Here is a 68697-nt window from a genome sequence, read left to right as displayed (position 1 = left end):
TCCTTCTTAGGCTACTTCTGTCTGTTTCATTAACGTCGACATCTGCTGTTCCTTTGCTTTCCAGCTCTTTGGGTTTGTTGCTCAGCTAGTTGTTTGAGATGCGTACTTAGCTCATGGATTTGCAGCCTTCTGTTGAGTTTTTTAACTTTTAAAACAAACGTGTTAAAATAGATACATACATATATACACATAAAGTTTACCATTTTAACCGTGTTCAAGTGTGCAGTTCAGTGGCACCGAGCACATTCACCCTGCTGTGCAGCCGCCATCTCCAGAACTTTCTCAGCTTCTCAAACTGAACCTCTGTCCCCGGAAACACTGACCCCCAAGCCCTGCCCGTGCCCCCGACGCCCACCCTTCCAGTCTCTGCCTCCGTGACTTGGGCCATTCTCGGGCCCTCACAGAAGTGGAGTCCTACGGCACCCCTCCCTCTGTGCGGGTCTGTTTCACGCACAACGTCCTCCGGGTTCAGCCGTGTTGAAGCCGGTGTCAGAACGGCCTTGCCTTTTAAGGTGGAGTCACCGTCCGCTGTGCGGACGGACCACGTGGTGTTTATCTATTCCTAGGTTCATGGACAGTCAGGTTGTCTCCACCTTTGGGCAGCCGTGAATGCGCTGCCCTGAAGACTGACGTGCGCACCTGTTTCGGTGCCCGCCGTCCCTTCTTGTGGAGATGCGCTCAGAAGAGTTGCTGCTGGGCCACATGTGACTCCCTGTTTAACGGGAGGAAACACCGTGCTATTCTCCACAGCGGCTGCACCATTTCACATTCCCGCTTGCATTTTTTTTTTAATGTTTTATTTATTTTCAAGAGATAGAGCACCAGCAGGGGAGGGACAGAGAGAGGGGGAGACGCAGAATCTAAAGCAGGCTCCAGGCTCCCAGCTGCCGACGCAGAGCCCGACGCGGGGCTTGAACTCGTGAACCACGAGACCACGACCTGAGCCAAAGTCGGACACTTAACCAACCGACTGAGTCACCCAGGTGCCCCTCACGTTCCCACTTTCTTTTTCTTCTTTTTTTAAAGGATGCTTTTCATTCTAAACAATGTGTTAGCGGCATCCCATAAATTTTGGTATAATAGTTTTCACTGTTATCCAGTTCAAGCTGTTTCCTAACTTCCATTGCAATTTCTTATGCTATCCATGGCTTATCTAGAGGTGGAAACACCCTGATTTCCAAATATGTGGAGATTTTCAAATTCTTTTCTGCACCTCCTTTGACTACATTGTGCGCACAGGTATTGTTTTGAACGTCTTAGCGTGGAGAAGCCTCTCGGCATCCAAGCAGAGATAGTGGGAGCTCAGTGGCCTCGGGGGAGGGCTCCATGCTGGAAATGGACATTCAGAGTTGTTGGCATGCGGGTAACCGGTGAGTGCACACAGAAAAGGAGTTGGAGCACCCCCACACTGAAAGGCCAGAGAGGCAAGAAGGAACCAGCTAAGGAGACCAAGACGGACGGCCAATGAGGCGAGAACAACTGGGAGGAGTGATGTCAGGAGAAGCGTTTCGGGGAGGACATGGTGACCCACATGTTGCCGACAGATCAAGGAACACGGAGACCATGGACCGCTGGGTTTAGCCAACACGGAGGTCGTGGATGATCTTGATTGCAAGGGGCACGTAGAAGCAACAGTTTTCTTACAGAGAGGTGTCGATTAAAACAGTTTGTATCGGTAAGAATGGTCTGATAGAGAGAGAAAAACCACTGATACATAAGAGAGAAGGAAGGATTGCTGGAGCAGTGTGTTAGGTACGTGTGAGAAGATGGGGGGATGGGGTGGGGTTGGCTGGGACGGATGGGCTGGGAAGGGGTGAGATGGGATGGGGTGAGGACGGGAGGGGGTGGGATGGGTGGGGGAAGGGTGGGAGGGGGCGGGATGGGATGGGGTAAGAGTCGATGGGGGGATGGGGTGGGATCGGGTGGGATATGACGGGACGAGTGGATAGTTGGCCAACTTTTTTCTCCAAAGGGCCAGATAATTAATATTTTAGGCTTTGCAAACCATAAAGTTTCTGTAGCAACTCCTCAGCTCTGTTATGGGAGCACGAAGGCAGCCACAGACAATATGGAAACAAATGGATTATTCTCCAACAAAACTTTATTTACGAACGAGCGGCAGGCCAGATTTGGCCTACGAGCTACAGCTTGCTGAACTGTGGATTAGAGGACGGATAAATAGAAGGATACGTGGGTCGGTGGGTGGAGGGACTGTTTGAGGCTGGTGGGTGCGTGGCCGTGGGTGGATAGGTGGCAGATTGGAGAATGGCTGGAAGGACATTGCGCACAAAGGGTGGGGAAGACAGTAGATCCCATATTCTAGGAACTGGCCTTTGAGAGGAAAAACATCACAGGATTTGTTTTTCCCCTTGGGACGAGCAATTGAGTGCAAATAGAAACGTGCAGGCGTCCGTCCTAAGCGTGCGGCTTGACTGAGCCCTCCGCTGGGCTCAGAAGTCCCCCCACCGACACAGCTTAGTCTCGCCTGTTTATACAGATGGAACCGTGTGTGTGGGTGTGTGTGCTTGTGCACAAGCACACTCTGTGCACCACCATATCTTCACCCAGAATGCAGCACGCGGTTATAGCTTGCTCCTTCTTTTGCTCTATAGGATCGCATGGTGTGAATATACCGCGCTTTTCTTCCATTCTATTCTCAATGGCCATTTGAGTAGTTTCCACTTTGGCACTGCCGCGAACATTCTGGCACGTATCTTCGGGGCCCTGTGTATACATTTCCGTCCGGGGAAATGCTAGGTCACGGGTTTGCACGTGGTCAGCTTTAGTGGATACCGCCGAATGACTCCAAAGAGGTCGCACCAATTTATAACGTGGAACGTGGGAGGGGCTAGTCGCCATACGTCCCTGCCCACGCCCGGCACTCTTGTCATTTTCCTATTTAGCTGTTACGGTGAAGGCACAGTGCCACTGCGTTTACCTGGTAACTAGTGAAGCTTTTACTCATCGTTTACCTGGTAACTAGTGAAGCTTTTACTCATCGTTTACCTGGTAACTAGCGAAGCTTTTACTCATCGTTTACCTGGTAACTAGTGAAGCTGAGCACATTTCTGTATATCTAGGGACCCCCTCGATAGCTTCTTTTGTGAGGTGTGTGCTCTAAAAGCTTGCCCATTTTTCCGTTGAGGTACCCTCTCTTTAAGTTGCTATTAAGAAAACCTTTTAATTATTAAAGAGATAATTATCATTAAAATAATTAGTATTAAAATAATTTCATTATTATTAATCATTGAGAACGAGCGAGCACGAGAAGGGGGGAGAGGGGCAGAGGGAGGGAGAGAGAGAATATTAAGCAGGCTGCACACTCAGCATGGACCCCAAGGTGGGGCTCGATCCCACGACCCTGGGATCGTGACCTGAGCCCAAACGAAGAGCCGGACTTTTAACTGACTGAGCCACCCAGGTGCCCCGCTTTTAACTGTTGATGGGAATTTGCTTGTGTAATCTGAAAATGAGTCTCTCTGGAATACATTCAGCGCAAATACCTCCTTTTCACTCTTGTAATGGCATCTTCCAATGAGCAGAAGATCATAATTTCGATACAGCACAATTTACCAGTTTTTTCTCTTCCGTGTTAGTGCTTCTTGTGTGCTCTTTAAGAAACACACTTTGCCTCCTCCAAAGTCACAAAGATGTCCTTCTAGGCTTTCTTTTCAAAGCTTTTTTGTTATACCTTCAGACTGAAACCTTCAATCGATCTTTGGAACCGATCTTTGCGTACGGTGTGAGCTGGAGATCGGTGCACGTTTCCTTCCACGTGAACACCCGGGGGCCTCCCCCACCCCCATTATTGGAGAGCCCACCATCTCCCCCCTGCACAGCCTGCGTCATCTTCGTCGCAAACGAGCTGTGGGTGCGTGTCCGTGTGTGTGTACGTGCGTGTGCGTGGATGTATGGACACGCTTTCAGAGTTCATGACCTCTTCCACCGGTCAGTTTGTCCTTATTCCAGCACCACACTGTCAGAGTCACCGTGGGTTTGTCACGCGTCTTCATTCCAGGGGCACACACCCTCTCTCTAGTTTCGTTCTCCCCGGCTGCCTTCGTACTTTTGACTCTTCATTTCCAAGTGGATTTTAGAATCAGTGGGTCAGTTTCTACACGATGAAAACTCTGCAGGGACTGGACTGGGATTCCACTGAACCTACACATTAATTGGAGGAGAACTGACCTCGTTACAATCTTGAGGCTTCCAGTAAATGAACACCACCCGTCTCTTCATTTAAGTTTTCTTTCTCTTTCTTCTTTTAATTTTTTTTAACGTTTACTTATTTTTTGAGAGACAGAGACAGAACATGAGCTGGGGAGGGGACAGAGAGAGAGGGGGAGTCACAGATTCCCAAGCAGGCTCCAGGCTCCGAGCTGTCAGCACAGAGCCCGACGCGGGGCTTGAACTCATGAACCACAAGATCATGACCTGAGCCGAAGTCGGATGCTTAACCGACTGAGCCACCCAGGCGCCCCTAAGTTTTCTTGTCCAATTTTGCTCAGTGTAGTTCTCGATGAAAAGGTCTCGCACACGTTTCGTTATCGCGTTTGCCTGTAGATATTCGACGTGCCGGGATGCTACTGTCGCTGTGTATATGGGAACAGCAGGAGAGGCCCTGTGTCCAAGGCTCCTCAGATCTCCAGCCCACAAAGCCACAAAGAACTCTGTCAGCTCCTCTTCCCCCTGAGACAGCCCTGCCCCCAGCCCAGGAGGACCACAGCCCACCCCCAGGGTTCTCACCTCCCCCCAACCTCAGCCCACCTCCCTGACCTCCCTGGTTGCTTGCCTCACCCACTGATGCCTTTAAAACTAGGAGCCTCCTAATTTACCTGGCGGTTCCAGTTGCCACAGAGAGTGCTGGCTCGCGGCACCCCCGCGTCCTTCCCGGAAGGGCAAACTCCGCACCCCTGGATTTTAACTTGTTGAAGATAGTTTCTCCACCCACAGGCTTTGTGGGGCCCCGGGAACCCCACCCCCCCCCCCAGGGCACGGGAAACACTTGTGGCAGAATCTCCCATCAAAGAGCGGAGGGGGCGCGGTGGAGGGAAGGTGCTATCGGGAGGTCCAGGAAGCGAGGTGGGCACAGCGATGGAGTCGGGCCACAGCCTCTGAGCAGAGGGAGGGCAGTGTGGTGTCCTAGTTCTGGTGCCGGCTCAGTCATCGGTTGCCTGTGCCTCAGTGTCCTCAGCTGTATAATGCGGTGAGACAGACGGTCTCTGGGGCTCCCCAGAACCTGAGAGGGCCCACCCACAGGTCGGGAGCTGGGATGGCTCCAGAGCGCCACGGTGTGGCAAGGCCAGTCACTTACCAGGAGCCGAGCCCTGTGCTGTCCCCAAGCAGACCAGGGACAGCGGCAGCGGCCCATCTCCAAATCGTCCATCCGTTCGCCCCGACACAGCCAAGGCCACAGCAGACCCGGTCAGATTAGCCAGCTGGGCCAGTCAGATGGGCCGCAGGTCCTCATTCAGAAACACCGCTTTCCCCACCGCCACCCTAGGGGTCAGGGGGACTGTGGCTCCCCGTGCCTCAAGGGGGCATTCAAGGCCTTTGTGGCTTCCTCTCCTGCCTTGTTCCCCAGCCCCTCACAGACTCTGAGAAGCCACCCCACTGCCTCTGCCTGCGCCCTTCCCTCCGCCAGGACACCTGACCCGGGCTCCCTCTGGCTGTTGGACTCTTACTTATTCCCCAAGGTCCAGCTCACCTGCCACCTCCTCCAGAGTCGGTGTGGGCACGGGGGGCACAGGAACCCTAACACCAACAGGCTCCTCGCCCTTCCCAGAGCTCTTTGATAGGAGTCATTTTGTGCTTAGTGGTTCATACCTTGGGCTGGGCTCTCAGTCATTCCTGTACTGCCCTGTGTCTGGGTGATGCGAAGCATTGATCGCGCTGGGGGCTCAGGGTGGGGGCACGGAGAGGAATGATAGGTCCTGCCCCTCACTCCCAAATGCCTCGTTCAACGCCTGGCCTGGATCTCCCACTTACTACGAGTTGAGGACCAAAGCGCCAGCCATAGGAAGCATGCCCCTGCTCCTGGGGTGACGCCCGGGGCCCTAGAGGGCTCAGACGCACAGACATCTGAACCGAGCGGGGCTAAGACACAGCACGTCAGGGGCCAGGTGTTAGCCCAGACACAGAGAAGCTCTTTTTCCTACGGAAATGGAGCCTGGCAGGCCAGCGCCCTGGCCAGGGCTCCCCCCGCAGCAGGCCAAGCCACGGAAACATGGCAAGCAGACGTCCGGTAGCTGGACTTGGCTGCAGGCTCCGTCCTCAGACGTGTTCTTCAAGCTGTGCCCGCTCCTGGCGAGGGCCAGCGCCCGCCACCTACGGATGCAGGAAGGCCTGTGGGAGTGCCCGGTGCGGAGAGGCTTGGGGCCGCGCGGGCGTTGGGAAGGTGCTGGGACCCACGGGCTCAGGGCCTGAGCGTGAATGACCTTGAGTGGGCCCCCGGCTTCCTCACGTGGTGGAGGCGAGACGCTGGCCTCTCAGGGCACGGTCAGGGGCGCACACACGTCTGCTAGGAAAATCTCAGCGGTGACCGCCCAGCCCCGCCTCACTGGTGCGGGCTCACCGCTGTCACTTACCTCTCCGCGGGTGGGTGCCCGGCCCTGCACCCTTCCCCTCCCCTGCAGCCCAGCCTCCTGCAGAGCCCCCGGCGGCCACATGGCGGCACTGTGGGAGCTCGGCCGCCAGACCCCGGGGCTGGCCAGTCCACCGCGCACAGGGGCCCGGCCGGCTCCTGCCCCGGGAGGCTGCGGCCCGAGACCCGGTTGAGTTGGGCGCTTCCACTGGACGCTGTCTCTCCCGGGGTGACGTCAATCCGCGCTTCTGGTGCCACTGGGCTCGTTGAACCCACCCAGGTCCATCCAAGGGTCTCCCTGACTTGGGTCTGGGGGAGCCTCATCTTCTTCCATCTAGAAGACGCCGGTTCCTCTTGCGAATCCTTCCTTCTCTCCCCCTGGGTGACAGGCTGTCTGTCGGCCCCCTAGCAGCCTGGACATTCAGAGGGAGCCACTCGGGGACTTTCTGATGCTGGTCACCAGCAAGAGGAAGTGATGAAATTGCTGTGTGATTTCCATTTCTGACCTACAACACCCCCTGCCCTCCCCAGCCTCCTCCTGACCCACAGACCTGTAGCCCCCGGGGCTCTGGGATGCCCCCTCCCATTTCCCAGATGAGGACCCGAGGCCGCTGACGCCCAGGGTCACGCGGTGCACCGGCCGTGGGGGAACAGGGACCCATTCTCCTAACGGCGAGTCCTGCTCTGATCCAGGGGTGGGGGTAGATAGGTGAGCCCACGGCTCCCCCGTCCACACGGCCACAACGGGGAGGGTGACAGTGATGAAGCGGTGACTGCCCCCCTTAGGGCCGAGATCTGCTCCCATGGGCGGTGCCACGCAGGGGCTGTGACCTTGCAGGGGCCCTTAGCCAAGGCTGAGCAGAGCAGGGCACTGGGGGCAGGAGGAAAGGACACGGCTGGGTTCAACTACGAGTCTGAGGTCTTCTGTTAACCAGTGTCCAGCCCTCCGACGGGCTGAGAGTCCCGGGGCGGGAGGCAGGCTTCTGGAAGTCTCCCTCTGCACTGGCCGGACACGCGGACGTCCGCCCCCACCCCCACCCCCACCCCAGGGCCCTGCCACAAATGGCCGGCCAGGAAGGAGGGCCCCTCCGGCCCGCAGAGGAGGCCACCCGCGGGGACCTGCAGGGCCGCAGGTGGCGGCCAGGGGCTGCAGACAGGAAGGTCTTGCGGCGGGAAGGGAGGACCCCTCCGGGCCAGACTCGGGCCGGCCGGGAACGGGCAGCGGGCGCCGGGGCCCAGCCCGCGCGTCCCGAGGCCCCGAGAAGCACCCGGGCTGGAGACCAGGCCTCTCCTCCCGGCCCCGCCCCCTCCCCTTCCCCTCCCCCTGCCGCGCCCGCCCCCTCCCTGCCTCCTCCCCTTCCCTCCCCCCTGCTGGGCCTGCCCCTTTCCCTCCCTAGGTTTCCACGGGGGGGGGGGGGGGGGCGGGGCGGGACGGGGCTGCCCCCCCACCCCACGGCCCCTCCCCTCCACGCGCCCCCCGCCGCGCCCCCTCCGCTCCAGCTGGGCCTCGGCCCATCGCCGGCACCCGGCCACAGCTGGAACCCATTACGCCCCCAGCGCCTCTCGGGACGTCTCGGCTAATAAGTGACCCTCTGTGAATGTTAGGAATGAGTCAAGTTTATGCCTCGCTGCTGCCTTCCCGTTAGCGGGTGGCGCCTCGGATGCCCGAGGGAGCGGGGGAGGGCGGGGGAGGCCGAAGGGGCAGAGTCGTTCCTGGCCTCGGAGGGAGAGCTTCCTGGAGTTCATGCTCCTTGCAGCGGTGGGGTGGTGGGGTGGTGGGGTGGTGGGGTGGGGGGCGGGTCTCGCTACCCCGCTGAGCCTCAGTTTCCCCGCGTGCAAATAAAGGCTTCAGGGCAGACAACGGCTGAGCCCTTTCGGCCGCCTTTCCTCCCAGGAGGACAGGAGGGGCCGTTGATGGTCTTGGCACCCTTTCCTTGCTTGGCCCGGAACGGGAAGCAGGCACATCGTCCCCTGCCCCCAAGGCAGGCTTCTCACCTCCCACCCAGAGCAATACTGGAGGGGGTCATCTGGGGGCAATGGTGGGTAAGGGGGCCTCCCCAAGACCCCCCAGCTGACTCAGATTCAAACACCCCTGAGAAGTAAGGCTCCAGCCTGAAGAAGGGCTGGGCCCCGGGTGAACCAGAAGTGGGGCCCTCACTCCAGCCAGAGGGCATGGAGGTCAGTCCCCGGCATTTGCTCAGTGGCTGCCCAGCAACTGGGCTGCTGTTGGGGATCAGAGCGGGGACTTACCAGGTGTCACTCCGGAGCCCGGGTCTTGGGGTGACTCTTGGCGACCTGGTCCTGATTGAAGAGGCCTCGTGTCTGGGGAGAATTTGAGGTCGTGTGTGCAGAAGAGACCAGACTCTGATCTCAGGAAGAAGGAACGTGGGGGTTGTGGGGGGGAAAGTACCAGGGCAGCAGGCTGGGCAGGGCAGGGGTGCACCCAGGAAGCCCTCCAGCCAGGCCCTGAGGTTCAGAGCCAGGTAGACAAGTCTGAACCTGCAGAAGGTCTTCAGGGAGAGCTGGGGGGAGCTCAGAGGAGGGAGGGGACAGGCGGAAGGAGGCTGCTTGGTGGTCATTCACCAGGACCCCGGGCTGGGAGGGAGAGCTGGGGAGTCATGGGGCCAGGAGCAGGGGTCCTGGGAAACTGGAGGAAGGATGAGTCTGGGCACACGGTGATGAGTTCGAGAGGCCTGGGAATGGGGCAGGGAGTGATAGGAGGACCTGGTTGGCAGCCCTGGAGAGTCGTGGGGAGCAGACATCTGTCTCCAGAACTCCTGGGAAGCATCCGGTGACCTTGTCACATCAAGGCCTCTCATGTCCACAGTGAAGTGCTGTTTCACAGGCCCCTGAACATCCTTCCCATGGGCGGTGCCACAATTAGACATGGCAAGAAGGGCACCCCCAGGCCCTCCCGCAGCTCTGCCCACCTCACGACGCAACGAATCCCCAGGGCCGAGGCAGTGTGCCAGCTCGGAGCCCAAGACCTCCCAACACCAGCCTCTGGGCGTCCAGGACCCTGGGATTTCCTGCCCATTGCCAGGCCTCTTCAGACCTCTCCCACGGCAGTCAGCGGCTCTGGACTGGCCAGGGGGGAAGGCCGTCCTCACTACCCTCCCACAGCCCACCCTGCCCTCTCCCAGGCCCACCTGCGCCCTTCCCGGTGGGCAGGGTGAAGCCCCAGGCAGCTGGCCATGCCCTAAAGGGAGGCAGGTGGGTGGTCTCAGGTCCTTACCAGCCCTCCCGGCAACCCAGGCCGTGAAGGCGGAGACTGTGTGGGCAGCTGGGTGGGTCGTTGTGTCCCGGGGGCCAGAGCAAGGGCGCCTGCCTGCCAGCGCCCTGCAGAGGCCCACTGGGGACACCCAGCCCTGCCCTCACAGAGGGGGAGCAGGGCCAGAGGGCAGCGCACAGCGGCCACCGAGGCCAGGTGCCGTCCTGGTCACCGGTGCTCAGGGCACTACCAGGACAGGCAGGTGCCCTCCCACCTTACAGGTAGAGAAACCAGGGCGTGTGCTCTGGATGGCAGCCTCACCCAGGCCTCTCCGGGGCACTTTGCTGCCGCCCTGGGGGAGCTCTGCGGTAGCCCCCACTAACTCCGCTGGGCGCGTGGGGCTATTTGGCCGCTGTCCAGGAAACTGCCAGCCCCCGGTGTCTCTCTGGACGGCTGTTTTTCAGAGGCTGGAGGACACCGTCTTGAGTCCCATGGCCAGCAGAGAAGACCGGGCACTGACCGTGCGTGGGGAAGGCTGGCCGGCTTTGCCCACCCCTGTGCCCGCCCGAATCCGTGAGATCGTAGCTGGCAGCCTGAGGGACGAACCACACCAAGGTGACGGGAGGTGGTAGGGGTGACGGTGGGGGTGGGGGTGGGCACCGGGGGAGCCACAGAGCCCTGAGCTGGAGGCTGGCTCGGTGTACCGAGCCCCCGCTCAGCTGGCCCCTCCCGGCCTGTCATCATCTTCCAGTGCGATGGGGCACAGAGCCACACCCTCCCACTGGGTCAGCCACGGGGGTCGTGTGTCCACGCCCACCGTGTGTTTTACGGCCAGCCCGCAAGGACTGTCCGGTGCTGCGTTTGTGTTTGTGCCACATTCGCGACCGCCAGTCTGGACTTCGTCCGTATTTGTTCTTCATTAGATGAGTGAAAATCCTGAAGGCTGACACTCGGGAGGCGCAGGTGCTGAGCAGCCCCGCCCCCGACCTCTGCTCACCCAGCCCGAGGGCCCCCTAGGGCCAGCGCTGTGCAGGAACTGGCTCCAGGCTGGGTCCCCGTGTCACGGCCGCCCAACTGGCCAGGCCACTTGGCCCTAGCTAGCGCTTGTGACTCCCTCATGTGTGGGTCCCAAGACCCCTCGCCGTAGTGAGGGTCTGTCCCGCCCCCCGAGGGAACCAGTGGTTCACCGGGTATATGTTAAGGAAAAGGGAACTCCACTGTGCGCTTAGAAAAGCAACTTCCTACTCGGATGAGATCCGGTTACCCCAGATCAGCAGTTCTCACTGCTTCACAGGGTGTGGGGGGACCCGCTGTGCAGGCCTCGCCCACACCCTCGCTTTTATTGGTTTGGGGCTGTACTGGGGTCAAAGGTAGGAGGTCAGTAGCACGCCCACCAACAGGAGAGGGAGGGAGGCCTCGAGCATGAAGTCCACGTCCCCCACACCGGGGTCTCCCGGGTCAGAACTGGGACCCCTGCTGGAAGATGGGGGCAGGCCAGCAGTGAGAGCCCAGTGGCCGGCCCACAGCCCCACCGTGGAGACAGTGCGCCGTGGCTGAGCAGGTGGGGGGCCCCGGTCCGGCCCCCCTGGCTGACCCTGGGGCCGCACCTGCGCAGGGCTGCGGGAGCCGCCGGCCGTGTCAGCAGGGGTGCAGGAGGAGAACGAGCGGCTGCAGGAGGAGCTGTCCAGGCTGGGGGAGCTGCTGGCCCAGGCAGACGCAGAGCAGGACGAACTGGCCGGCAGGTACCACGCGGTCAGTGCGCGGGTAAGTGCGTGGCAGACGGAGGTGGCAGACTGGCCTGTGGTGAGGCGGTCACCTGTTGGGACTGGCGGCCAGACTGGTGGGACACAGTCTCGGGACACAGAAGGACAGTTCGTCGGCCATGGACACAAACGGCAGACGGGAAAACAGGCTGGAGGCGGGAGGGCGAGAAAAGGAGGGGCGTCCAGGCCCCGCTGCCCCCGAAAGTCCCCCCCTAGATCTCACAGCCCGGCTGAGGACATTGACTCGTGCCCTGGCCACCTGGGAGATTTTGGGGGGCAGCCTGGTCAGTCCTGAGCCCTCGGCCCCGGCACCTCACCTTTGGGGTCTGCTGACGAATTGGCCCCAGCACTCACACAGAGCTTCTAGAGAATTGGCTCGCCCCCCCCCCCACCCCACCTCTACCTTTTCCTGACAGCCGAGGCCAGCACAGACCTCAGAGGACACCTGTGACCCCCTGGGCATCCACAATGCCTTCGGCCACAGCAAGAGACCATTTGGTTATAAGGTGTGGAGGTGGGGGGGCCCCCTGTTGTGTGGACGGGGAAACCGTGGCGGCTAGGTGAAGAAACTTGCCAGGCCAGACCCTCCTTCCGGTGTCTGCGGCTTCTGAGGCAGGACTGGGCCAGGGACGCTCCGTGTGGGGTGCTCAGAGCCCCTGGCTTGTCTGGCTCGGCCCCCACCCCTGCAGTTTTCGGAGTCCTCCTTGCCCTACGTGGCGGGATAGATGACCCCACTTTCCAGATGTGGAAACTGAGGCTCAGAGCAGGCCAGAGCTGCCCAGGGCCGTGCTGCCAGTGTTGGAGCTGAGACCTGAACCAGGGTCCCGCCCTTTCTCCAGCACGACCAGTGGCCGGTGCCAGCCGCCCAAGGGCCCCGGGCCGGCCTCGTGTCCTCCGGGATGCCCGGAGCTACCAGAAATAGGCGGCATCCGCAGCCCCCGGACTGAACACCTGCTCGCACTGCTGCCCCCACCCCTAGCGAGGCCCTCAGGGCAGGACCGCGAGGGCCCCCCTCGCCCCCCGTCAGGGCCAGGAGTACATCAGTGAGCTCGCCTGCCCTCCCTGGCGGTCTGTGGCCTCGGCCCAGTCGTGGGGGTGGGGGGCCTTCCTAGCACAGGGTGGGGAGATGTTGGGAACCAGTGGTGGGAATAGAAGCCAGAAATCCTGCGGACAGATTAGTAAGCCTCATGAGTCAGAACTGAACTCCCAGACCCCGCAGCTCGGCGGACTTGTCAGGCTCCCGCGGGCATCTCAGCCTCCCCTTGGGCAGGCGCCAGCAGGGGCCAGGCCCCCCTCCGCATTACCCCCAAGCAGATGGAGGGGGGGGGTGGGGGTCAGGGGGGAGGTGGGACTGCTTGGTGGGCATCTCCATCCCAGTTGGCATCCCCACAGCCCCTGCCCCGGCCTCTTGGCTCCGCTGGGCTCTCCGGCCCGCCCTCCCTCGTCCTACTGGTGGCCTCCAGGCTCTCCCGGCCTTCCCGGAGCTCGGCCCCCCACCAGCCTGCCTGCTCGGCCCGACGGCCCCTCCCCGGACGCCCCCAGTGTGCTCTGGGTCAGCACGTCTAGGGGCAGCCCCCAGCACCTCCTGCTCCCCTTGGAGCTCTAGGGTCCCCGTGTGCTCAGGCTCCAGCAGGGAGCCAAGAAGGGTGCAGACCTGGCAGGCCTGGTCCAGCTCGGAGGACTCCCCTCCCCACCGGGCCGCTCAGGGTGGGCGTGGTCCCTGCCACGTGCCGGAGGAGGCACTGGGAACACATTCCAGCACAGGCGGTGGGCACGGCCGGAGGGGCGGGACCCCACACGCACTCTGTCTTAGGGGGGCGACCCCAGGCCTGCTCTGCAATTCAGCCATGCTGCCCTGCCCTTTATGAACCGGGCCCCGAGGCCCCCTCCTCAGCCAGCCACGGGCCCCGGGCACGTGGTCAGGGTGTGAACGCCCGCCCGTGGGACCCACCGTGGGCGGGGGCCTGAGCTTCGGCAGACCCAGCCGCGCCTGGACCCCAACCCCGCTGGGGCCTGCGGGGAGCCCTCTCTGCCACCTGTGGGAGGGCTCGGCGCCACAGCCGCCCTGCCTGCTGGCGAGGCGGGTCACGATCGCTCTCCAGCTGCAGGCCCGTCTGGAGACCACCGAGGCTCGGCTGCGGAGGTCGGAGCTGGAGCATAGCGCGGACCTGGAGGAGGCCCTGGGCCGTTTGGAGGCCGCTGAGCAGAGGTGAGCTGGGTGGATGCGGCAGCCGGGGCCACAGGGAACTCGGCCATCACCCCCAGAGGCGGCAGACCCCGCTGTGCCTTGTTCCCGGAGTGACTCCAGGTCAAATTTGCCCGTGGGAGTTGGCCGCAGGCTTGGGGTGGACGGGGCAGGGTGGGCAGAGGACCAGCCTGCCGTGGGCCTCGGGCGTGGGGTGCAGGCCCCCCAGGCCTGAGGGTCCCCCGGCCCTGCTCCCCCACGTCTGCCTCCTCTCGGCCCCACCGCCTGCCGAGGCTGCCGCTCTGGCCAGTACTGCCGGCGGGTCCCCTGAGCTGACTGTGGCCCGTGGTTGGCACAGCCAGTCCGGGGTCCCTGGGGGTGCTGCCCTCAACCCCACCCTTCTTCACACTCCGGCCCTGACTCCCAGGCCCCTTAGGTGCCAAGCCACTCTGACGTCACGGGCAGGGGCTCATCCGTTCACTGTTGGCAAGCATGGGTCATGGCCCGGCACCCCCAGGGGTAACCTCAGCCCTCCAGAGGTGGCCCCCGAACCCCCAGGCTCCAGGACACCGTCCCTGGAAAGGGAGAACATGTCTCCACACTGCAGGGACGGCAGCCAGTGGGGCTGAGCCCCTGAGCACGGCTGCGTCTCCAGACCTGGGGGAGGTTAGGACACGTGTGGACTACTTCCCGTTACTCGCTTTGTCCTCGGGGACTCTGGAAAAAGAAGGAGAGTGCTGGGAAGCATTTGGAAAACCAGTTTTCCAAAAACAGCTCGGGGGGGGGGGGGCGGAGGTGGGAGGTAATACCCCAGGAGGAGGGTGATGCCTGAGTTGCAAAGAGGAACAGAGAAGGTCTTTTCTGTGGCCCCGAAGCCTGGCTGGGAGGGCTGGCTCTTGGATACCGGCTCCACCCAGCTCGGCTGCTTTCGGTGGAGAAAGGCCTCCACGGTAACAGGGGGGCTGCCGCCTTCAGGGGATTGGGGGGGGCGTGCCTGACTCCCTCTCTGCATTGCCCTGCCCCTTCCCCCCAGGCCCGTCCCTCAGCTCCCAGCGCTGCCCCTCTGAGCAGTCTGTCTGAGGGCTCCCCTCGGCACGAGGGACGGAGACGGCCGAGGTGGTACGGTTGTGGACGTGGCCAGGAGAGCCCGTGTTGCGGGGGAGGGAGAGCAGGCATCCCAGAGAAGGAGGAGGGGGCCAGGGTGGCACTCAGAAATTGGCCCCAGTTGGGGGAGCCATCGGGGACTCATTGCGGGTGGCCAGTGCTGCTTAGGAGCGGTTGCGGCCTTCGGGCCTGAGCCGGGTCGGCTGGGTCTCAGGGAGCCTTTCTAGAAGCCCCGGGCCGTGGCCGAGCTGCTGTGGTGTCTGCCCGTCCAGGAGCACGGGGCTCTCCCAGGTGAACACCCTTCTGCGGGAGCAGCTGGGGCACATGAAGAAGGCCAACGACAGGCTGGCCGAGGAGCTGGCCAGGACGACGGACGGCGTACTCCATCTTCGGGGCCAGCTGGAGCTGACGGAGGCACGGCGCCGGGCAGAGACACAGGTGCTTTGCCCGCTCCTGCCCGTCGGCAGGGGACACCTGATCCGGCGCTTTGGCTGGCGGTAGGGGGTAGGCAGTGGGGACCAGGACAGGGTGAATTGGCTCCCACTGTGGTTCCCCTCACCACCCCCCCAGGGGGCAAGGCCGCTGACCTCCTGCCGCACCATGTTCGGCCTTCGGCTGGGCCCCTGCAGTCTACTTTGTGGGGGACGCTAGGGTAAGGAGACCCTTCCTTGAGAAAAGGCGAGCAGGACCCCAAGAACAGACTTGGAAAGTAGAACAAGGTCACAGGGCCACGTCCTGCCCCATTTTTGAGAGAGGTGGTCTCCGTGGGCCCGACTCCTTGCCGTGTCCTGACTGCAAGGGCGGGGGCCACACCATTGCTCCCAGCCCGTGGCCAGGGCCAGCAGGGCCCCCTGCTGTGACCTTGCCCCCTGTCAGTTTTCTGAATCCCTAAGTCCTTCCGGGGGCTCAGGGCACAGTGCTCCGGGCACAGCCTCAGCCGGTGGTCACCGATGGCAAGACCCCTGGCGGGAGCCGGGGCAGATGCCTGACACAGATGATGCCCCCCCCAGGTCTCCCCACAGTAGGCTGGTGAGCACCGAGTGAAAAGAGGCCTTCATGCGCTGATGTGTCACCGGACCCGGGCCCTGGAAAGGGGCATGGCCGGGGGCAAGGCAGGCTCTGTAGCTGCAGCCATCCCTGAAGGGGCGCAGGTGTCCCCACGGCCTTCCGCCTGTCCTCTGCAGGCACCACTGGCAGGATTCCTCCCAGACGCTGCCTGGAAAACGGCCTCCTCCAGGGAAAGGAGGCCGAGATGGCCCCTGCGGGCCTGGGCCTCGGGCCGACCCTACACAGACATCCCTCCGCAAGCCCCCCGGTCCCTGCACCTCCCACCAGGGAGCAGGTGGGGGGCCCTGTGCCCAGCCCTCTGTGGCTGCTGTTGCCATCAGAGGCTGGGGGTGCCCCCTGCTGCCCAGAAGGGGAGGGCGCCAGGCAGGCCGCCCCAGGCGTAACCAAGGGTGTGTGTCACTCAGAGGGCCACGTCCATCATCACATCACAGGGGAGGAGCTGATGGCAGGACCCCCCCCTCCCGCCCTCCGTGAGGCAGGGGGCGTGTTCGAGGCAGCCCCTCCTCCTCTCACTGCGGGCTTGTGACCGCTGAGTGGAAACAAGGCCCCTGGATGCCGGGTCTCAAGTTGGGTTTGTCGAGGGTCTTTATCTCCCCCTCCTTGAAAGGACGTCCCGCTGGTCAGCGCGTGTTTTCTCCCAGTGCTTTAAAGACCCTTGTCTCTGTCTCCTCCCCCGTCGCCGCCCAGCGCTCGGCTCCAGGCGCCTGTGACTCCGTTGGACTCCTCGCACAGGCGATCTGTCCTCTCCCCTGGCTGCTGGAAGATCCCGCTTTGACTTTGCTGTTCTGCAGTTTTTACTAGCGTGTGTCTATGTGCGGCTTTCTTTTTGTTTATCCTGCCTCGGATTCACCAGGGTTCTGTGTCTTCTGTTATTTTTGGAACGTAGCGCTTCCCCCTCTGGGCCCTGCCTGTGCTCACGCTCTCTCCTCCCCGACTTGGTGGCTCCGCCCACAGCCATCTGAACCTTCGTGTCTGCTTTCTTTGTGTCACCCTGGCTTATACTCTAGATAATTTCTTCAGATATACCTACTTGGTCAGTAATTTTGTCTTCGGCGTCCAATTTCTGTTAAACCTGCCTGCTTTGCTTAAATCCCAAATACCGTGTTTCTCATCTTTAAGGATTCTGGTTGATTCTCTTCCAAATATCTTACACTTAACTCATGGTCAAGCTCCTGGTTTACTTGCTGATGCAAATTAAATAGTTATGTTCCAAGCTGTGCCTGATGTTCTGACGTCCAAGTTCTTTAAGGTTAGTGCTGTTTCCTTGTGTCTTTAGTGATTTAAAAAAATTTTTCTTAAACCAAAAGCTGCTTATTTTTCTCGCAACTTTGTGAAAGTTCTTCGAAACCTAGAGTGGATGTGGCATCTTCCAGAAAGGATTTCCGTTCACTTCTGACAAGTACCCGGGGCTCTAACAGGCTTTGGACCTGTTAGAATTGAAGCAAATTTTCAACCTGAGTTTTTTTTAAACCGCCCAGGTTATGTGAATTCAGGTGGCATAAAGGTTGATGTGTGGTTCCAAATCCAGAGGGGAGATTTTTCTCCTTCCTGTCTTACCATTCAGGCTGGTCACAGAACACCACAGACCGGGGGTTGGAGAGGGGTGCTACGTTACGCTAACGTCTATCTCTCACGGTTCTGGAAGCAGGAAGGCCACGATCAAGGTGGGAGACTGTTCAGTGTGTGATGCTCCCCGGGTCGGAGATAGCACCTTCTCCCCGTAACCACACACGGTGGAGGGGGCGAGGGAGCGCTCTGGGGCCCTTTTATAAGGGCACTAACTCCATCATGAGGGTGGAGCCTGAAAGCCCCCCCTCCAAATACAGTCCCACCAGCGATTAGGTTTCAACATAGGATTTCAGGGGACGCAAACATTCTGTGTCCCCGGGCCTTCTCACAGTGCCCTGTGGGCAGGGCCGTGAGCACGTGTGAGTGCAGACGTGTGCACCTGTGTGTCCTGTTCGGTCAGCTCCGGCACACCCTCCAGAGAGATCTCACTCGCGAGTGTGGGCAGACTCCATCTCTGGATGGGCCCCACGCTTTCCTCTGCATCCCAAGCCCCTGTGGTCAAGGAGGCACGTTCAAGTTGCTCAGTTTGGCAAGAGGCTGGCTGCCGATGTTCCTCTCAAGTTCCTGACCTCGCCGGTTTCTGGCCTCAGTGCTCCCTAGCGTGTGGGTCGGGGGTCCCTGCCCGAGTGCTCCCTACCACGTGGGCCAGCCCAGCCTGCACTCAGGGAGCTGTGAAGCCTGGAATCTGATGTAGCTAATCGCTGTTATTGGACGGGCCCGTCCAGGCATCCGGTACTGAAAGGCATGTCTGATTCCTGCTCTTTGCTGATCACAATGGGGTTTGGGAGGTGCAGTGCGAGTGCACAGAGGACCCCGGCCCCGGGCACGAAGGGGCTTTCCCTGCAGAAGGCCTACAGGGCTTGGGTGGGGGGGGGGGGACCGCAGATGTGGGGTCAGGACAGGGGTTGCAGCAGAGGCTCTGTGAAGGTTGGAGAGTGTGTGGGTCTTGAGAGCTGGGAAAGGTGAGGTCACTCTGTGTCAGGAAGCAGCCAGGCTGCGCTGTGACAGGCAGGGGACAGAAGGGTGTGGGAAAGCACTGGGCATGCGGTGAGCCCTCTGGGGGTCCCGGAAGTCAGCACTCAGGACGCAGCCCAGGGACCAGGGACAGGGAAGGTGGCATGGAGACTCAGGACGCCGGGGCTTCAGCTCAGTTCTCTGAAAGGCTGGTGCCACTGGCCACACATGGCTCTGTCCCGTTCCCGCCTCCACTCTCCCCTCTTCCCCCGCCGCCCCACCGTCCTGCTGTAGCCTCCTGCTCCGCCATTACTCCCCATTCACTCTGCCCCGTCTTAGCGGGCGGCTTCCCCACTGCCTCGCCATGCGCTCTGAGTGGTAGAGGCTTCTGTGTCCCTGGACGTGTTGGGGCCCCCCTAGAGTGACAGCTGCTGTCCTGGTGCTGGACGAAGGGGGGAAACCTGGCCTCCCCACCCCCCCTCATGCTGGGAGTGGGGTGGCTGCTGAGGGTCGCCAAGTACCTCCCACCCCGGCGGGGAGACCAGGCTGGGTGAATCCCAGGTCGGGGCAGGAGCTGGATGCGGCCCCCTCCCCAGGTCCGCGAGGTGGGGGAGTGAGCACTGCCCCCTGGAGCAGGGGATCTGCACCTTTTGGGAAGACGAGCCCCTGGGAAAAGGGGCTGCAGAGCCACAGGCGGTATGGGTGTGCTCCCCACAGAGGACCCGGGAGAGGCGGTGTGGAGAGGCCGGTGGGGTTGCAGGCTGCACTCGCCTCGCACGCCTGAGCAGACTCAGGCCTCTTGCTCGCAGATCCGGCGCACACGCTCGGGGGGGTCCCAGGACTTCCTCCTCCTGTGGAGACAGGTCACCGCACTCCGCGCACAGCTGGCCGAGCTGCGCACGACCGCAGAGAGGTAACGCCATAGGGTCCACCGGGCGGTGGGGGAGATGGGGCGTCCGGACTTGTCTGGACCTCGCACTGGCCCCACAGGTGCGGTGAACAGGCAGGAGGGGCGGGTGGCGGGGGGAGAAGCAAGAATGGACAGACCAAGATGGACAAGGGTGCAAGGGAGAGAGGACAGCGGGGCAGGCCAGCTGGGGGGCCGCCGCAGAGGGGGAGCTTCAGGGGCCCTGGGATCCCTCCGGCACCTCACACAGGTCTGACCTGGGAGCCTCGAGGTACAAGACAGCACCCCCATTCGCACAGGGGGAGGCTGAGGGTCAGAGGGCCGGCGTCCTGATGGAGGCACACAGCCCGGCCGGTCTGGCCCGGCCCGGCCCCTGCTCGCCCTCCCTGGCTGTGACGAGGGGACAGTGCACACCTGGTGGTGGGGGCTTCTCCTGAGGATGGCCGGGGAGGGGGCTGCCGTGGGAGAGGGCGGGCCGATGTGACGGGATCCTGCCCTCCCCCCGGACGGTCCCGAGGCTCAGCAGGGGGTGCTGCTCTGGCCTCCCAGGGCTCTCACCGACATGCGCGTGGAGATGGCCAGGACAGCCGGGCGCCTGCAAACGGCCTGCCTGGCCCTGGGCTCCAGGCTGCGGCTGGCGGCCAGCAGTGCGGCGGGCGCCCTGGAGCGGCGGCTGCGGGACCAGGTGCGGGAGACGCTGCAGCTGCAGGGCCGCTGGGACGCAGAGAAGGTGGCGCTCCAGGCCAGGTGGGTGCTGGGGGCCCGAGGGTGGACGGAGGCGGGGGAAGGGCCGCCCCGCCCTGTCCTGTCTCCCGGGCGGCTGCCGGTTCTGAGACTCAGGCCCGTGGCCGGTGCACAGCTTTGCCTCGTGATCTGCACCCAGCATCCTGCTTCTCCCACCCTGCTGGCAGCCCAGGGACGGTCCCCAGGTCACTGGGCTCACGCGACCCTAACCCACCCCCCCCCCCCCCGAGGCCAAGGTACAGCTCCCGACATCCGAGGGCTTCCGTGAACACTGCAGCGGGCATGTCTCTGCTGTTCCCAGAAGGGAAACTTTCAGGCCTAAGAGCACCTTCCTGCAAAGGGGGGACGCCTGTTTGAGACAGACCATTTAAGAAACTGAGGCAGGTAGAGGTGGAGTCTGTAAGCACAGAAGGTTCTGGACACAGAACCCACGTCTGCAGCTCAGAAATCTCTTGAGAGCAGCTTCAGCAGGAAATGGGGGGACAGCTCCCTGGGGAGGCCTCACCTACCGGCCCCAGGGCACAGTTCCACAGAACCGAGGGGTCTGGGGCTCCCTTGGCCACAAACACCTGCCAGGCTGAGGGGAAGAAATCTGTCCCGCCCTCAGGGGGTGAGTTGAGTGAAACGAACCCTGACTAGCCCCAAAGGAGCATGGTTGCAGGGCCCGGGGATGCCAGATGGCCCAGCTCAGCCTGCAGGGGCAGCTCTGCCGGGCCTGAGCGGAACACCCCAGGACTACAGGAAGGGAGACCCCGGGGCCACAGGAAGGGAGACCCCAGGGCCACAGGAAGTGAGAGCCACGGGCCCCAGGAGGTGAGAGCCAGGGGGCCACAGGAAGGGAGACCCCAGGGCCACAGGAAGTGAGAGCCAGGGGGCCACAGGAAGGGAGACCCCAGGGCCACAGGAAGGGAGACCCAGGGGCCACAGAGGGGAGACCCAGGTCTTTGAGAAGAAGGTGGCTCCCGGGCAGGAAGGGACAGTAACGTCACCTGCTGTTAGACTTACAGCACTGGACGTGATCCAGGCAGAGGAAGCCGCTGGGCCAAGGGCCCAGAAGTGGCTGCTTGCATCTGTTGTCCCCTATGGACAGGGGCAAGGCCTCAGGAAGCCACTGGCCATGAAGCTGGAGGGCAGAGTCAGGGTCAGGGTGAGGGTCTTGAATGCTGAACTCTCATTCTGCACTTGGCTCCAGAGACAGTGGGGGCCACCGAAGGCTCTAGAGCAGAAGAGAAGCGTCTGGTCAGACAAGGGACTAAGGCCCACTCAGACAGAGGCGGCCACAGCACAGGAGGGATCTGGACACCGCCTGGACATCTTCGGGGCCCACGTATGCTCTGGGCTTTGTTCTCTGCTCTGACAACCCCTCCCCCAACGCCCGACTTTTCTCCAGACTCTCTGAGCAGACGCTGTTGGTGGAGAAGCTCACAGAACAAAACTCGAAGAAGGAGAGAACCATCTCTTCCCTCAAAATGGATGTCCAGAAACTGGTGCGTGGGGCTGAGAAGAGGCAGGTGCAGGGCGGGGGTCCACCTGCCGGCCCCGCTGAGGAGTCTGCTCCGGCCGCAGGAGTCCCGGCGCAGCGGAGGCCAGAGGGCAGCGGACACTTTGGAGGACCAAGTTGAAGCCCTACAGCGTGTCTTGAAGAGCATCACAGAGGTGCTGGCCCATCTTGGTCCTTCCCGCGGTAAAGCAGAGGATGAACCGTAGGATCCCGATGGTCCCGGCTGAGCCCTGACATCGTGATCTGGAAGGTCCCCATGTGGCCACAGCCCTGAGCTCTCTCCCCTCCGTCCCTTCCTCTCTGAACCCTGAAGGTGGCCCAGGAAGACGCAGGGTGCCCGGAGCGGGCGTGCAGCGGCGGTCCCGAAGCTCAGGAGGCACAGGGCCAAGTGCGGAGGCCCGGGAGCTCTGCGTCCCCCCACCGCGGGGTGTCCCCACCGCGGGCCCGCGCCCTGGACGCCCTGCACCCCGCACTGCAGGCTGTGCACGCGGCTATCGAGAGGTGGCGGCTGCTGGAGCAGGTGGGCGGCCTCAGTCCACACGGGCCCCGGAGGCGAAGCAGTGGCCTGGTCTCCACCAGGCGCAGCTTTGAAACCCAGGCCGGAAGTGCCATTACAGGGCCTGCTGGTGGCTCGCCCGGGGGCCACAGGAAGGGGGACCTGGGTGCCCCAGACGGGAGCCAGGGGTCTTTGAGAGGAAGGGTCTCCGCGTGGCCTGCCCCCAAGCCCTACAGTCCCAGGGAGGGGGTCCCCATCTTAAGTGCATCTTTCCTGGGGGAGTCTGTGGTCAAGGCCTCCGCAGGCCAGAGTGACTCACGCCGCGCCCCCTCCTCGGGGCAGGAGCTGCGCCTGCAGCTGGGGTCCTCCCAGGCGGTGGCAGCCAGGCTCCGGGAGCAGCTGTCGGAGGCCCAGCGGGAGCTGCAGGCCTCAAGGAGGCTCCTACAGGAGCGGGCGCAGGAGCAGGTGCGGGAGCCCGAGGACCTCCTGCGCGAGCTGGAGGCGCAGAGCCGCGAGGCACAGCGCTGCAGGGCGTCCAGCGAGCTCTTGCAAAGGTGACCGGAGGGCTGAGCAGGGCGGGCCGGGCAGTGCCAGCCTGGGGGGCCCTCCCCCATAAGGCCTGCCCACAGGCCACAAAGAGGGTCCCATCCCCAGGACGGAAACCGCTCCTGGCAAGGCCACCTCCCTTGGCCTGGCCTTGTCCCCGCAGCCCCGGGCCTGCTCTGAGTCCCTTTTCCCTCGTCTGGGGCCGTCTGGGCCCTGCCGCTGCCCAGGACGCAGCTTCCCAAAGCCCAGGCTGAGGGTGTGCCCTGCCCGTGCTGCTGCATCCCCAAAGTGCAGCCCAGCTCCACTTCCACGTGCTCTCCCACCTCCCGCTCCCCCCTGACCCCCAGGACTCCTGCCAGGGGTCCCACTCATCCTTCAGAAATGGTCCCTACATCCCTGACCCCTTCCCTCCTCATCGTTGGGGTGGCCTGAGGGCCCCCCTGGTGTGTCCTGTGGGTCCGGTGGCCCGTGGTGCGGTTGGCTGCGAGGCTTTCTGGATGCTTCCGGACACATCTTGCTGCCCTGGGGTTGGTGGGAGTGGGGAGGTGTGGGACAGGAATCCCTCGGGGCCTCACAGTCCTGAGTGAGGGGTTAGATGGGGCTTCCCAAATCCACACTCTGCGTGAGCTGGGCTGTGGGAGGCCGGCAGGCTCTGGCTGGAGGAGCTGGGGGGCTTCCAAAGGAGCAGGACAGGGAGCAGGTAAGGCTGCTTCCACTCTTCACCCCTGGGGGAGCGGGACACCTCCCCGGGGAGGCCCCTTCTCTGCACGGCCTGACTGCCCTCAGTGCTGAGACAGGAGGTCTGAGGAAAACAGAGCCCCAGCCCTCCTCCAGAAGCGCCCAGGGAAAGACCAGCAGAGGGGCTGGCCTGGTGGGGGCATGGCACCACGGGGGGCTGTGGAGGGCTCCCTGGAGGGTGGACGCCTTCCCAGGGCCAGATGGGAGCAGAGGTGGGAGCGCAAAACCGCGAGAGCAGGGTGAGGTTGATGTGGGCCATCACTCTGAGGAGCAGAGGGCCGTGGGGCCCCGGGGGCGTTTAGCAGGGGCACGGCCTTCTAAAGCCATGGCTTGGAGGGGCTGGTCTGGCTGCTGGCGGCCAAGCTGCAGCATCTGGGGACAGGTGGGCAGGCCAGGGTGGGGCCCCCTGTGTAGGGAGGAGGAGGGGCCGGATCCAAGGGGCACGCGGGAAATGGAAGCTTCAGGGGCGAGGGCCCGAGGGGGAGCAGCTAAGATTCAGATTCCCGGATGATGGGTGGCAGCGGAGAGGGCTCAGGGATGGGTCAGCCAGCGAGCACAGCTTTGCACGGGTGCTAGATCTCAAGGGCCTGGGGCCCCCGTCAGGGCGAGGTGAACAGGACAAGCCGATGTGGAATCTAGGGAGATACCAGGCAGAGGAGGGGACCCTTCCTTCCAGCTGAGTTCTGCAAGGACCAGCTGAGCTTGGACCGTGGTGGCTGAGGGCTGAGCACAGGACGTACCAGGCAGCAAGACCCCTGATTGCTTTCAGGCCCGCACAACCTCCAGGAGGGGACAGGCCCACCAGGGGCCACCCCAGTATGGAAGGCTGGCTGGGGCTGGGGACGCTTGGGTCTCTCTTGCTCCCCACCTCGCTTCCCCAGGCTGCTGCCCTGAGCGGCCCCCGGGGTCAGGTGCCCACCTTGCCCTGTCCGTGCTCCTGGCACCCGGCCAAGCCTTGACTATGCCCAGTGAGGGTCCCTCGGCTCCCCTTCCCTGGACGCATGTCCTGGGGCTGCCCCAACCTCTGCCTCCCCTGCTCCCAGAGAGAAAAGGGCTCTGGAAACGGCGGTGGAGGAGATGAGAGGGAAGGCGGCCTGTGCAGACGCAGAGAAGCAGAGGCTGGAAGCCGAGAACACGGAGCTGCACAGGAGCCTCCTGCTGTGGGCGGAACAGAAGGAAGAGCTGGTGCAGCAGGGCGAGCGGGGCCGCCGGGAGCTGGAGACCAGGTGGGCGGGGCCGCGGGGAGCTGGAGACCAGGCGGGCGGGGCCGCGGGGAGCTGGAGACCAGGTGGGCGGGGCCGCGGGGAGCTGGAGACCAGGTGGGCGGGGCCGCCGGGAGCTGGAGACCAGGTGGGCGGGGCCGCCGGGAGCTGGAGACCAGGTGGGCGGGGCCGCCGGGAGCTGGAGACCAGGTGGGCGGGGCCGCGGGGAGCTGGAGACCAGGTGGGCGGGGCCGCGGGGAGCTGGAGACCAGGTGGGCGGGGCCGCCGGGAGCTGGAGACCAGGCGGGCGGGGCCGCCGGGAGCTGGAGACCAGGCGGGCGGGGCCGCCGGGAGCTGCAGACCAGGCGGGCGGGGCCGCGGGGAGCTGGAGACCAGGCGGGCGGGGCCGCGGGGAGCTGGAGACCAGGTGGGCGGGGCCGCGGGGAGCTGGAGACCAGGTGGGCGGGGCCGCCGGGAGCTGGAGACCAGGTGGGCGGGGCCGCGGGGAGCTGGAGACCAGGTGGGCGGGGCCGCCGGGAGCTGGAGACCAGGTGGGCGGGGCCGCCGGGAGCTGGAGACCAGGTGGGCGGGGCCGCCGGGAGCTGGAGACCAGGTGGGCGGGGCCGCGGGGAGCTGGAGACCAGGTGGGCGGGGCCGCGGGGAGCTGGAGACCAGGTGGGCGGGGCCGCGGGGAGCTGGAGACCAGGCGGGCGGGGCCGCCGGGAGCTGGAGACCAGGCGGGCGGGGCCGCCGGGAGCTGGAGACCAGGCGGGCGGGGCCGCCGGGAGCTGGAGACCAGGCGGGCGGGGCCGCCGGGAGCTGGAGACCAGGCGGGCGGGGCCGCCGGGAGCTGCAGACCAGGCGGGCGGGGCCGCGGGGAGCTGGAGACCAGGCGGGCGGGGCCGCGGGGAGCTGGAGACCAGGTGGGCGGGGCCGCGGGGAGCTGGAGACCAGGTGGGCGGGGCCGCCGGGAGCTGGAGACCAGGCGGGCGGGGCCGCCGGGAGCTGGAGACCAGGCGGGCGGGGCCGCCGGGAGCTGCAGACCAGGCGGGCGGGGCCGCGGGGAGCTGGAGACCAGGCGGGCGGGGCCGCGGGGAGCTGGAGACCAGGTGGGCGGGGCCGCGGGGAGCTGGAGACCAGGTGGGCGGGGCCGCCGGGAGCTGGAGACCAGGTGGGCGGGGCCGCGGGGAGCTGGAGACCAGGTGGGCGGGGCCGCCGGGAGCTGGAGACCAGGTGGGCGGGGCCGCCGGGAGCTGGAGACCAGGTGGGCGGGGCCGCCGGGAGCTGGAGACCAGGTGGGCGGGGCCGCGGGGAGCTGGAGACCAGGTGGGCGGGGCCGCCGGGAGCTGGAGACCAGGTGGGCGGGGCCGCCGGGAGCTGGAGACCAGGCGGGCGGGGCCGCCGGGAGCTGGAGACCAGGCGGGCGGGCCGCCGGGAGCTGCAGACCAGGCGGGCGGGGCCGCGGGGAGCTGGAGACCAGGCGGGCGGGGCCGCGGGGAGCTGGAGACCAGGTGGGCTGGGGCGGGTGAGGGGGGGCGCATCACGCCCCTCAGCCTCAGTGTCCCCCACCACCAACAGGGCCACCCCTTTCCCAGGCTCATCTACAGGAGAGGGGGTGCCTGATGGGGCGGCAGGGGCAAAGTGTTCTCCAGACTCCTCCAGGCTGGGCCATCACCCCACACCCACACACCTGCCCCGACGTCCTGCCCCAGGCGCACTCCCCACCCCTCGGGGGCAGATCTGCCACCCTGGGCCCAGCAGAGATGGGTGCCGTGAGCCGTGCGTGCACACGCACACACACTCCTCACCCTGGGTGTCAGGGTATGGACCAAGAACACCACCGCACCCCCAGCCCTGAAGCAGGACCCACGAACCCCCTGGCCCTGCAGGGGCTCCTGGGCTGCGAGGGAGCTGCAGGTCATCACCCCGCCCATTGTGCCCCCTCCATCTTGCCCTGAAGTGACCTCACACTCTCTGCCCTCTGGTTTCCGGACCTCAGTCAAGGGCGCCTGGAGCAGCTGGAGGAGAAGGTCTCAGGGCTCAAGAAGGAGCTGGTGTCCGCCCAGGAGGCGCTGAACTCGGCCCGGCTGCAGAGGGACGTTCTGGAGAGCGAGAGGGAGGGTCTGCACAGAGCCCTGGCCCGGGTACACTTCCATGCCTGGCCCTCTGCCACCATCTGCTGGGGCCCACCTCCCCCCACTCACTTGTCTCCTCCCGCTGCTGCGGCCTCAGTCCATCCGCAGAGTTCCCAAAGCCACCCGGGGTAGGGGGTGGGGCTCCTGGGCCTCCAGGCAGTGGGCACCGGCCTACCCTCCCTGACCCCTAGCCACACCCGCCTCTCTGTGCCCTCTCCCTTGCTCACCCTGCCACCTCTCCTGGATGCAGCCTGACTACCCAGGGGCCCATCGTGTGTCTCAGAGGCCCCCCCCCACCCTGCCCCACCCGGAGCTTCGGCTCGCATGCCTCCCTCCACAACGCGGGGCTCGCTCCCTCCCCAGCACCGACAGCTCTGACGTCGTCGGGGTGACATCCGCCCCCCCCCCCCCCGCCCCAGGCCGAGTCCAGCAACACTGACCTGGAGCTGCTGGTGACCCGGCTGAAGTCGGAGGGTGTGGAGCAAAGGGACTCCCTGGCCAAGATGGCCGCCCTGACGGAGGGGCTGGCTCGGGACAAAGGCGCCCTGGGCCACCAGGTCCTGCAGGTGAGGCGAGGGCCCCGGGCTGCCCGTGCGGCTGAGCCCAGGTCCCCCTGGCGACCCCGCGTCTCCACTCCTCCATTCCTGCGCGGAGAGCGGGTGTGGGGGGGAGGCCCAGGGGCACAGGGGTGCCTGCCAGGCCCGCGGGACTGAGGGTGCGCGTGGCGCGTGGCGCACGGGCCCGGACGCGGACCCCTCCCTGTCCCCACGCGCGGCAGCTGGAGCAGGAGCGGGAGCAGCTGCGGGAGCGGCAGAAGGCTCTGGAGCAGGAGCGGGCGGGTGCCCTGGAGCGGCTGGCGCGGGCGGAGCAGCAGCTGGGGCCGGTGCAGCAGGCCTGCGGGCGCCTGGAGGAGCGGCTGCAGGGGCGGGAGGCCGCCTTCGAGCGCCAGAGGGCCCGGCTGCAGGAGCAGGTGGGCCAGGTGAGGCGTCCGCGGGGCTGCCCCTGCCCGTCTGGGGTGTGGAGGGTCACGGGGCACCTTCAGAAGTCCGGCGGGCTCGGGGCACCAGGGACTTCCGGCTGCAAAGCTAACAGCCTTGGCTAGACTCAAAGCCGGCGTGGAAGAGGGCTCCCCGGAGGTGGTGGCAGCGGTGGCGGAAGTGGGGGGGGGTTGGTAGAGGGTAGAGACGGGGGATGGGGGGGAGGGGAGCTGCAGAGGACGCTTACATAGGGCCTGCCCTGGCCCCTGGTTTCCACACGCTTGGGGGTCAAGGGCTTCATGGCTTCCCTCTTTGTGTCGTTTCTCTCCTCCCGGACCACGTCCCCACTTACCGTGGGCTCGTTCACAGACGGGGCATTCTCGGACCTTCTGTGGACGCCAGGCTCTGGCCCAGCACGGGCTCCGGGGAGCGCCACTGAGCGGGGTTGCTTTCTTCTAGTCCCAGCGTGTTGCCCCGCGTGGAGCCCTGTGCTGGCAGCCTTGTGCCCCGGGCGGCATTCAGACCGCATGTCCCCTGCCTCCCCTGGGACTCGGCTCGGCCTCCCTCAGTGTCTCAGGTTCTGTCCCATCTCTTCCGGTCGGTCGCCGGTTCCCCCTTCTTTCACTGAAGTGTGAGTTACACTCAGGGAGCCCGTGCACGGTTCAGCGAGTTGTGACGGTTGTGTGCATCGTGTAGCAAGCACCCAGGAGACGTGGACGGTCTCCCCTGGCCCTGGGGTCAGCACCGTCCCAGGCAGCCTCTGCTCTGACGTGCCCCCCCCACCCCCCGCAGCCTCCCACACTGGCTTCACCTGTGGCAGAACCTCAGGTTTTGTGTCCACCTTCTCTCTCAAGGGGATGTCTTTGCAAGTTCTGACATTGTTAGGTGTATCAAGTGGAGGGGGGTGCTGACAACACAGTAATATTCCGTTGTACAAATAAGTCACATTCACTCACCCATTTACTTGCTGCTGGACATTTGGGTTGTTTCCAGTTTGGGGCTGTAATGGACAAGACTGCTGTGAACATTGGTGCACAAGTTATGTACATATTTGGGAGTGAAATTGTCCGGTGCTAGGTGTGCGTTGAACTTAATAAGAAACTGCCAAACAACTTTCCAAAGCGATTGTATTACTTTATTCTACTGCCAGCAGCACAGTGTGGGGGGGACGAGGGGGTTCCAGGTGCTCCTCAGACTTGTCAACGTTTGGCATCATCAGTTTTTGCTTTTTAGCTATTTTGTGTGTGTGAAGCTAGGTACCGTTGTGGTTTTAATTCTCATTTCCTGGATAACAAATGGTGTTGAGCACATTTTCATATGCTTATTGGAAATTTGTATACCTTATTTTGTCAAGTGTCTGTTCGAGTCTTTTGCCCATTTTTTAGTGTGTGTGTGTGTGTGTGTGTGTGTGTGTGTGTGTGTGTGTGTGTTTTGGCTCCGGACGTATAGGAAGTCTTCACATATCCTGAACACGAGTACTCTGTCAGATGGATGTACTTAGAAGAGTTTACTCAAGTTCGTGACTTGCCTATGCATTTTCTTAGTGCTGTTTTTGATGGACAGAAAATTTTAACTTTGGCGAAATCCAACTTGCCAAGTTTTAAAAAAATGTATGCCTAGTATTTTCTAGGTGCTGCTGACACATTTCTGTGTAGGACAAGGAGAAGAAAAGACCCTCTGGTGTTTTCACCTGGTTCTTACATGTAGGTCTGTGATCACTTCATGTTGATTTTTCCATATGGCAGTGGCTCTGAAAGTGTGTTCCCTAGACCAGCGGCATCAGCATCACCCGGGAACTAGATAGAAATGCAGATTCGTAAAATTCCCCACTCAGAACCTACTGAATCAGTCAGTTAAGCGTCCAACTTCAGCTCAGGTCACGATCTCACAGTTTGTGAGTTCAGGCCCCACATCGGGCTCTGTGCTGACCGCTCAGAGCCTGGAGCCTGCTTCAAATTCTGTGTTTCCTTTTCTCTCTGCCTCTTCCCTCCTCAAGCTCTGTCTCTCTCTCTCAAAAATAAATAAACATTAAAAAAAAATTTTTTAAAACCCCAACCGAATCAGAAACTCCAGGATGGGTGGCAGAAATCTGGATTTTCAGAAACCCTCCAGGTGATCCTGATGCATACAAAAGTGTGAGGACCGCAGGTATGTCGTGTGAAGTAGGCATTGAGGTCTGTTATTTTTCAGATGAATATCGAACTGTTCCAGCACCAGTTTTTACAGACTGTCCTTTCTCCCTTGAATTACCTGAGTAATTACCTGACTTGTTGAAAGTAAATCGATCATATATATGTGTGTATGTGCACAGATCAGATTGTCGATCGGTACAAATCAATCTGTTCCTTCTTTCCCCAAAACCACACTGTCTTGGTTACTGTAGCTTTTCAGTAAGTCTTGAAATTAAGTAGTGTGACTCCTCCAGTCTTATTCTTCCTTTTCAAATGGTTTTCACTGCTCTAATTTTTTTTACATATCCATACATTTCAGAATCAGCTTGTGAATTTTTGTCCCCCGCAAAACCCTCCTAGGTCCTTGATTGGGATTGTGTTGACTCCATAGGTCAGTTTTAGAAGACTGGACACCTTCACGACATTGAGGTGTCCATCCACGAAAATGTGGAATATCTCTCTTTCTTTACTTAGTTCTCTCAGCTGTGTTTTGTGCTCAGTGTAGGGGTCTTGCACACATTTGATTACATTAATTCTTGAGCTTCATATTGTGAATTGCCTTGTTGTTTTAATTTTATTTTTCTGGTGTTCATTACTAGTGTATGGGATACAGTCTCATCTAGGAACTTTAAGTCATGCGACCTTGACAAAGTCACTCATGAGTGCCAGGCTTTTACATGCTCATAAACATGGCATTTGTGGATAGCCAAAAAAAGAATAGTTTTACTTTCTTTCTGATCTTGGTGACTTTTATTTCTTTTTCTCTTGATGCACTGACTAAAGAGCCACAGCACAAAGTTGAAAAGAAACGGTGAGAGTGGCCATGTTTTCACTGATCCCAGTCACGGTGAAGGAATTCAGTCTTTCACCATCGTGGATGATGTTCTCTGTAGGCTTTTCACGGATCCCCCTTATTACACTAAGGATGTTCCCTTTCATTTCTAGTGTGATGACAGGATTGTTTTTTTAATCTTAGATGAGTTTTGAATTTTTTTAACATTTTTTTAAAAATACTTATTCATTTTTGAGAAAGAGAGAGACAGACAGAGAATCCAAAGCAGACTCCAGACTCTGAGCTGTCAGCACAGAGCCCAACGTGGGGCTCAAGCCCACGAACCATGAGATCATGGCCCGAGCTGAAGTTGGACGCCCAACTGACTGAGCCACCAAGATGCCCTGAATCTTGAATTCCTTTAACTGCTTTTATTTTATAAAGTGATAATATCATTGTTCTCCTCATTCTGTTAATGTGGTGGATTATAGGGGCTCATGTTTTTAATGTCACAACAACCTTGCATACCAGAGATAAAGCCTACTTGGCCATAAGTTAATAGCCTTTTTATATATTTTTGGATTCAGTTTAATAACATTTTGTGAAGGATTTTTGCATTGATATTCACGAGGACTATTCGTCTGTGATTTTCTTTTCTCATGGTGTTTTTCTCAGTTTTGGAACCAGGGACTCATAAAAGACGTTGGGAAATTTATTTACCTCTTGAACGTGTTTTGACATTGGTGGTGTTTCTTCCCTAAATGTTAGTAGAATTTGCTAGTGAAGTCATTTCAGTCTGACATTTCCCTTGTGAGAAAAGTTTTGATAAGGAATTCAAGTTCTGAAACAAATGTAGCATTCCTCTGCTCTCTGTACCTTCACTACCGTGCGGTTCAAACTATCTTCTCACTCCCCGTGTGACTTCTCTTTTGGCCTGTGGCTTATTGATGTACATTGCCTAACTCCCAAACACGGGGATTTTCCTGTGTTTGGAAATACCTACTTGTTACCCATTTCTAATATAATTCCGTTGTGGTCAGAAAACATACTCCATGTTATTTGAATAGATCTAAAGGTACTGAGGCACGTTTTATGGCCCATCGTATCTTGTTGAGCATCCCATGCTCATGTGAGAAGGGTGTGCACCTTGCCACTGGTGGATGGAGAGTCTGTGAATATCAATTAGGTCAAGTATTCTTTAAAACTTCCATGTCCTCACTGTTTTGGGGTTTGTTTGTTTGTCTTATATGTTTTACTTGGCTGGTTGTTTTTGTCCCCTTGTTTTAATCGTTAGTGCTGGAAGGGCATTAAAATCTCCATCTATGATTGTAGGATTGTCTATTTCAGCCTTTAGTCCTGTCCATTTTTGCCTCATGTTTTGAATTCCTATTATTAGGTGTATACACATTAAGTAGTTCATGTCTTCATGATGCGTTAACTTTTCATTGTTATAAAACATTCCCTCTTATCTCTTTTTCTAGATACCTACTTTTTGTGATATTGATTTAGCCATACCAGTTTTGTCGTGCTAAGCGCTTTCATTGTATATGTTTCCGTACGTTTACTTTCAATTTGTCTGTTTCTGTGTATTTAAAGTGTGTTTCTTATAAAAAGCATATTATTGGGTCTTACTTTTATTGTTACTCTGACAGTCTCTACCAATTAGTTGGAGTGATTGTACCATTTACATTTAGTGTAACTATTGATATGTTGGGTTGAAACATCTTTGTATTTGTTTTCTTGGTATTTGTTTTCTATTTGTCTCATTAAAAAAAAAACATACTTTCCTCCCTTCTGGCCTTTTTTGAGTTAGTTACGTATTTATGTAGAATTGCATTTTGTGTTGTCTGTTGATGTTTCTAAGCTATAGTTCTTTTCCTTATTATTTTAGTAATCACTCTAAAATTATGATATACATTGTTCATATTTAAATAATATTTTACTACTTCAAGAACAATTTAAGACCCTCCCGGCAATGTATTACATTTACCCCTCTCATCCTTTGTGCTCTTCACACTATGTATTTTGCTTCTACCTGTGCTATTATAAACCCTACCATATATTATTAAATTTTTTGCTTTAAACAGTCACACACACACACAAACATACACACACACACACACACACACACGCACTCCAGTAATCTGGCAAAATTCTTTATCTGCATAGGTATATTAAGTGTAATCTTTTTCAAGTCTTTTTCTGATAACTCCATCATCTAGATCCCCTAATGGCTCTCTTTCTATTATCTTTCATCTCTTGCTTTCAGTCATTTGTCTTGCCTGCTGATATCCATAATAGAATATATTGAATAAGACTTTATGTTTTTGTAGGGATAACTTGAGGCTCTGAATGATACCAACTTTTTCCAGAGGGAATTTGTTTTGATCTTGGGAAATCAAAGCAGGGGCAGATCAGTTTTATCCAGTCCTGGATCAAGCTGGTTTGTAACTGGGGTTCAGTCTTTTGTGAGGAGCAATCTATTTCCCGTGCACCCCGGAGTATAACATAGCTCTCCTGTCTCCTAGCTGGAAGTGTGGGGTGTTGACCAGGGCCTCCATCTTTTGGTGAGCCCTAACTGCAGATTTTGTTTCTCAGTTCTGTAAGACTGCCCAAAGTTCTACCTGACTTCTCAGACTCTCACCTGCCATTTCTCATTCACATTCATGGTCCCTTGACCCTGTACTTCTTGGGAGTTATTTTAAAAAAAAAAAACAAAAGGCAATTAAAAAAACCAATATAGAATCTGAGCCTCCCCTCCTTTCTGATGTTTTCTGTTTTCTCCTCTCAAACCCCGGCTGCTTTGGTAGCTTTGAATGACACGTTAGGTCTCCCTGATCTTATAAGCCCATTGAAACCATAAGCCAAGTTCCCAGACTTTTAGCCAAGGCTTTATGCATGGCTGCTAAGGCTCTGGGCCTTGCACGACTTGGGATCTGGAGAATACCTCAAGGAAGCTATGTGATGAAGCGCTGGGCTGAGCTGGATACACGTCTCCTTGGCTCTTGGCTACTTGGCATCTCTTATGCCCTCAGTTATATTAGACATACATCGTATAGGTTTTCTATCTGTTCCAGGTGGGAGGGTGGGTCTCTAACAACCTCCCTTATCATTACAGAAGCAGGAAGTTCTGGTCTTTATGTTTGAAGAATATTTTTACCGGCCGTGGAATACTAGGATGGCCATTATTTCCTTCAGCATTTTGATGAATTCATCCACCATCTTCTGACTTTCATTGTTGCTGTTTAGAAGTCAAATGTCAGTCTTATTGTTGCTCATTTTAAGGCAATGTGTGTTTTCCCCTGATTGTAAAAGATATATTTCTTCATCTTTGGTATTCAGAAACTTTAGTATACTCTATGTGCTGTTTTCTTTGTACTTATCCTATTGGAGGATTGTGGCTCATTTTAAATCTGTGGCTTGATGTATTTTATTAGATTTGGGAAATTCTTGTGCAGTGTCTGTTCAAATATTCTCTCTCCTTTCCTTCTGTGACTCTAATTGTACATATGTTGGACCTTTTTTACTTTGTCCCATAAGTCTATTACACTCTCTTCTGTGTTCTTCCTCCTTTTTTCTCTTCATGATTCAGTCTGAACACATTCTTTTGTCTATCTTCCAGATTATTAGTTCTCTTTCCCATCTAAGCTGGCATTGAACTCATACATTTATTAATTTTGCTTATTGTATTTTTAAATTATATCATTTATATTTAGTTTCTAGTTCTGTTGTGAAGTTCTGCATCTTGCCATCCATCATCTTGAACACTTAGTCACAGCTATTTTAAACTCTGTGTCTGACAACTCCAATATCTGGGTACCCAAGGGGTCAGGGAGGCATCCGTGTTTATATTATTACTTTTTTTTCCTGCCATATCATCTTATCTCCTGATATGCCTGGTAATGTTGATTAAATGCTAAATATCTTAGGTAAAAAAAACTGTAGAAATAACTTGAGGATCTTGATGACACTGTTCTTCTTGCTCTGGTCCTGGCAAGAAGTGAAGGTAGATGATCACCACAGTCCCTGGTTGAAGGGATTCAAACCGAGCTTCAGATTTCATGAGAGATGGTCTACTTCCGATTCACCACCACTACAAGGGTGAAGTCCTGCAGCGAATACAACTCAGAGCTGCAGTGTTTGTTCGGGCCCCTCTGCTAGGATGGCCCTGAGCTTGAGTTTTTTGTTCCCCTAAGGCCAGAGTGCTGTCAGAAGCTCTCCTTGGCTTCTCAACTTCTCAGCCAAAACTTTTAAATCAAATTCTGAGCAGAGAAGAGATACCTCGTTCCTCTGTGTCCCTTCCTCTGAGGTCCCAGCTGCCTCGGCAGCTCTCAGAAGCTCTGTGCAGATTCCTGTGTTATGTTCCGTCCAGGTTCCTGTGATGCTCTTGATGGAAGTGTCGGTCTGCAGCAACCAGGTCCCCCGCCACTTTCTATGGCCATCACTGTGTGATGTTTCCTGCCCCCTGGACCCTTGTGGGCTGACCCGGGTTGCCGTTTAGATTGGCAGCTGGCTCCTCCCTGGGAGTGCTCGGTTCAGGGACGCCTCCGTCGTGGCTACAGGCACCGGGGCCCCTCTGCTGTGAACACACACGTACTTCCGAGGTCCAATTCGTCTTATGCCCACCCTCCTCCCCACCCTTCCCTCCTTGCCATTCTGCACGAAACCGCTTCTTTTCCCTGAGAGGGCCCCCCTCACCCTCCCACTCCCTGCTGGACTGTCCCTTCCCCCTCCTCTAGGTCACGTGCAAGAAGCAGGCCCTGGAGGAGCAGCTCGCCCAGAGCCTGCAGGACCGGGAGGCCCAGCGGGACACGCTGCAGAGGACCCTGCAGGAGAAGGAGGCTCTGTCTGAGGAGCGGGCCCAGCTGCTGGCCAAGCAGGAGGCCCTGGAGAGGCAGGTCCGGCTCACGGCTGAGGAGGCGGCCGAGCTCAGGTACCTGGGGCCCTACCAGCAGGTTCTGTCCACACGGCCTCGCCCTCGAAGAGCCCGCAGTGCGGCAGGGGACAGGCACTCACTCGGCGACCGTAGGGCAGGGCAATGTTATGTCCACGTGGGAGAGAGGCTGTGAATGAAGGGCAGACACAGAGCCTGGCTGAGAGGAGCATCTAGAAGAATTGAATCCAGTAAGAGTCCCGGGATGGCCCTCCTGAGAGAGGTGGCCACACTGGCCAGATAGCAAGTGCCAGAAACCCAGTCCAGACCGGCAGAAGGAAGGCATGGGATGTCCTGCTCAAGGAATCTAAGTTCAGGATACACATGGCTTCAGGCAAGGCTGGATCCAGGTGCTCCCACAGTGCTGTCAGAATCCTGCCTCTCCCTGCTCAGTGCTACTTAACTCAGGAGACTTTGTTCTCAGGCAGAGTCAGGGTGCGAGGTGGCAAACGGTCAGTGGCCACCCCAGGCTCCCTCCTCCAGCAGACACAGCGTCCTCCTCCCCCCAAAAAACCCAAACGCTGCTGCCATTGGCCATATTGAGCCATTTGATATCCCTGAACCGGTCCTGGGAGTCGTAAGGCTCAGACTGACAGGCTGGGGTCACACGCCCATCCCTGAAGCCAGGCACAGTGTCAACCCCAGGGAACCATGAAGATGAGGGCAGGGCCAGAGCGAGCTTCAAAAGTCAGCAGGGGCCACTTCCAGAAGACGTGAAATAGGCACTTGTAGGTGAGAACGGGGGTGCCCTTCAGGCTGTCACCTGGTAAGCTGAGCTGGTCCCATGGCCTCTGCAGCAATCCAAAAGCTGGTTGCTTTCTGTCACCAAACTTGTGGGCTCTCTTGGGAACATCTAAGTATTTTTGTAGAAAAGGTTTCCTCCTGGAACTCCAGAACCTGGGGGTCACCAGAACCCTTGAGTCCCAGGTCCTTGAACATCCTCACAGACAAACCTCTTTTGCAAATGAAAGTTCGCACAGGAACAGGAACAGAAAACCTCACAAAGGCCTGCTCCGGGTCAGCAGGAGCAGAGGGTCCCTGCCTGTCGCCCCCTTCCAGGCCCCACGGGTGCTCAGACAAGCAGGGGTTGGAGGGCCCCTGTCACCTGTCAGTATTTGCTGCCCGGATCACGGACAGAGGCTGGGCAGAGGCCGTGGCAGCCCAGGGTCCTCCCCGTAGGCTCTGCCCCGATCACTGGGCAGCCCTGTGGCCCCAGACAGTCACCTGCTCATTAATCAGCACTTTACGGTGACCGGTCTGAGCTTCCGGTGACGAGGCTGCTGGGGGCTTGTCCTGAAATCACCTATGCTGGCACAGGGTGCCGCCTAGCTCCCACGGTAGGTGTCTGGCTGGCTCCGTGGGCCGGAGGGTCTGGCCACTGCGGTTTTAATGAGCTCCCGGGTAACGTTGATAACCACCAGGTGCGAGAAGTCCTGCGGCAGCTCTTTGCCTCTCCGTGGCGGGCTGATGACAGAGGACCCCGGGTTTCAAGCCCCTCCAGCCCCCACGCCCAGGCCCGACCAGGCTGCAGCGCTGGGGACGCGTGCCCAGTTGAGGGGTTGCTGGCTCGCTCGGCACCCGGAGAGGTGGATGGAGGGTGTCTGCCTGCGCCCTCGCTGGTCATGCCGGCCTCTGCTCCAGGAGGCTGAGGTGCTCTCGGGCTCCCGAGGAAGGAGAGACCGGACACACCCTTAGACTCCCAGGCTCTGGGGCGAAAGAACATTCTGGTGTCTGAGCGGCAGAGACCGCCTCTCCCAGAGGGGACCAGGCTGCTGTCTGGGAGGAGGTGGGTTCGAGGTGTTGGGGAGGCAGCCCCCGCTGCCGTCTGTTCACACAGCAGCGGGGAGCAGGGAACGTGGGGTGCTTACTAGGATGGGGACTGGAAGGGGGCACTGGGGACATCGGAGGAGTGAAGTTTCTGGGCTCTGCAGGCAAGAGCGAGCCCTGGACGGTGTCGACACGCCCAACCCCCCCACCAAGGTGGCAGCGGTGAGCAGGGTCCCCCGGGGCCCACGGCCCTCCCCGACCCATCGATTTGTGTGGGGATGTGTGTCTGCCGTTTGTGTGCTCACGTGAGTATTTTTGTGTGTCTGTGGTGTGTGCACGTGTGCTGTTTGGTTGGCAGATGTTTTCACGGTAAAACACCTCGCGTGGGGCCAAGCACAGTATCGGTTACAACGTGCTCGCTGGCTGGTCGACGACCGGTGGGCTGATTGGTTCTCTTCTGACAACTCCTTCAAGCCACTTCACCCCCCTCCCCGGGAATGAACGCTGCTCTGAGTTGCAGGTATTTTCCGGACATTTGTGTCTGCGTGCACAGAGGCAGCTTTCGTACGCGGTGGACGCTGGGCGTGCCCTTCCGCTCTGACACGTTGCTTCTCAGAGATCAGAAAAGAGAGTTTCCTCGTCCTCGATAACAACTCACTAGATGCACCGTCATTTCTAGAACATTCTGCCACTTATCAGCATGGAAGCCACGTCCAGTTAGTGCGCGATATAAGGCTGCAGTGAGCATCCTTGTACGTGTGTAGTTGGTTCATGCGTATTTCTAAAGAACCGACACTTGGGAGTGGAATCGCTGGCTCAAAGATAGGCACGCTTTAAATCTTGAAGTTTCCTAGCCTCCCCTCCACAAAGAAAATGGTCCTCGCACCCTTGCCAACATTGAATATAAACATTATTTAAAGTTGTGTCAATCTGGTGCGTGGTCAATGACACCACACGGTTGTCATTTGAATCTCCTTGAGTACCAGTAGGGTGAGCAAACTTTATATGTTCATTCCCCCTTTGCGTTTTCTTTGTGAATAACAATCATTTTTCTCATTTTTCTGTAGGATCAGCTGACCTTCTGTCATTGATTCGTAGGAGCTCTTTGCATATGATGGATATTAACTCTTTGTCCCTTGTCTTTTAAGTTGGTTTGTGAAATCTTTCTGCATAAGCCCCCAACCCCTTTACGTGTATTCAGATCTGCTGGCCTCTTTATTTTTGTCTTCTCGGTTTTGTGTTTTGCTTACAAACTTTATAAAATAACTTTCTCTATTTTTTCTACGGTTTTTATAGTTCCGAGTTGTTTATTTGTTGTGGTGCTCTGTTTTGTTTTGTTTTTCGTTTAGCTTTTTAATCCACCTGAAAGATTATTTTGTGCAGGGCCTAATTTGGCTTTAGAGATTTCAAAGGGATGACGGGCCATGCCTGGCTGGCTCTTGGTAGATCCCACGACTCTTGATCCAAGGGCCGTGAGGTTAAGCCCACATTCAGCGTGGAGCCCACCTAAAAAAAAGAGTTAAAAAAAAAGGAATGAGATGTTCATTCTGTTTATCTTCTGATTGATGAGCCCAGCCTCGGTGGGCACTGTTCCGGTATCTAGCTAAAGGCCTCTGCACCGTCCCTCATCAGCAGGACCGCCTGGGTGACCTGCTCCACTGTCTGATGACTCTGCAGGGCTGAGAGGGACTCTCTGGAGAGAAGCCTCTTTGAGACCCAGCAGCTGGTGATGCAGCTCCAGGCACAGCGGGAGCAGCTGGAGGGACAGGCCCGGAGCATGCGGCTCGCCCGGCAGGCCCTGCAAGGTGCTCCTCGGGCAGGCTCTCTCTGCTCCTCTCTCCCCTCGGTGGAGCTCGGTCCCCAGATGTGCTGCTCACACTCCCCAGCCCCCTGAAGGGGCACGAACACAGGCCTGGAGCTCACGTGGCTGATCGGGTCATGCCACTGTCGTCTAGGAGGGCCGGCCACCTGCCCAGCCTGCTCTCGGTGCCGGGCCCGGGCGCAGAACCGGGCTGCGGCCACAGGGTCAGCATGGTGGCTCCCTACCCAGCTCCCGTGCTCCCTTCCCAGGCCCCGTGCTCCCTGCCCGGCGCCCCTGCCTTGTGTGGGCCTGGCCAGAGCCAATACACGGTGACAGTTAGGACGTACACTGCAGTGGGGCACGGAGCGCATTGTCCCACGGGCTCTGGCAGCCTCCTCAAAGCAGGTGGCTGTCACCGCGTGGGGCCACAGGGGTTCCATGCTGCGGGGGCCCTGTGGCCGCTCCCTGATGCCTCTGTCACTTCACAGTGGAAACGCAGCAGCTGAGAAGTGCCTGGGAGGTCCAGGAGACAAAGCTGCAGTGGGACGTGGGGAGGCTTCAGCGGCAGGTGGCACAGCAGGAGCGGGACTTGCAGCTGGCCCTGGAGAGCCAGGCGCTGGCCCACCACGAGGACCTGGCTCGGCTCCAGAGGGAGAAGGTCTGCTTGCGTTGGGCCGCTGCCGCGTGGTCACTTCCCAGGAGACTGCCACGTCCCAAAAGCCCGCAGACACACGGGGGAGGGAGCTTAGGAGACCAGCCGGGCGAGAGGTGCCCCGGCCATACCGGGGCCGCACCGGAGGACTCGAATAGTTCACGTGGGCGGTCCAGGGCCTGGGGCATTGTGCAGGGGGGGGTCTTCTCCCCCACAGAAGGGGCCAGACCTCGGGTTGGCTGGCCTGGCTGCAGTCCGAGGGCCGGTAGCCGGAGGGAGCTCCCTCCTCCCGCTACGCTGTCCCACTGGCCACAGGCCCCTGCGAGGTCTTGTTTAACATGTTACACATCTTCTGAATGTGGGGGCTGGGAGAGGTATATGGGCCACTACATAGGGATGGCAGGTGGTGAGACCCAGCTCTTGCTTTAACGTCCTCGTGTGAGACAAAGGGTGTTTAGCTGACTGGAGTGGCCATTCCTGGGGTCCTGTCCTGTCCTGACGTCCCATGAACCGGGTCTCACTCAGGACTACAGGTACCTGCTGGCCTCACGTGTCCTGACTTAACACAGTCTTCATAGCCTGTTCCTTTGCATTGGCCCAGGAGTCCCTGAGTCTGTCTCTGACAGAGGAGAAGGAAGTGGCAGCTCACCGGTTGGAACAGGAGAAGAAGCTGGTAGCAAAGAATGCGGCCAAGAGGGAGGCTCTGAAGGAGGAAATTCAGAGCCTAAAGCATGAGCGGGATGAGAGTCTCCTCCAATTGGAAAATGAGATGCAAGAGGTGATGGGGGACTGTCAGGCAGTGGGGGACCCTCACATTCCACCTCACCATGCTTTCTCTGACCCACAAAGAGGGCTGACCTTTCCAGATCACTGCTATTGAAGCTTCAGTCTTCACAGCAGTCCCAGTCGACAGACATCCACCCACCTACTTATCCATCCATCCATCCATCCATCCACCAATCCATTTATCCATCCATCCATTCACCAATCCATCCATCCATCCATCCACTAATCCATCCACCAATCCATCCATCCATCCATTCATCCACCGATCCATCCATTCACCAATCCATCCATCCACCAATCCATCCATCCATCCATCCATTCATCTGCCCATCCATCCATGCACTTGACTGTCCCTCCATTTGTCATCATCAATCCATTTATTTGAATATCCATCCTTCTATGTATACACTTAGCTCTCCTCCCACATACATGGCCGTCTATCCACATACCCGATTTTCCATTCACACACCTAACCATACATCTACCCATCAATGTCCTTAAGCATCCATCAATGATCCATGCACTCGACCGTTCATGCATTCAAATGACCATCCATCTATGCAACCGCTCACTTGACCCTCTGTCCATCCATTCACTTAAACATCCTTCCCTCCATCCACACACTCAGCTGTCCATCCATATCCACCATCCATCTCTGTGTCTGACCACCCACCCACCGGACCATCCAGCCAGTGTGTAGAGAACTGAGCACGGGCATGGAAGCTGGACCAATGCAGACAGTAAAAAGGCCCCACGGACCCGACTCGGGACAAGGGCTGCCTCTGGAGCGATGCCCCTCCCTGAGCAGGATGTGGAATCAAGAACACAACACGTCCTGGCAGAGGCTTTAGCACCCAGCATTCTGCTGCAGCCTCCCCTTGTGGAGGCCCCCTGACCCTCACAAGCATGCCCCCCCCCCAAATCCTGCCAGGCCCTGTCACTGAAAGAAGAAGAGAGGAGGCTGCTGAGGGAAGAACTCTTCAGAGCCACGCAGGAGCTGGGACAGGTGCGGCGGGAGGCCCAGAGCCAACAAAAGCAAGCCGAGGTGAGCCCTGTGTGCCCAAGCCAGACACTGGGTACCCAGCCTGGCCACCTGCATTGCCCAGCAGGCTCAGGCAGACCCTCAGATGCACCCCCTTCCTTCCTGGTCCCAGGGACACAGCCCTCTCTACCCTCCAGGGAATGTCCAGGTCTCCTGCTGGGAGGGGGCACCGTCTTAATGGCAAGGAAAGGCCCAGTGAACTAAAGCCGGCTGGGGGGTGGGGGCTTCCAAGAGCCAGTCCCTCCTCGCCAGCAGCGGGCCTGGCCAGAAAGGGGCCAGAGAGGAGGGCCTGGGGCCGCAGGTGAGCCAGCAGCAGAGGCGGGCAGGACCCAGCCCTGTGCCCCGCCCAGCCCCACGTACATCCAGCCTTGCCTGTCTGTGCACCTGAGATGCACTTGGCAAAACGGAACTGCAGGTAATGTGCGTGAGGCCTCTTGGGGCTGGCTCATTAGAGACGTGCGTCCAAAGGAGAAACCAAACTGGGAAAGGCCAGCACTGTGCCTGAGGCAGACCCTCGCTGGAAAGGACACCACAGAGAGTCCCCAGCTGAGCCAGGAGAAAGGCATCCCCGAGGGACGAGGGGACAGGAGAGACCCCCCCGTGGGTAGCCGCCCACAGGTACACTGAGGCTGCCTCAGGCAACGAGCTGGGGCCACCTGGGGCTCCAGACTCCACCAGGAGCCCGTGTCCAGGGAACCGGGCAGGCAGCGACCCTGGGGACCCTGTGTCCCCACCCCATGTGTGGAGCTGGGCCCCCGCTGCTGTCTCCAGTGGGGGAGGCTCAGCCTATTATGAAATGCAGTGCAGTCCCACCAGTGTCGGCAAGGTGGGGATGACCCCTGCCCCCGCAGGGGGAGGTGGCCAGAGCTAGGTGAAAGGACCACGGCGAGCTCAGGGGAGGGCTGTCTGCAGCGGGGTCAGGACCCCAGGGGCGGGCACTGAGCAGAGGCAGGCAGGGAGCAGCCCAGAGGCCCACGGGGCGTTTCTCGCACCCCGCAGACTGCAGGGAGCCAGCGTGGTCCAGGGCAAGGCCAGGCCAGCACCTTGTCCCTTCTGCCTCCTGCCTGCGTCCTTCCAGCTCCCGTCACCTTCGTTTTTATTCTAGGAGACCCTTTTTCACCCTTGTCCCTGGTGTGTCCCAGCCCCAAGGTCAAAGGGTGAGATGCTCCCCTGGTGCTGAGTGAATGACTCAGCGAGTCAGGGAACGAGCGTGTGGACAGAACACCGGCTGCAGTGCCCGGCCCAGAACTGGTGTCGGAGCAGGAGCCACTGTCTCAGCGTCACTGACTCTGCACCTGCTCGAGCAGCAGCGGGCACTGAGAGGGCTGCCCGGCGGGGGCAGATGCAGAGCCAGCGGGGCCTTGGGGAGGCAGGGACACGCAGTCCTGTCCCAGGGCACAGTCAGCAGGCAAGGGGGCTGCGGTTAGGAGCCGGCTGCCTTCCACCCCCTCCCCCCCGCCACCAGACAGGGTCACTCTGAGCACCGCCACCCGGAGGGGCTCCCGGCACCCAGAAAAGTCTTGTCCAAGAGCCCCTCTCCCTGGAGCCCCCGCCCTGCTCTGTCACGGGCTGGCCGGTGCTTCCGTGGGCACAGCTGGGAGGCGTGGGGGGGCCCACGGGGTGGTGCCCTCCTTCCCCCCATTCCCACCGAGCTGCCCCGCCCATCCCACTCTCGTCAGGGAACCAGGGACCGCCCCCCCAGACCCTGGGAGCTGACCCCCCAACTCAGAGGGGCTGCTCGGGAGCCTTCCCCCTCTGTGCTGGCTGAGTCTCCACCTGGACTGGGGCTAGCCGGCCAGCCAGCGGGTGGGCACTTCAGCGAGCTCGTTAAGGGTCGTTTTGCCCCCTTGGCAAGGAACGTGGAAATTAAAACCCACTGAGGACGGAAGGAGAGGAGAAACGCCTGCCGAGGAAAGCCAGTTGTGGGGTGACGTGAGAAAAGCCCCCTGGCAGGGGGAGGGGCTCCTGGGCTGTATCCTGTCACCCACAGCCTCTGCAGGGCCTTCCCAGCCAGGCCGCCACAGCAACGCTGGGTCCGCCCCGAGGGCACGGCCAAACGGGCCACCCAGGGTGATACCTGTCAGTGCAGGAGGACGGGAGGGTGGTGGGGGGTAATGCAGAAGGACGGCAGGGGCAAGGGTAGGAGGCACCAGTGAGGCTCCTTCACCAAGAGCAGGAGGCCAGGCCTCAGAGGGCCCCAGCCCACTAGCGCCCTGGGGCAGCGGCCTACAGAATCTGGGTGGGCGGGGGTGGGGCTCCAGTGCGGGGGCACCAGCACAGGCACCTGTGCCTCCCTGGGACACGAAGCCGGCTCCACTCCCCTCCGTCCCCCCGTGGGGGCCTAGACCACCCTGGGGCCGAGGCAGAGGCGAGGGGGAGCTTCCGGGCCGGGAAACCAGGCGGGCCTCGGGCCCCAGGTGAGCAGGCGGCGTCCTTGTTCGTGGACAAGGAAAGCTTGGGCACTGCTTCCTAGCCTGGGGCCCAGGGGCCCCTCCTCCTCCAAGTGCCCACCGGGTAGTGCTGGAGAGGAGGGTCCAGGAGAGCAGAGCCAGGCCAAGCTGAGTCCGAGGAATGTCTGTGCTGCCTGAGTGTCTCTGCAGGGGGGCCTCCATCTGGGGGGGGGGGTGTAGGCTGAGCCCCGTGGCCCCGTTCCAGGCATGTCTGTGGGTGCTCGCATGTTTAGGCTGGCAGGGACCGTGGGCATCCCCGAATGCCACCTGCCTATTTGAAAGTTCGGGAAACCAAGGGCCAGACTGACTGAGGGGCTCCTGTGTTCGCCTGGACTCGGGGACAGGGCTGTCCTGGGACCCACCTCCCCCCTTCCCTGCCACCACCATGTGTTCTGAGCTGGGGTCCACCTTTCTGGCCCTCCACTGATGGGCAGGGTCCCAGAGAAGGCACGCCTCGGAAGGGCGAGCCCCCCGTGCACTGACCGCAGTGGACGTCCCAGACTACAGGACCGCGGGACCCGGGCTGCCGCTCCCATGCCCACGTCCTGGGCACGAATGCCGAGCACCCTGCCCAGCCGAGGGGGTCTCGAAGTCAGCCTCCTCTGAGGGCAGGGCCTGTCTCGTTCGCCAAGTGGCTGTTCTTGGCCCCTCAGCTGAACGGCCCAACAGCAACATTTTAGGCTTGAAAGAGGTCAGCACCTGAGTCCCTGACTGGGTCCCCGCCCCCAAGCTGCCCTGGCCTGGTGGCCTGGAGACCCCAAAGGAAAGGCATGGGGGAAAGGGCCAGCCCCTCCGCGCGGGGAGACCCCCCCCCATCGCCACGTCCCCTCGGGGCCGGCAGCGGTGGCACGGGCAGTGGGCGGCACGGGAAGGCTGGCCCGGGGCTCTGCTCTGCCCGCCTTGTGCGGCCCGAGCGAGCCTCCGCCCGGCCCGGGGACAGCAGATGGCTGTCCACCGGCCGCTCAAGCCTCGGGCTGCCCCTGGATGCCGCGGCCAGCTTGCCGCTCTCTCCAGGCCACCGTCAGCGCCACGGCTGCGGAGCTGAAGGCCCTGCAGGCCCAGTTCGAGGACGCCATCTCGGCCCATCAGAGAGAGGCCGCGGCTCTGAGAGACAGTCTCCGGGAGATGGCGGCAGAGAGAAGCAACGCCGGGACAGAAGTGAGGGGGTGCCAGGGGAGGGGTGCCGGGAGAAGGGGGGAGAGGTGCCGGGGAGGGGGAGGGGTGCCCGGAGACCCATCCATCCCACCAGCCCTGGGCAGAGCCTGCGTGCGGTGGGTCTGGCCGGGCTCTGCCCACATGCAGCACGACGCACGGAGCCCAGGGGACTGGGCACTGGGTGGGGTGGAGCTGCCCTGGGGGTGCCGGGGTGGGGGGAGTAGAGGGGCAGAGGCGTGGGGGGTTTGTGGTGTTTCCGGGGCCGACCGTGCGTGGACCCGGCCGCGGCCTCAAGGCTGCCGCAGGGGCCCCCGGGAGCCCTGGGCCGGTGTCCTGCGGTGGGGGAGAGTCTCGGGCAGGGCAGGCCAGGCCAGGCTGCGGCCCAGCAGGCAAGCAAGACTGGGGAGGTGTTCCTGAGGGAGACATGACAGCACCTGGGGAGCCTGGGAGAGGGGAGGGCAGGAGGGCACGGGGATCTGGGCTGGGGGAGGGTGAGCCTGCGCCCGGGTGGGGCCGCGAGGACTGGGGGACCCGTGCCCTCCCCGGGCCAGGCGCCGAGGCCGGCAGGCAGCGCGCTGACCCAGAGCTCGGGGGGGGGCACAAGCAGGCACCGGCTGCTGAGGCAGCAGCAGAGAGAGGGGGGCTCCTCAGCCCTCCCCCAGCGCCCCCAGGGGCAGGCCCCGTGGTGGAGGGAGAGGGAGGGAGAGAGCATGATTTAACATGACAAGCTGTTTACTTTGGCCCCCAAAGAGAAAGGTCTCCTTTCAACAGATTTCAAAGTCAGGCCCGGTCAGCGACCACACGGGGAAGCAAAATGAGATTTTAAAACTGGGGGCTGCAGGGGAGGGGCCAGGAGACTGGGGGCACATTTGTTCTGGAGAGGTGAAAGAGGAGAGAGCACAGGCCTCCCGAGGAGCTCAGGTTCCCAGAGAGGGGCCCCCGGAAAGGAAAGGGGGCCCCCGGGAAGGAGAGGAAACCCCTAGAAAGGAAAGGGCCCCAGGAAGGAGAGGGGGGCCCCCGGGAAGGAGAGGGGAGTCCTGGAAAGGAGAGGAAACCCCCGGCAAGGAGAGGGGCCCCCAAAAGGAGAAGGAACCCCAGAAAGGGGAGGGAACCCCCAGAAAGGAGAGGGAACCCCTACAAAGGAAAGGGCCCCAGGAAGGAGGGGGGGGCCCCGGGAAGGAGAGGGGAGTCCTGGAAAGGAGAGGAAACCCCCGGCAAGGAGAGGGGCCCCCCAAAGGAGAGGGAACCCCAGAAAGGGGAGGGAACCCCCAGAAAGGAGAGGGAACCCCTACAAAGGAAAGGGCCCCAGGAAGGAGGGGGGGGCCCGGGAAGGAGAGGGGAGTCCTGGAAAGGAGAGGAAACCCCTGGCAAGGAGAGGGGCCCCCCAAAGGAGAGGGAACCCCAGAAAGGGGAGGGAACCCCCAGAAAGGAGAGGGGCCCCAGCAAGCAGTGGGGGAGCAGGAGGCTGAGGCGGGGGCAGGGGGAGCAAGCCGGGAACAGCAGCACTGAAGAGCCTCCCAGGCGCCAGGCTGGCCCGGTCGCCATGGAAACCATAACGTTTTCACAGCCTTTAAACTGAAGGAACGTCCAGGCTTCTCTCGGCGCTGCCTGGAGGCCACACGTGTGTGCCTGCACACACACGTGAACCCACTGCACCGTTCACACCCCTGCCCACACGTGCACACGCATGCACACAAGTGACAGCGTACCTGTGCATGCACCCCCACACACTCACCTGCGGACACGACACTCACAGGGAAACCCGCGGACACCACAAAGCACGCACAAATGTGCGACAAGTAGTGCACACAGCCCGACGTGCACTTACACGCACATACGTCACGCATGTGTGTGGGCACATGGGCACTCGTGTTCCTGCATGCGCGTGTACAGGTGCACACGCCACACTCACGTCGCTTGCAGACACGCACGCTGACCACACATGTGTGTGCTCGCACGCACGGGCGAGAGCCCCTTACCGGCCCCTCCCCTGCCTTCCCTCAGGCGGCGCAGAGCCCTGGAACCACCTCCCTGCAGGAGATTTCAAAAGATGCTGTTTATACAATTTCTAGTAAAGAAATAATTATTATAATCACATTAAGTGATTTGGCTGTAAAATTCCTGTAAAGAGGATGGCTGTTCTCATGAGGCAGAGGGAAGCGGGTGGGGGTGCAGGGGTGAGGGGGGCCCTTCTCCAGCTTTGTTGTGCTCGTTTTCATCTCCTCTGCCCTGGGAAATGAAAACAGTTCCTTTTATGATGGATAGGGCCCTTTGCTGGTCCTTGACCTTCTCGGTGGATTTTTGCTGAGCTCGGCGGAAACTGCCCTGCACAGTTGTGGCTCCCATATGTGGGGGGTGGAACGGGAGTGGGGCGGTGGCGGGGGGGGGTGCTCAGGCCCTTCCCAAAAACAGAACAACAATAACAGCGGGCGGACACGGGAGCCAGGCTGGCCAGGGGCCTGGACAATGTCCCGCTGAAACGGCCAGCAAAGTGGGGTTTGCTCTTGGCAAACCAGCGCCTTGACATGGCTCAGAGTTTTTGCGGCTTCCCCTCTGTCGGCACGCCGCCGGCCCCCTCCACCTCCTCTCCACCTCCTCCTCGGGACACCCGAGCCTGAACGGAGCCCTCTCTAGAGTGCCCCGGTCAGGGCTGGAGCGCAGGCCTGGGAGGCGGGAGACCAGAGGTCCCGGCCGAGCCTGGAGATCTCCCTCACCAAAGTGCGGGCGCTGGGAGGTGGGCCGCCCCTGCCCTGGGTCTGCACTCGCCTCCAGACCCTCCCTCCAAGGGTCGAGGGGGAGGTGGTGCTGGGGCGAGGAGTGAGGAGGACCCCCGACCCCACCCTGACCCAGCTCTGGCCCTCGCTCAGGCCCTGAGCTTCACACAACCACAGAACCCGCAAGCCCTGCCTGGAAGCCCCCAGAGGGCGTGGGGGTCCCGCTGCAGGGAGGACGGCGTGACGGGTGTCCCATTCTGGGCCTGGAACACGTCTGGTAGGGGCAGGGCACAGGACTCACACCTACAGCCTCTCCCCGTCCTCGGGTCAGCTTTTCAGGGCTTTCAAAGCGGCCGGAGTCCGGGCTGCTGAGCCTGCCCAGCCGGGGGCCTCTGCTGCCCCCCACCCGTTGGGTTTAGGGTGTCCCTGCTTCTGCGGGGCACTCTGTCCAGGGCCCTGGTGACAGCGAGAACCTGCCGCCCGAGCAAACTGGACAGCCTGGCCCGAGCTGGCCTTCGTGCTGCCAGAGAATTCTGAGGGCACCATCGCCCAGAGACCCACCCTCCCCTGCCTCCCACGTGATAGGGAGATGAGGGCCGCGGAGCAGGGGTCTCGAGCCAGGGCCACCTGCACGGCTACCCGCCCCAGGGCGGGCAGCAGCCCCAGTGCCACGGCATCACTGAAGGCCAGCGGGCAGCAGCGGGGGCGGGGGGCCGTCAAGCGGAAGCATCTGGACCCGGGAGGGGGCAGTACGGACGTGTGGGCACAGCCAGGTGCCACGCTGTCCCTGCTGTCTGGCCAGCAGCATCCCCGGGGGCCAGGGAGGGAGCAAGGGCCCAGGGCCAGCAGGGCCAGACCGTCACCTCCCCGGTTCTGGGACCAGCCCTCATGAGGCACCCTGCACCCCCAGGTGGGCGGAGCCAGGTTGGCTGCTTTTCTCTCAAGCACCTGGGCACACAGGGCTGGGGGCACCTGGGCGCTGCCGGACCAGAGCCAGAGGCCGATCGGCAGCTCCTACCCGCCCCCCCCCACCTGCCCGTGGCGCCCCGGCCCCCAGCGGCCCCGACAGCCTCGTGCCCCTTCCCCAGGCGGAGGGGCTGCGGGCACAGCTGGACGAGGCCCGGGAGGCACTGGCCGTGCTGCGCGGGGAGCTGCAGGGCAGCGAGGAGAGCCGCGAGGGGCTTCGCAGGGAGGCCCAGGAGGCCCGCCGGGCACTGGGCGAGGAGGCCCGCGAGAAGGCTGTGCTGCAGAGCTCCAACACCGAGCTGCGGGCCGCTCTCCGCAGGGCCGAGCAGGACAAGGCCAGGTATGAGCCCGTGCAGCATCCGTCAGGGGGCCTTCCCGGCCCCGAAATCCACCGGAGGGGCAAAGTGTGCGGGACGCGGGGTGTTCTACTGAGGCGGGCCAGAGGATGGTGGGTGGGCTCACCAAGCTCACGGTGCCAGCTGTCCATCAGAAGGCTCTACCTGTCCCTGCCCTCGGAGCATTCCCGTCCAGCGGGCCACACAAGCCCCAAGTGGTGGGCAAGAGACGGCCAAGGGCTGGGGAGTGGAGGAAGAGAGGCCTGTTCCAGGACTCTGGGAGGCCCCCCGTGGGAGGGACCGGGAGGCCGGGACCGCAGGCCTCGCAGAGGGGCATTAGAGGGGCGGGCCTGGCGCTGGACACCGGGTCTCTGGGAGTGTGGCCGGAGCACGGAGAAGGGTGGAGGGAAGGTCTAGAGACGTGGAGAGGGGCAGATCTGGCTGGGCACCCGGACCTAGTATGCCCGAGGGGACCGGCCCCAGGCAGCCCCAAGGAGGCTGGGCTCTGGGACACCGGAGAGCCGAGATACGGGGGAGGCATCCGGCCGGAGTGAGGTGGGCGGCGGGAAGGTCTCTGTGGGACCTGCCGGAGCCCCAGCCTGTGACACTCTGCTCAGTTTTCAGAGGTCCAAGGAAGAAAGGGAACAGAAGGTGCTGGTCCTGGAGGAGGCGCGAGCAGCGGCCCAGAAGGAGGCCTGTGAGCTGCGGGCCAGCCTACGGGAGGTGCAGCAGGCTCGCGCCGACGCCTGCCAGGAGCTCCAGGAGCTGGGCACACAGGTGAGGGCGGCCGTCCTGGAGCCCCGCCCCCACAGAGATGTCCCCTCCCCCCTCTGTCCGGCTCCCCCAGGTGCCTCCAGGGCACCCACTGCACCTCGGAGCCCGAGCTCCAAGACATGGCCTCGCTGTCTGTGCCTTGGGAACATTCTGTCCCCACACTTGCAGCCTCAGCTGGAGGGCCCTGCTCAGACTCATGGGGCTCCCGGCTGGGTCTGCCCCATGGGGTACGGATGACAAGCCTCAAGATTAATGGCTGAAAACGACCACTTGGACGCCCGTGGCCCCTGAGATCGGGAATGCGGCGAGGGCACAGAGGGGCGCCTTGGCTCTGCCCGACGGTGCACGCGCCAAGAAGACTCCACAGCGGGGGGCCTGATGGCAGGGCTGGGCTCACCGGCAGGCGGCCTTGCTCGCGGGGCCGGTGGCCGTACCGGCTGTCGGCTGGGCACCTCCCGGCCCGGCTGCCTCGGGGCTCGGAGACCACCTGCACGGCTTCGTCCATCTGCCTCGGTCTCCAGAGTCAAGGGCCACTCACGCCGAGTTCACTCGGTGTCGGGACCGCTCAGAGGAGGGGCCTAGATACCCCTCCAGGCGGGAGGCCGGTCCAAACATCTGCAGCCGTTGTGAGTGGGCCGTGAGCGGGCCTCTGCAGCCTGGGAGTGGGCCGTGAGGTGCACGGGGAGGAGAAACCCGGGGTCCAGTGCTCCCTCCAGGCCAGGCGTGTGCTGCACCGCCCTCCCTCCTCCCTCCCCCACCACCGACCCCCCCCCCCCCCCGTGAGGAAGGTCTAGCGCCTTCCTTTTCAGATGAGGACATCGAGGCACAGAGACATGTGGCGGACCAGGGTCCCCGAGGGTGACGGCCAGCGAGGGGCCCAGCCCGCTCCTTGCCCACGGGGTGTCCTGGCCTCAGACAAAAACGGCTTCAGGAGTCCATCAGCTACGAGGGCATGGTCTCGGAGGGCACCCCCACCACCCACATCCCCCATCGCCCAGAACTGGGCTTGGCCAGAGTGGGGGGCGGCGCTGCCCAGGAGGAAGGCTCCCTCCCCAGCACGTGTGAGCAGAGGCAGGGGCCCAGGAGGGGCCCGGCGACCCCCTCGGTGCCACCCCACACTCGCAGGTGAACATGCTGTGGGCTGAGAACCGGAGAAAGAACGTGGGGACTGGGTGCCACCAGGGCCGAGGGACAGGGGTGCTGACTGAACGAATGCAGGCAAAGCGGGGACCCCCTGCATCTCCTAAGGTTCTCGTGTTTTAGAAAGGGGCAGTCTCGCCCGGGGGACGTGAGAGTTCTGAGCCAGGGGACAGGCAAGAGCCCCCAAATGCCCAATCGTCAAAGAGCCTCTGGATTCAGAGTGGCACCTACACCCACGCCTGCACGTGTGTTCCCACAGCCCGGCCCGCCTGGGACCCCCCGGTCCGGACCCAAAGTCACGCACACGGCGGCTGCACCGAGCACCCACCGTGCACAGAGAACCTGGACTCTCCTCCCACGACCTATGTGACCCCTGTGTGACCTCACGGCTCCTCACTTCCACCCGTGAATGGGGTCGTTAACACTGTGGCCACCCGGAGAGGAAATGGGGTGGGGCCCGGCCCTGCCCCCTGTGCCAGGGCTTACGGTCTGGCAGAGGCTCTGTGGCCTCAAGCCGGGAGCCTGGCTGCCTCCCCCAAGCCTGTCACCGCCCTAGGGGTGACGTGACCCTGTCTATTCCGTCATTCGCTCACAGGTATTTAGGGGGCACCTTGTGTGAGCGGAGGCCCCATCCCGGGGGCTAAGGGGCACAGGCCAGGCTGTGACCAGGGTCTGCAGAGGCAGACAAGGTGGCCTCAGTGGAGACGACGGGACGGGTGGCTGCAGAGGGGCAGGAGGTCGGGTAGGGCCCCTCCGCACCCAGGCCAGGCCGCCGGAGAAGAGAGGGGCCTGGGACCCAGCAGGCGCGAGGGGTGAGCGTGGAAGGGTAGAAAGAGTGACCCAGGTACGAGAGGCCCAGGACCGGCCTCCCAGAGGCCAGGCCTCTCCTCTCGGCCCATAGGTGCTGTGTGCCGGGGAGGCTGGTTTACCCCCGTGCCACCCGGCGCAAGCCCGTCGTGTTGCATCAGGCCCCCTGAGGCTCCCCGGCCCTGGTCTCAGGGCGATGCTGACCCGGCCTTTGCTACCGCAGGCCAAGAGCATCCACAGACGAGCATGGGGCTGGCTCGAGGCAGCGGGTCCCCTGCCACGGGAGGGGACAGCCCAGGGCCAACAGCTGGCTGGGGGGTTCACGAGTCTGAAAGGACGCCTGCCAGGATGTGCTCTGTGGTCCTGAGGTGCCCCTCTCTACCTGGGCTCAGGGGCCCCCGCGGCCAAACACGGGCTGGGAGGCAGGTCCGAGGCGCCCCCGGCCGTGACATGCCAAGCAGGGAGTGAGGACGAGAGGCCCGGGGGCGAGGCGCGGAGGGCAGGTGGCTCTGGGACAAAGGGCTTCTACGTGAGCCCTCACGACCCTCCCACAGGTCCTGAGGCTGCGGCGGGAGCTGGAAGAGGCGGGGGCTGGAGCGGAGGCCCGAAAGCGGCAGCTGGAGGAGGGCCTCCGCCAGAGCCGGGGGGCCGAGCGGACGCTCCGGGCCGAGCTGCGCACGGTCACGGGGAAGCTGCAGCAGGCCGGCAGCGTGGCCGACGGCCTCCAGGCTCGCCTGGACGAGGCCGGCCGCCGGCTCCACAGCCTGGAAGGGGAGCTGGCCCGGGCTGAAGGTGCCAGGCGGCACGCGGAGGCCCAGCTGGGCCGGCTGTGGTCCGCCCTGTGCCGCGGCCTGGGGCTGCGGGGACGAGGCCCCTCCGGCTCCCCCGAGTGGCCCGGCTTCCCCAGTACAGGTCAGTGTCCTCAGTGGCTTCGGGTAGGCTCCCGTCCCGGCTCTGGCACCCACCCAGGACGCCCCCTCCCCTCCCCGGGGCCTCACGACCCACACAGTGAGGGGCCTGGACCCCGTGCCCCCGCAAGCTCCCTGGGGGTGGGGACAAGCAGAGAAAGGGGGGGCAGGGCACCTGCATGCCCGTCACCAAGTCCCCACCACGTCCCCACCACACCCCCTCCGCTGCCACTGTCCTGCAGGCTCAGATAGCATCCAGAGCGCCGGCCCCCCGACCAGGTCCGGCTCACCACTCCGATGGCCCTCACCGGCACCTGGGGACCCCTGCCCAGATGTGGACGTGGCCTCTGTGCGAGACGCCCTGACGGACTTTGTGCAGAAACTGCGGGTTGCCCAGAGGGAACGGGTAAGGGGGGTGGAGACGACATGCCCCGGGGGCCCCCAGAAACACGGAGATGCTGCCCGTCACTCTGCTGTCCATCTGTCCATCCACCCCAGATCCGCTGAGGCCCTGGCGGGCCCTGGGGTCACCGGGCGCCTCAGCGCTCAGACTGTCCTTTGTTGGGCGTGACAGATAGCAACAAACACCACAGTCCCTCAAAACTCAGCGGCCGCCCCAACGGCTCAGGGCCTCCTCCCTTACTCCCAATTAGCAGCAGAGGCCCTGGCGCCAGGCGCCACTATGATGCCCACCGGGGTCCAGGTCAGCGTGCCCGAGCCCCCCAAACCTCCAGCCGGACACCTCGGCCCCCACTCACCCGCCGGGCTGCCCCCTGACCTGGGTCCTTCCGCCCAGGACGACTGGCACCTCCAGGTGGTGAGCCTGAGCGGCCGGCTGAGCGAGGCGGAGCGCGAGCGTGCCCAAGCCCAGAGCCGCGCGGCACGGCTGCAGGAGGCACTGGCAGAGGCGGAGGAAGGTGACCCCCTTCCCTCGCCCCGTCCCCGAACACCGCTGACAGGGCCACATCGCCACCTCCCGGGCTTCCCCCCAAGCGCCCCACCCTGGCGGCCGGGAGGGTGCAGTCCTGGAAGCTGCTCGGGCGTGGGCCAGCGTGTCCCCCGGGTGTGCCCGGCCCTCTCACAGTGGCTCCCCGTCACCAGGGGATGCGGTCCAGAGACCTTGCAGGGTCCGCAGACCCTCCTCCCACCACGCTGACCTCCCGGAACCCGATTCCACAGCCGTGAGGCCCATCTCTCCGTCAGGTCTCTGACCCCTGTCACCACCGAGAGCGCCCCTGGCCTGCTGGTCGCCCCATTGCATCACGTGTCCTCCTCCCTCCGTTAGTGGGTCTGCCCAGGAGGTGTCTGGAAGGAGGAATGTCTGTGGAAGGAAAGAACCTGGGAGAGAAGGAGCAGGCAGAGGGAGCCAGGACCCCGGACCCGCCCCCAGGGACCCTCAAGTGGCAGGGAATTGTCAGACGGGCGGTCGGGGGGGGGGGGGCTCCAGCCCCCACCGTCTAGCTCCCAGTCACTTAGCCAGCCTGTGAAATGGGCAGGGGCGACCCCCATGTGGCGGCCGCACTGACCTTGGGAGCCAGGCAAGCAAGCACCCTGCTCGCCCCGCAGCCCGGCGCCAGGCGGAGAGTGAGAGGCGCAGGGCCCAGGCAGCGCGCGCCCTGCAGGAGGAGGCGCTCCGGAGCCTGGAGGAGCAGCACCGGGCTGGCAGGCGGGCGGCCAGCTGGGAGAAGCGGAGGCTCCAGGTGGGGCACGCAGCTGGCGGGGACCTGGGGACGGGGGGGGGGGGTGGCTCCTGGGGGGGCGGAGGTTTGGGGTCCCCATGGGCAGAAGCACAACTGGGCTGGAGCAGGTGGCCTCGAGGGACATGGTGGCCCCACAGCGCCCACCGGGGGCATCCCCTGGCAGAGCTGCCTTGGAGGTGGTCCCAGCCCTTATTTGACAGACTAGGAAAACTGAGCCTTAGGGAGCGCCCTGCAAGACAGAGCTGGCGAGGCCCGGAGCCAGGGGCAGACCCCCAGGGCAGGAGGGGCGGGCCGCGCCCCGTCTTACGTGCGTTCACGTGTGTGTGTTCTGTGCGTGCTTGAAAATAAGGCTTTCCGTTTGCAGGGTACACATTTTGAAAAGAATGTATTAATTAAGTCAACCTTTACAACCATGTCAGTCACATACTCCAGGTTGGATCTGTCTCTCGAGTTTACGAAAACCGGGCGTGAAGTGCTGAATTTTGCCATCAGGGTGGGGGCAGGGAGGGCAATCCCTCCTTTTGTCTGTAAGGGTCTTTGGTTTATACATTTCTAGGACACGTTCTTCACAACTTGAAGCTTCTTGGCCGCTCTGCCTCTTACCAGCCTAGAGCTCCCGGTGCCTGTTCTGTGCCATTTGTCCTGAGTCTGCTGTGCCTGACACGTGCAGTGGCCACCCCCCATCCCCAGGTCCCGGCCCCGCGCTCCCGCCCTGTATGTTTTCGGTCACCATTTATTTCATCCGCCTGGCCTTGGTTTCAAGCCCACCTCGGAGCGTGTGCCTTTTCCAAAGGAATTTATCCCGCTTACAAGTTTTGCAATAATTTATTTGCTCTGGTTTTCTTTGGTTGCTGATAGGATCCTTGCTGATTTAATGCTTCCTCACGACTTCCATGCCAGCCTTTTATTTCAGGGTTATTTGCTCCCCCTGCCCCCTTCCATAGCAGTGGGAGTGTTGCAACAGTGAGCATGGCAGCCGACGTGTCACCGCGCTGTGCACAGGTGACGCCTCGGGCTCCCCGCCCCTCCCCCCGCAAGGGCTCTGCACCTGTGTCCGGGGGGCTCTCCCCTGGGCCCCTCCCTTGCTCCAGATGGCCCTGCCTCCACCTTTCTTCTGAGTGCCCGGCGGGGGGCCCATGAAGCGCCTGCCCCTGAATTGGAACCCCTCCTCCTGCCTGCAGGAGGCTCTGTACTCACAGCAGCCCACACTGTGTTCCTTTCCGACCGCAGCCATTGCCGCAGACTGATGACTGAACCCCGGGCAGCTTGAGCTGCCAGCCCCACGGGGGGCGGGGTCCCGCCTGGCACAGCGGGGGGCTCTTGGCAGGGGGTGGGGAGCCGCTTCCTTACCTGAGGCAGACTCTTCGCAGCCCATTTCCTGGCTGGGGAGCCAGCGGCTTCTGGGGGCTTCTCCGCTCCCGGCTTGGGCCTTCCCGTCGGCTCTCACGACAGCGCGGCGGCGACGGCAGGACCCCCACACGGCCCCCTTCCCACTCGAACCCCACGGCCGCTGCTCTGCCGCCAGCCCGCCGGGCCCGTGGGAGTCACCAGGCCCACCTGGGTCATCCCCCTTTGGTTAACTCAGAGCCACCGAGGAGCCACCTTAATCACATCTGCAACAGGCCCTGACGTGGTCACAGGGTGACCCTGGGGTAACCCTGGGGCTGCGGGGCACAGGCCAGGTCAGAACTCTGCCCGCCACACCCGGTGTCAGCAGTGGGCCCAGCAGGTCGGTGGGGACGCTGTGAGCGAGGCTCACGACCCATCTCCCCGGGAGGGGCCTGTTTCTACTCGGACTTCTTTTCTTGTTTGCCCCATGACCCCAGGCTCAGACAGTTCCAGAAAGGTAATATCTAGGTGGTTTGAATCGTTCCTTCCAGAGAGGAAGCCAGAAGGTCCGTTTATCTTGGAAATTCAAAAACGTTCCCCAAACGTGGACTTGTTCCCTCTGTTATCTTAGCCTGTGCATTATCTCCACTTGCAGAGTCGAATCTGTCTTGGGTCGACGCACGTTATTTCCACCTAAAAACCACCGCTTCTCCCCCACCCTCTTCCCACTCTTTTGTCCTGAAATTCACTGCAGCCCAGCCTTGCTCTCTGGGCCTTTTCCCCCTTGTTCATCTTGAATGTCACCTCTTGTCACTGGCTCCCTGCTACGTCCCAGAGAACCTTGGGTCTTTATCTAGGTTAGTTCATCTGACTGCCGTGGCTAATCTAGTCCCTGTCCTCGTGCCTGGATTGGTCCTTGTGGGGCTTGGGGGGGGTTGTTTTGTTTTTCTTGAGAGAGAGTGCTTGCAAGTGCGGGGACGGGGGCAGAGGGGGACAGAGAGAGAGAGAGAGAGAGAGAGAGAGAGAGAGAATCCCAAGCAGGCTCCACGACCGGTGCAGAGCCTGATGCAGGGCTGGATCCCACGACCCTGGGATCATGACCTGAGCTGAAATCGGGAGTCGGACACTCACCCGACTGAGCCACCCAGGCACCCCGGTCCCTGTGTTTTTAATCTCGATTGTTCCCACTCTGGCTCCCCTTCATGAGAGCGTCAGTGAACCTTTCCTGACACCTGTTCCCATTTCTTGCAATAACTCTGTTCTCTTTTAACTCAATACCCTCAGATCTGATCCCTCGGACTGACTTTGTCTCTTGAACCACAGTTGATTGCTGCTGTCGACATTTTCTTCCTCTGCACGTCTTCAAAGAAGGGGGTCTGGTCTTGTTCAAAGTCAGGAGTGGAGAGAAACCCACCTGGGACTTCACATGTCCCTGTCCAGATATTTCAGGCCCAAAGTGAAAGGCAGAGAGAAAGGGGGAGCCATGGGGACCCACGGGGACCTCGGGGGCTGTGGGCAGCGGGCAGGGCAGCAGGGGCAGCATGGGCGGCACCAGGGACAGGGAGGGTGAAGGCCCTGTTCTCAGGGGCACGGCTGGCTGTGGTGGCTGGGGTCCCCTCCTCTCCAGCACTTGCCCGCCAGGGGACTGGGGGCCTTCGTGACCTCGTCCTTATTAGCCTGCCCTCCAGCCCCCAGCCCAGCCCCGAGTCAGCGTCCCCAAGGTTCTGTGAGGTTTCCACACATGGGTGCAGAAGGCTTTCTGCATGTTGTTCAAACCTTCTCTACCCCTGTTCGTTTTCCTGCTTGATTGAGAATTTCCTCAGCTTTTCAGCAAAGTCTATGTGCTAAAATCCATCCGTTGTTCTTAGAACTCTAGCGATTCTCCTATTTGTAGGCCACTTGGTTCTGTGTGCCTCTACCTCGCGGGAACCCCCAAAATCTCTGATCTCCAGGTCTGAGGAAGGTCTTTCCCAATTTTTAAATGTTTACTTATTTATTTTGAGAGAGAGAGTGGGTGAAAGGGGGAGGGGCAGGGAGAGAGGGAGACGGAGGATGCAAAGCAGGCTCTGCACTGTCAGCACAGAGCCCGACGTGGGGGTCGAATCCAGAAACCGTCACGACCTGAGTGAAGTCGGATGCTCGGCCGACTGAGCCACCCAGGCGCCCCTTACCCAGTGGTTTAACCTGTCGGCCATTGAGGTGGGCACCCGGGAGGGGGATTCAGACGCACCTAAGGCGCAGAGGCCCCAGGCCCTCTTGACCAACAGCAAATCCCAGCTGCAGCGTTTGCCGCCAGCGAGGGGCTCGGGAGGCGTGGCCACACGCCCCACCGCCCACGCCCCCACCGTGCGTCACGTGGCCCAGCCGCCAGCATGTGCTAGAGCGAGGTCTGCGTCTGACACGGCTGCTTTCACTTTCATGGCTGGGTTCTCCCCCCGGTTCACACGAGCCAATGTGTTTGTCAGGAGAAAGTCAATTAAAAACATATTTTCCTAATTAAATGGTAGGCTGTGCTGTGCAAACAGTAAGATTCTTGTTTGAGAGCAAATCCCTCCCCGTTTCCAGGGCCACCCTGGGAATTCGAGAGATCAACAGGGCAGAACCCAGCGCAGAGCGCTGGGACACGCGCCCAACACCGCACCCGGGGGTCCTCAGAGCAAGCGGGGGTGCGGGCCCACACACGCCCCCAGGGAGAAGGCGTGTCCCCCCATCAGAGCCAGGTCACAGCCTGCCGGGCATCCGACCTGCCCCAGCCCCCCGGGGCCCCGCACACGCCCTCTTCTCCTGAGCGCGCTCCTCCGGGCCCCAAACAGCGTCAGTCAGGTTCCAGAAGCAAGGCCGGGAGCCGCTCGGCCTCGTGGACTGGCGGGCCGTGCCGTGCGGGTCGGCGGGCCCACCCAAGCCTGGAGCGGACGCCCGCCGTTAGTGACGACTGTCTGCATCTGTACCCCCTCAGGGCGCCGCACTTGCCAGACTTTGGGCGCAGAGATTATTTTATCCTCATGCGGTCAGTTGGTGAGCTTCCGCCGCCACCTGCGAGACACGGAGCGGCCGAGGTCAGGTTCCCGAGACGCACGGGACTTGCCGCAGACGCTCCGCACCTCACTCACTCCACGCGCCACCTCACTGCCTCTCCCCTGCTCCTCCCGCGGGATGCGGGGGCCGCCGGGGCCGCCTCTCCCCTTGGGGCGGCTGTTGTCGTCTGGACCTCCGCCCACCTTGTGTGTTTAAATGCCAAGGACCCGCACACGCTACTTGACATTCTGTTACACATGTAGCTAGGTCTCTGGTTGGACCCGTTTTGTACCTGAGGCTCTATCTTTTTTTTTTCAACATTTATTTATTTTTGGGACAGAGAGAGACAGAGCATGAACGGGGGAGGGGCAGAGAGAGAGGGAGACACAGAATCGGAAACAGGCTCCAGGCTCTGAGCCATCAGCCCAGAGCCCGACGCGGGGCTCGAACTCACAGACCGCGAGATCGTGACCTGGCTGAAGTCGGACGCTTAACCGACTGCGCCACCCAGGCGCCCCTAGCTGCTTCTCTTAATCTGACCTGCCAACAGTGCCTCTGTTTTACTGGTCTTTTCAAAAGAACCAACTTGACCTCTTCTCGCATTGTTGCCTACAATTATCCATTCCAGCTTATATTAACATCCTCTCTTGTGCTTTTGTAATTTCCCTCATTTCTTAAACGGAGTAAGTGATGTATTTATGTTTGAGTTTCCTCCCTCAATAGAGCATTCCGCGTTATCACAGTTTCCTTCCTTGCGGGCCCGTGTGCACCACGGGTTTCTGACATGAATTCTTTTCCTTTTTACCACTTTTCTAAGAGTTTCAGTTTTTACTTCTCAAAAGAATGATGACACATCTGTCTCTCTTTTGGTTGCCGTGTCCGGTCGCACCGCTGAGGGGGTGAGGCTCAAGGGCCGTTAGGAGCTTTTGATTAGCTTCCGGATGGATCTGCGTTTATGGTCCTGCTTTGTAGGTTGTCGGTTGTTTGCTCTCTTGGTTTGGTTTGTCTCTTTGTTTATGGTATGTTTGGAGGGAAACTGGGCAGCGTTTACAGGGAAGAATGAACGTTTGAGATTTTTAAAGGAAAACGATAGTTGAAACACAATAGTGAAACTGACGACAAGGCTCGGCCGGTCAGAGCGGGAGAGCGGAGCGAGAGGCAGGCAGGCAGCGTGGAGTCCAGAGGTGTCTGCCATCGGGCCCTGGGCTCCTGTGCAGGCCGGGTCCCCTCTACGTCTGAGCGCTTCCTGGCGCCGGTGTCTTCCTGGGCCGGGCCCCGGGGGGATCTGGGCTCCGAGGCTCCCAGAGGGCAGGGCCGTGTGCCCAGTTTCCTGCAGCTACCTGGACCCTCCAACCGAACCTGGGTTTGCGAGGCTTGCTTGCCCAGCCCACATCTTGCCCAGCATCAGGACTCGGAACTAACACCAGAAACGACGATAACCGAGTGGTGCACCGGCTGACCTTCCTAGAGGGTGCACCGTTCATTACGGTTCGTTTGAATTCCAGAAAAGTTGAGTCATTCCAAGAGGAGCACCATCCTTCACAGACGTGGTTTGGACCTCTTTAAAATCCCACGAAATATTTAAGCCATATTTGAAGGAAACCTCTGCTTTTCTGCTGGAAACGTGCACAAGCAGAAAACAGTAGGTTTCAAGTGTGCAGGGGAGGGTGAGTCACTGGCTTTAGGCACAGGCACGGTCCCCACTGTCCGTTTCTAAAGCACTCGGGCGTCAGACAAAAAGGAGGATGTCCAGGGTCAGCCCTGCAGCCCCTCCCCCAGACAGGCACTCCCCTCCCTCCTCTGAATCAGCCTCCGCCACGAGCAGGGCAAGTTCACGCCAGCATTTGTGACGACCGAGTGAGCGAGCGAACGGATGGGAAGGCCTTGCAGACACACGCGCGGGACACGGCCGCGTGAGCGCTCCTGGCTGGCCCGGGACCCTGCGGCTGCAGGGCTGGCACCCGCGTGGCTCATCAGGGGGTCCCTGCGCCTTCCGGCCTTCCCTCTCTGGCTCCGTGCCCAGTCTCCCTCTTCCTGAACGAGCACCCCACTCGCCTGTCTGCAGCCCTGTCTCCCCTCCCCCAGCCAGGCTGCTGGGAACAGCTGCCCCCCTCCACCCTCAGCCCCACCTCCCCCCACCTTCACACACGTGCAAAGGTCACAAGCAACATTTGGTCCCATCCAAAGGGTCCCTTATGGGTCTGCGTCTGCCTGACCTCTTGGGACATTCCACACGGGGGACCAACCTCTCCCTCCCTCTGGTCTCTGCCTCCTCCCCTCTGCTTTCACATCTCCTTGGCCCAGGACCTGTTCCCTTCCCCTCTCCCCTCTCCCCTCTCCCCAGGACAGCCCTCCCCTCCCTGGGCCATCAGTGCCCTGGGCCTCCAGAGCCACCTGGTTCTGTGACACTGGCCCCACATCCAGTGACTCCCGGGAGGCTCCTCAAGACTGAACTCTGAACCTTCACCCCCAAAGGCGCCCCCTTCCCATCTTGGTAAGTGGGTCCTGGACCACCCAGCAGTACAGGCCCGGGAGCCCTTGGGACACCAGCGGCTCTTCAGCCCCCACGTGACACCCCCAGCCGTCTCTAGATTCCAAGTCATGTTCTTCAACTTCTTGCCCCCTTGAGTCCAAGTTACCACGGCTCCCGCGTGGACAACTGTGGGACTCCCAGACTGCCCCAGCGCCACACCTCTGCCTTCCCGCTCAGCCCCCAAAGCACTACAGGTGTGACTCCTGATTGTCTGGAGTCTGAGGTACCAGAAGGCACAGGCCACCTCCCCCACGGAACACTCAGGAAGATTCAAATGCAGGAGACTGGCCTGGCACGGCGGGCAGGACGGCGGCTTTGCCGGGCAGACTCGAGTAGGCGTGGGTGTGTTTGCTCACAAGAGCTCTCCAGGCCCTCTGTGTGCCCGCCCTGGGGCCCAAGAGACACAACGGCGCTGTTCTGGGGACGGCTCCGAGCAGGGGGTGACAGGGACGATGGCTAACAGACGGCCAAGCGGTGCTGCAGGGAACCCAGGGCCGCGGGGCCAGGGGGCCACGGGGCCAAGAGGACATCGGGCAGAGCTCAGGCGAGGGGCTGCAAGAGGCTCTCACTTGAGAGTGAGCAGGGTGGGCGGGTTTGACGAGTGGCCACGTTCCCTCCTCAGTTTTCATCCCGAGGGCAGTGGGGAGCCACTGCGGGCTCAGAGCAACCACACGGCCCAACTCAATGCACGGACTGAGACGCGTGGTCGGCCACCCCGTGGAGCATGCCTGGAGACAGCAAAGCGAAGGCGTCACGGGCGCCCAGGCAAACGACAACGGTCCGGGCAGGCTGAAGCCAGAGGGGCCAAGGACTGGGCAGGGTGGGTGAGTGGGTGTCGGGGGAGGGGAAAGGGCCACGTACCGGGGCTCATTTTGAGCCCGATGTGCCCAGGGTGCCCGTGGGGCAGGGAGTAGTGTCCTAGGACAGATGCTTCTGTGCACATAGCAGGGTCAGAAGTGCTGACGGGGACGTGGCGGGGGGGGGCGACGACACACGGGGGCAGATCTCAGAGGCAGAAGGGGGGGCACACAGGCTGAGCCCACCAGGCTCGGTGAGCTGGGGAGGACTACCGTAGACCGTTACAAGGGCTGGAAGCCCTGGAGGGATGCCACGCGTCTTCTGAGGCCACCCCGGCCACAGCAGAGAGCCCGCCCGCTGCAGCGGCGCCCTTCCCACCACGGCTCCAAGGGAACTCCAAGCGCACGGGTTCTCGACCTGTTCTTGCCTTTTCACAACACAGCGACCCGCAGCACCGTCCGGGCAGATGCCCTGTGCTCCTGCCCCTGGAGCACACCCCAGGCCGTGTTTCCAGGAGACCTCACGATCCTTTCCGCAGGAGCAAGTGGACGCACTGCACGGGGCCCTGGATGAGAGCAGAAGGCACAGCCAGGGCCTGGCCCAGAGGGGGACGCGGCTGGAGGCGCAGGTCGCCTGCCTGGGGCGCAGATGCCAGGAGGGAGAGGGCACGTTGGAGCCCGCGCAGGTGAGGGGCCCCAGAGGGCAGGGCCCCGCATTCCCTTTACAGAATCATCGTCCCCCCCGGCAGGAAAGGAGATGCCGGAGGCGAGCGTTCACACCTGGAGCCCCAGATGCCCAGACACCACAGCGGACAGACGGGGAAACTGAGGCGGGAGGGAGTCAGAGGCCCGAGGCTTCTCCCCGGGCTTCCGGCTCCACAGCACGCGCCCCTAGGACGGAGGGCCGGCTGTGGACGCGCAGCTCAGGGGAAGGGAGCGGGTGAGCCGCGGGCCAGGCGGGGCTCAGCGCTCAGCAGCAACAGCGCAGGGGAGGCGCTTCCCGCGGGAGGAGACGCCGCGCGCCGGCGGGACCGCCTGCAGGGGGAGCTCGCGGCGCTGCGCGCGCAGGGGTGGTGGGCGGGCCTTGGCCGCAGGGGCCGGCGGTGGGGGCGGGGGTCCGTGGAGGGGCGGGTGGAGGCGGGGAAAAGGGAGCATCCCGTGGGGGTCCAAGCTGGGCCAGGCTGCCGGAGGCGCCTCTCTGGGTGGGCGCCTGTTCTGCACCTGCCCACCCCTCTCCAAGCTCGGGGCCGCCCTGTAGACCTCCGTAACCCCATGCCTGGTGGTGACGCCCCCGCTACTTTTCCTCTCCTCTCGTATGGCACCCCGGGGCCAGAGCAAATCGCCCGGCTTTGTCCCCAGTGTCTGGGCCACAGCCCTGCATGGAGCTGTGTGGCCTGGCACACGGCCTACCCCGGGAGCCCCAGATTCTGCCGTCCACGTTGGAAATGACGCCAGGCCCGGGGAGTGCCCTACAGACAGGACCAGGGCAACAGCTGGGGAATGCACAGGCCGACACAGTGGGAGACCAGGAAGGCTCAAGGGGAGAAGCCGATCTAGTCACCCCAGCAGTCTCCACACAGGGCAGGGTGCGCGACAGGGCCCCAACTAAAGCCCTCGAACAAAGGCAGACGGCGACGTCCGGGGCAAGGCAGGGCAGCGAGCCGGCCCCCAGTGTGCAGACAGAATGGGGAGGCAGTGAGGCCGAGGGGCCCACCGGCCAGTAATTCTGTGAGTGGATCCAGTCTCCACGTAAGCAACAGGTCGAAGTGGAGCTATTCGGGTTGAAATTAGGGGTGGGGGTCACCAGAGCATCTTCCTGGGGCCCAGGTTGACTGAGGAGGAGGAAACTGGGGCCCGGAGAAAGGGAACCAGGCGGAACATCGCCCAGGCCCCACGCCCACTCGTGGCTCTGTGGGTCCACCGGCGGGTGCCTGCTGTGGGGGGGCCCTTCCCCCTCACATCACCTGAGACGGACGGGGCTGTGTGGCAGACCCACCCGGCTGCCTGTGACGGAGTTACACCCTCACAGCCCCCTCTGGGGGCAGACAGGATGGGGACTCGAGCAGGGAATACGGAGGAATCAGGCCATGGGGGAGGGTGGGGACAGCCTTCGCCGGGCTGGTGACCTGGCGTCTGAGGCACCTGACCCTTCGCGTTCCATGACCCCATGACCCCATCTACAAAGTGAGGAAAGCAAGAGTCCTGGCGTTGACAGGGGTGCCAAGGGCCTCGGCCACGGTCCCCAGGGTAGGGTGGGCTTCCTAAGGCTTCACGGGGATAAGGATACAGAGGTGTCCTGCTGGCCTAATGGCCTGGTTCTCGTGACCGAGAACCTCCATGAGCATGCCTGGGCCCCATCTGGGCAGAAACCCTCGTGGCCTGTCCCACCCTAGAACAGTGGCCTGAAGCACTCAGTGGGCACAGAGGAGGAGCACGGGGACACGGCCCTGCCGGCTCAAGCCCTTCCCGCTGCAGCGCTGGCCTGGGCAGAGGTGTGGGAGGCGTGTGCCAACAGGGGCTCATGTGCACACGCGGAACAGGGGACCGGGCCCCGAGGGGGGGGCATTTGTTACGGCTGCTCGAGGCAGCAGCACCCAGCCAGGGTCTCCCAGGGGACGGTGGGGAGGGTCCATGTTAAATGACACGGCCTCACAGATCCAGGTCCAGGAGACCCCTGAGCCGGCCACTGCACACCCCTGCTCACCCAGACCTGCGGACCAGCTTTACGCGGGGCAGGCTGGGCTGGGCGGTGCGGCCCGAGGGCAGAAGGGCCAGGGGACCGTACAGGCCGGGCTTGGCCTCACCGGAACCGAGTCGTTGCCCGTGGAATGGATGACAAGACGGTGGGTGTCCAGAACTCGCAAACTTTGGAGGACAGAGGGACTGGCGCAGCACACGGGCACCAGCAAGGAGTGGAAGAAAGACAGAGGCCACCAGCCACAGCAGGAGCGGGACAGAGGGCGCGGAGTTGTGCCACAAACCAGGAGCAGCGGGGTCCCTCTGGGAGCGACGTCTGCCTTCGAAGGCCTCCCCGCGCCCAGCTGGCCCCCAGCCTCTCTGACGAGGAGGGCCCGCTGCAGTGCCCGCGGACCAGCAGGCCCGAAGGAGAGCAGTGAGGCCCCACCAGGCGAGGGCGCTGCTGGGCCTGGACCCTCCAGCACAGAGTCTGCCCAAGCACGTGTGAACAGCTGTCCCAGGGCAGGCCCTGGCCACCAGACCACACTGCCCAGCTGACGTGGACTCGGGGACAAGTGGGTTTTCCAGAGGGGAGTGGCCAGGTCAGCGGGGTGGCAGTCAGGGGCAGGGCCCCTGGGAACGGGATGCAGGCACAGGGGCCAGCAGGTCAGGACAGTCACTGAAAGCCACTGGCCAGCTTGTCCATGCCACCCTTACGGTCACGGTCACGGGAGTCCTGCTTCTCCTGAAAGGCGGGGCCCGACACTGAGCTGCTGAGCGGGGGGAGCCGAGGCCTCTAGGGCCTCTCCTGGCAGCACGGGCCCGGCCGCGGTGGCATTGCCCAGGGCCGCGGAGCCAGTGGTGGGCCCCTGCAGCCCAGGTCGGGGGGGGGGGGAGGAACAGCTAATGAGTTCCAGGAGGTCAGCTGTGAGGGGCCCCCAAAGCCATAAACCCTTTATTGGTGTCTCAGGAGGGGAAACCCGGATGTGGCCGTTTATTTATTTTGGATTTCACTTTTCTCTTCCCTTTTTAACATGCACTTCCAGGAGTGTGACTGGATTTTTAGACAAACAGGACCTTCCTTCTTCAGTGGAAGCGGATCCGTTGTTTTCCGCACCCCTGAAGAAGAAAGAAGTCCTTATTTTTGTAACGGACCCTTTGTTTTCCGCACCCCTGGAAGTCCTTATTTTTGTAAGCCGTTCTCCTATCACTGACCGAATAACTTTACCAGCAAGACAGAGCCGCCACGTCTCCGGGCCTCTGTGACACCAGCCCCAAGGCCTTGGGCACGGGGCAAGAAGACACCGAACGGAGGAGTGGCCAGGGGCCCCATCCGCCCCCCGCCGGGCACAGGGAATGGCCCGGAGCCAGCAGGACCCACCAGGCAGGCGGGCAGAGCAGGGTAGTGGAGGGGGCCCCGTTTGGAGAGCCCCAACTGCTGACAGGCCCAGCGCCCACCCATGGGCTTCCAGAAGGAGATTGTCCGCATCCAGCACCCACGAGGCATGACCTGGGGTGTCCGTGCCTTCCTCCAAAAGGATCACCCACAAGGGACAAAAGGAGGCCCGCCAAACTTCCCGTTGAAAATGTTTGCTCTCTCAGTCCCCTGCCGTTAGCCCCCTGCTCTGTGACCAGCACGCCGGAGAAGGCCACCAAGAAGGGGGGGCACTGTTGGGGGCAGCTTGCAGCCCCCTGAAGACAGATGGTGGGGACATAGGCTTGTTGGGCCTGGGTCAGAGTGGGCAGTGCCCTGAGTGCAGGGGGTCGGGGCTCCATGAGGCCAGGGCCATGCTGGGAGGGCCCCTGGGCGGCAGGCCCCGGAGGCCACCCCAAAAGATGGAGCCATTCCCCTCCCCCACCGGCCCGAAGCAGGCTGGCACCGGGAGCCCGTGCTCCTCCTTCAGCCCGCTCCCTGGCTGCAGGGCCCTCCCTCTACCCAGCCTGCTCTCAGGGGACCCAGAGCCCTTTCCAGAACCTCCTTTCCAGAGGGGAAGGCTGGCCTGACCCCACCTCCCCCCCACCCCCACCGCCAGAGGGCCTCTACAGACTCCGACCCCTGGGCTCTTGCAGACGGAGCAGGAGACGCTGAGGAAAGAAGGGGACACGGCAAGGCGGGGGGCCCGGAAGGAGCAAGTGCCCCAGCCCGTGGGCAGCCTGCACCAGGAAGGGGACAGGGCGCCGAGGCACCACCAGCGGCGGCAGGTCAGCTGGGCCAGCCTCGGGGGTGCACCCAGGGGCGGGGAGTGTCCGGCGGGTCTCACGCCGCACAGCCCACGCGGAGGCGCCCACACAGCCGGGAAGGACGGGGTGGACCGCTCCCACACCGACCGACGCGGAGACCCAGCCCCAGACGACAGTGGGGTCTACCAGGCTCACACCGCAAGGGGCAGGCAGAGGTGGAACCAGGGCCCAGGGCTCTGTGGGCCCCTCCTGGTCCCCTCCCCAGGCCCCGCGGGAGTGGCCACACGGCCGCGGGGGCTTGTGCAGAACAGAGCAGGACGGGGAGGAGTGTGGCAAGCGCGGGGTCAGGCAGGCCTGTGGGCGAGTCCAGGGGCTGCTCCTGTGTGTTTGGGGGGCATCTCCCCTCCCACCGCTGGCCAGACCCCTACCTCCACACAAGGACTTGGCAAGAGGGGCAGGGGCGAGAGTGAGTCTGTGACGCCCACGCGAACCCCCCACCCTCCCCCCGACGCCTCCCCCAGTCCAGCCAAGCAGAAACTGGCAGGCCAGTAAAACAGCCTGGAGGCCCGTGGGTGGGGCTCTGGGCCAGACAAGGCCCAGGGGCTGAATGTGCTCGAACCCCTGGGTCGGCCTGCCAGTCCTGGGCCGGGGCCGTGCCCAGCAGAGGGCAGCGGAGCCAGCTGGGGGCTGGGGGAAGGAATAGTAGCCCTAGGGGGAGGGCTGGACGCCCTACACCGGACTCTGTGCAGCTCTCAGGTCGGCGGGCAGCAGGGAGGAGCCCAGGTTCTCACCTCGGGCCCGGAGAGCGGAGCAGGCCCGGGCACAGGCCCAGCGGTCGGGAGCTGGCCACAGGGCCCGGCTGCAGGCTGCGCAGGCCCCGGAGAGCCGGGAGCAGACCCACCGGTAGCGGCGGCGGCCGAAGTTCCCGGAGGAGGAAGTGGGGCCTGGACCCCAGCGCCCCAGGCAGAGGGAGGGGTGGGGAGGGAGGGGCACCCTGTAGCAGCACACCGCAGGGGTGCCTGCCTGGCCTCGGCCTGAAATCCTGCGGCAGGGGGGTCCCAGCCACCCCCAGGGGCTCTCACACTCCATCCAACCACCCCCACCACGCACCGAGGGGCGGAGCGAGTGTTCTGAGACAGGCCACCAGCCTCTCTGTGCCTCCATCGCTGGGCCCCTAGGAGGAAGGGGAGGACAGTTCTTGGGCCGGAGGTCACCGCGGGTAAAGTGTCCAACTGCACCTAGCACATGGCGGTCGGAGCAGAGGTGACCCCCGCACCTGTCTGTCAGAGTCAGGAAGGGAGAACAGTGGTGTACGTGGGGACAAGGCAGTGACGAAACATGGCAGTGCCCCTCCCCCGACGGGCACCCCGCCCCCCCCCCCACACGAACGCACACCTGCTGGGGCTCACCCTTGGGCTCCTGGGGGCCATCTGGTCCAAACTCTCATTTTATAGCTGAAACCCAGAAGGGTAAAGTGACCACCCGGTGTCACCCCCAAGTTAGTGTCCCTAACCCACCAAGCCACATTTGCCAAATTTATAAGCCGAGCAGCATGCATTTCCTTATCACTCCGAGTGTGTTCACGGCCTGAATGGAAGGGGGTCCATCCA

At 61.7% G+C, this 68697-nt stretch overlaps 1 protein-coding gene across 1 annotated transcript; it reads left to right on the top strand.

The window, feature by feature from the left end:
* Window positions 1-10285: 10285 nt before the first annotated feature.
* Window positions 10286-67994, top strand: CROCC2 (ciliary rootlet coiled-coil, rootletin family member 2). Its single transcript, XM_047084943.1, has 35 exons — window positions 10286-10409; window positions 11353-11355; window positions 11410-11558; window positions 13660-13766; window positions 15119-15284; window positions 19247-19350; window positions 19894-20091; window positions 21479-21575; window positions 21903-22109; window positions 22428-22639; window positions 24413-24595; window positions 26571-26715; window positions 27126-27272; window positions 27485-27685; window positions 35366-35559; window positions 39004-39131; window positions 39616-39785; window positions 40381-40557; window positions 41497-41610; window positions 45072-45215; window positions 49015-49232; window positions 49845-50004; window positions 50170-50228; window positions 50917-51016; window positions 51127-51249; window positions 52503-52860; window positions 53099-53262; window positions 53653-53773; window positions 54423-54556; window positions 62770-62916; window positions 64624-64722; window positions 65215-65342; window positions 66940-67108; window positions 67353-67443; window positions 67837-67994. The coding sequence occupies exons 1-35, from the start codon at window positions 10286-10288 to the stop codon at window positions 67992-67994; spliced, it is 5199 nt and encodes a 1732-aa protein (XP_046940899.1).
* Window positions 67995-68697: the final 703 nt, after the last annotated feature.

This window comes from Lynx rufus, unplaced genomic scaffold (genome assembly GCF_022079265.1).
Source record: "Lynx rufus isolate CCGP_SWC_20201006 ecotype Redwood Valley unplaced genomic scaffold, mLynRuf1.p SCAF_2, whole genome shotgun sequence".
In the NCBI taxonomy this organism is placed as follows: domain Eukaryota; kingdom Metazoa; phylum Chordata; class Mammalia; order Carnivora; family Felidae; genus Lynx; species Lynx rufus.
The sequence above is the reverse complement of the archived record's forward strand: the minus strand, read 5'-3'. Positions and strand labels throughout refer to the sequence as shown.

Excerpts from the sequence above, each read along its gene's own strand:
- CROCC2 (XM_047084943.1), top strand. The coding sequence starts at position 10,286 with ATGGCCAGCAGAGAAGACCGGGCACTGACCGTGCGTGGGGAAGGCTGG. Across the intron at positions 27,686-35,365 it reads TGCAGGAGCAGGTGGGCCAG|GTCACGTGCAAGAAGCAGGC; the intron begins GTGAGGCGTCCG and ends CCCCTCCTCTAG. Across the intron at positions 67,444-67,836 it reads GCGCGGGGTCAGGCAGGCCT|CTCTCAGGTCGGCGGGCAGC; the intron begins GTGGGCGAGTCC and ends GACTCTGTGCAG.